The sequence below is a fragment of the Neovison vison genome, chromosome 5 (genome assembly GCF_020171115.1).
Source record: "Neovison vison isolate M4711 chromosome 5, ASM_NN_V1, whole genome shotgun sequence".
In the NCBI taxonomy this organism is placed as follows: Eukaryota; Metazoa; Chordata; class Mammalia; order Carnivora; family Mustelidae; genus Neogale; species Neogale vison.
Genome location: NC_058095.1, coordinates 94,412,647 through 94,484,544, shown reverse-complemented (window position 1 = coordinate 94,484,544; position 71,898 = coordinate 94,412,647). Strand labels below are relative to the sequence as shown.

General features: G+C 42.5%; 1 protein-coding gene and 1 non-coding gene across 4 annotated transcripts; one reads left to right on the top strand and one right to left on the bottom strand.

Moving 5' to 3' along the window:
• The first annotated feature begins 24,950 nt into the window (after positions 1-24,950).
• HMGB1 (high mobility group box 1) lies at positions 24,951-34,230 on the top strand. Of its 3 annotated transcripts, none has more exons than XM_044249538.1 (5): positions 24,951-24,968; positions 30,289-30,451; positions 30,670-30,815; positions 31,288-31,462; positions 32,523-34,230. In XM_044249538.1, exons 2-5 carry the CDS (start codon positions 30,302-30,304, stop codon positions 32,697-32,699), a joined length of 648 nt encoding a protein of 215 aa, XP_044105473.1. In that variant the 5' UTR covers positions 24,951-24,968; positions 30,289-30,301; the 3' UTR covers positions 32,700-34,230. The 3 variants fall into 3 exon arrangements, with proteins under 3 accessions (XP_044105473.1, XP_044105471.1, XP_044105472.1); XM_044249536.1 differs by lacking the exon at positions 24,951-24,968 and adding an exon at positions 27,937-28,089; XM_044249537.1 differs by lacking the exon at positions 24,951-24,968 and adding an exon at positions 29,546-29,780.
• A 16,180-nt stretch (positions 34,231-50,410) lies between these two features.
• On the bottom strand, positions 50,411-50,517 carry LOC122908043. The gene has a single exon (XR_006384847.1). It is a non-coding gene; the product is annotated as a U6 spliceosomal RNA (small nuclear RNA).
• Positions 50,518-71,898: the final 21,381 nt, after the last annotated feature.

The following is a 71,898-nucleotide window of genomic DNA, read 5'->3' as shown; positions in this document are numbered from 1 at the left end:
GTGCAGAGCCCCGGAGGAGGTGGGAAGACACCAGGAAAGCCAAAAGTAGACATGCTGGCCAGGAGCAAAGGGGAGCACATCCTCTGGAGAGGGTGGAGGACAAGAAGTGAGGGTGGATATGACTACAGATTGGTTTAAAGAAGGGCTTGGTTATAGGTAAAGTTTCGATAAACATTTGCTTCGTCAATCACGTAATTGATGTGATGGTTGTCCTACTTGTTCTTCGTGACTGCCCCCTTGGGCGTCTCGAAATTAAACCTTACTCGTCCAGCTTTTTCACAGGTCTCTGACGTTTTTTAAAAAAAACGTGTCTAGAAGTTCTCCAGAACTGGAAAGATGCTTAATGATAGTAAGTATGCAAAACAAATTTCAGGTATAAAAGATAATTTTCAGTTGAGACCACATTGTGATTGAGAAACTTGAAGGCAAGTAACTTTATGAGTCAAAAGATAAGGAACCGACTAGCAAGAACAGCAGATGTTTTGGGTGGAGCCTGTGTCATGGGCTGGGGCAGAGTCGCTCACATTCAACCTCTGAGTGTCCTTCTGTCCAAGACTACCCTACGCTATTCCACCGCCTAAATGGCTCTGCATTTTCTCTAGAGTAAAACCCAATTTCTTAAAGGGCATATCAAATTCCTGGAGAGCTGTCTCTCCCCTTGCACCTGTAGCTTTTCTTCCTGAAGCCTTCCTTGATGCCTTGAAATCCTACTGATTTCTCTGCTGGTGCTTCCAAAGCTTTGATTGATATCCTTCATTTGGCCTCAGGTTTAGTCTTGGTTACCTTCATAGCACGTGTTTGCAGTATGTGTTTGGCACGTACCAGGTTTCCCCCAAAAGCCTAGTAGCATCAGTTACCCTACAGAAAGGTAGCAGCTCCAAATGAAGACAGCTCATTAAACAAATCCTTAGAGTAGAAACAAATATTATTTTTCTAATAGTAGAGAACATTCACCCTAAAATATATGACATAATGGAATTATTTTGTTTGTTTTATTCACGTTTATGGTGGCTTACTAGGAGCCAGCCATTGTGCAAAAACACTTAGCCTACTTCACCTCAAGTACTTTATCCTGAACTACTCCCTCTCCTCCATCCACCTACACCCCAACATTCCATCCAATCAGTTAAGAATGTGGGTCTGAAGCCAGTCCTCCTGGGTTTGAAGCCCAGTCTGCCTCTTTCTAGCTTATTACTTTAGTAGACAAATTACCTGACCTGTTGTGCCTTACTTTCCACATCTATAAAAATGGGTACAATAACAGTAAATACTTAATGGATTGTAAGAACTTTAACAGTTGTCAGAACCTATGCGTTAAGGTTTTAGAACAGCGTCTTGCCCACAGTCAAGGTTATATAACTGTTGACTACTCATATTAGTATTTCAAGATACATACCCCAAATTGCTATTTTGTGTGTGTGCTTTAAAATATATTCTCTGCCCCTTTTTTCCCCCATTTTCCAGTTCATTTTGGGACTCTTAAGACCATGTAAATCAACTGGCTTCTCTGTCTATTGAAATCACAGGATTACCAAAAGCAATCCTATCTAATTGCAGCCTGGGCATTCTTTTTCTAATGAAACTGACAAGGAAGATAGCCTCTCTTTTTAGAAGGTAATCATAAATCTATCTATGCCAACATTGAGAGAACATCTTCACAGTTCAGTACTAACTGGAAAATGAAAGTTCTGTATCCATGTATATCCACGTATGACCATAATCTAGATAACTGTATTTTTAATAAAGTATATATACAATATTAAATATATTTAAAATTTTCAAATCCACTTACCGGATCTTGATCTTGATGATGGTTGCACAGACCTACAGATTTACTGAAAATCATTGAATTGTACGCTTGACACAAGTGAATTTCATAGTATGTATGTGTGTGTGTGTGTGTGTGTGTATATATATATATATATATATATAGTATGTACAGTGCATCACAATAGAGCCAGTCTTTAAATCCTATATAAGAAATTCTGTGTAAAGAAACAAAACATGGGGCACCTGGGTGGCTCAGTGGTTTAAGCCTCTGCCTTCGGCTCAGGTCATGGTCTCAGGGTCCTGGGATAGAGGCCCTTATCCGGCTCTCTGCTCAGCCGTGAGCCTGCTTCCCCCCACCAACCTGCCTCTCTGCCTACTTGGGATCTCTCTCTCTGTGTCAAGTAAATAAATAAAATCTTAAAAAAAAAAACTAGCAGAAAATACATTGAACTGTTAACAATATTATTTATATATATATTATTATAACAGTTATAAAGGGAAGAATTGAGATAGGGTGGGCCTTCTGGAGGACAACTTTGATTTTTTATTCCATATATTTCTGTATCTGAATTTTTATAATGAGCCTATATTTATGTATTCTTATATATATTTCATCTGTTTTGTTCACTGCTGTTACTCTAGCACCTAGATCAGTGCCTGCATATAACAGGGATCAATAAATATTTGTCAAGTGAACGGATAAGTAAATTATATTAGGAATGTGGAAACTGAATAGTGTGCGCAATAACTTGATAGGTTTGTGTATGGCTGACTCAAACTTGCTAATTTTTAAAATCCACTTCCAAGATAGATTTATGGAAGTGGTGCTTTCCAGCAATTTGAGAACTATTCTTGGAATACTCTGAATGGATCCTGGTTTTAAAAATTCAGGCTCTGAATTTGATTTTTGGCTGTGAAATTTGGCTATGAAAGGAGTTTCCACAGTATGTCTTTTAATCAATCTGTTATAAAGCATGAAAAATAATTTTTCTTATCTAATACAGGAAGATGAAATGCTGTAACTGAGGAAAAAGATGCGATTGTATTTGTATGAAATGTTACTTTTGAATTATTTGATTAAAGTATTTCTTGGACATTAGGCAATAGTGAAAATGCACCTATCAGTAGTTTTCAGTCTAGGCTAAATTATGTATTTGAACTTTCCCTTCCCAGAAAAATTTGTTTTATGCTGGAATAATATGTCTTTTTTACTGTCTAAACATGGTCACTGATCGTGTTATGATAATTTACAGTAACTGAAATGTTTTATCTTGTTGTTTGCTAAAATGGAAGTTTTTTGCTATCTTATTGCCTTTGTAAGTATATAAAATAATGTCTTGAATTTACCCTTGCCTTTTCTCTAAAACAAAATTTCTTAAAGCTTTTGGAGGCCATAAACCCCTTAAGGATCTGAGAGAAGTGATGAACTTTTGCAGTCGAAAAATGTACACGTTTGAAGATGGTCCACACCCCAGGTTAATAACTCCTGTTCTAAATTATTCAAATGTATGGAAGTATCCATAGATTTCTTCACACCCATAGTTTCCATTTATATATTTATATGTACATTTAACTTAAAAGCATGTAATTTAACTGAGGCTCCTAGCTTTTGCACTGATGGTGACTTTCATCTTTAACCTGTCACTCTTCAAGCTAAAAAATTCTTTGATTAGAATATCATACTCACTTCTCCAGAGATGAGCTATCCAGGTGACTCTAGGATGATTAGCAGGTGGACTTCACATTCACATTAACCAAACCCAGTGGCTTGGGACAGAATTTAATTATGTTTAAGTGAATTCAGTTGTTTTCTGAACTCTCCGGATAGCCATTACATAATTATTTAAAGGTAATATAACTAAAGACTTGGCTTCTCAAGATTCTTTTTTTGGTCTCATGATCTTAAAAAGTTCAAGACTAGCAACTCTAGTTTTGAAAAAGAGGGAACCTACAATTAATGAAAGGTTATTTCTCATACTTTGTGCTCCTGTGAGAACAAGCGAGGGGTATCGTGGCTTTTTTAGAAGTGGTTTGGGGAAATGCTCATGATAATGGAAAAATCCATGTTGGGACTGACCATGAGGTTTCATGAAAGACAATGATACAGAGAAAAACTCTGTTCAGAACAAGGAAAAAGAAAACCAGGGAAGGCACTGGATTAAGGATCAAGGACGGGTGAGAGCAGCAATTCTTGAACTGATGATCCAGAGACATTCTGGTAAAGACCACCTAGTCTAGAGATGAGAGATTCAATGGGCCCATCACAGTCCCAAGCATGGGTCTCATTTCTTCTGTTAGCAGGGAATGGAAGGGGTTGGAGGATTACTGACACCATCTTTAGGGCAAATAATTTGTTGAGTTCCTACACTAAAAAACTTCTCTAGATTTGTGATATTGGAGCAAAATTATTGGAATTGTATCTGCTCCATAACAAGACCTGAAGGGCAGAGGGATCCTAAGGGGATAGAGTGAATAATGATAATCTTCAGAGGATAACAAACTCATACCCCCAGCAGCTATTACTCCTCTCAAGTCTTTCCCACTCCTGATGGATCCTAACAGAATAAGCAAAAGTATAATGAGCAGATAAATTCCAAAAGACCATTGATTTGGTCCAACCGAAGGTCCTTATTGACCTTAGGAAATCTGTTTTTGTAGATTTGTGAAAACAGAGTTTAAGTGGTGAATTCGAGGCAGGAATGAATGTTAAATAATCATTTGAAGTGTTCAGTAAGTGAAAAGAGAGAGATGGGGTGGTACAGTGCATTTGAACTAAAATATCTCTTCCACATTGGAGAGTCCTGGTTATATTTAAAGGGAAAGAGGAAAGAGCCAATGGATAGAGCTAGGGGATAATTTTGGAAAAAGAAGAGGTGACTGAGGACCTTATGGACTCTCTTTAGGATTGAAAGGAAGGAAGGCCGAGGAGGGGGAGGAATGGTTTTCCTGTGTAGGGGAATACTAGCACTGAATTTATAAGAGTGAAGAGACGTTATGTACAAGACTCGGTGAATGATGAATCTGTGGGTGGTGTGTGTCTGAGGAGGGTGGAAGGCATGTCTTTGTGGAAGAACAAATGACCATCAGCCTGAAGTTGACCATGAAGGGAAAAAGTGCCAAAATTTTGTTCCACTGTCTTTCCTTTTAACTCAGAGTTTCAAGGAAATTGCCTGGAAAAGCAAGCCTTCTTTTCACCTGTTGAATATATTTTACTTTACTTTTGAAAATCCAACAAAAATAAGCAATGCTCCCCAAGAATCTTCTCCCCCTGGTAGCCTAGCTTTTTAACTACACAGAGAGAGCAAGCCAGGAGACTGGTTGATTGGTCCATCCCTCTGCGTATTTTTTGGTAAGGCCTTTATTAGACGCAGTGTCTGAACTTCCAGTATTTTGCATAATGCATTTCCAGAATATGTATGTTTAATGGTCATTACCAACCAATTTCTGCTTCTAATCACTTGCCACAAATGCCCAGTAGCTATCAGGGACAGCACTGACGGTGTGAGGAGGAGGCCCATGTGTCAGATTGTATGTCTTGGTAGATTGTCGAAAAGGCAGTTACTAGGGGCTGGAGTTTGGTAAGGCTCCGATAGAAGGCTTGAAGGAGGCCTGAAGGGTGTGGTGGAGACCTGCATTTGCTATCAGGAACAGTAAACATTAAATAAATATGCAAAACTGGTGAGGACGAAATTCTCTCCTATCTCAGCTCTGCCTTCCTTCCTTTGCCTACCCCTTTCTTCAGGTGCCCAACAGCACCATCAAAATTTGTTTGGGAAAAAAAAGCCTAAATGTTGGAATTTACTGCAGGTTAGTATAGCATCAGTTTTGGAGCTAAAAAATGCTCATGGCATGTTAGGCTGCATTTCAGTAGTAAACCAGCTGAAGAAAGGAGACGGTGGTCCCACCTTCCATCTATGGGATTATATTGTCTTAGGCATCCCGTTTTGAGAGAGACCCTGACCAACTTGGGTCACAATCAGAGAAGAATCGCTAGGGCCACTGTGTTCTCTGAGGAATGAGCAAAGGCGTGGATAAGGAGGGCCCGGTGGCCATCTTCAAGTATCTCATGCGATGTCTGCCATGGGGAAGAGAGAAGTGGTGTTATTCAGTGTCACTCTGGAGGGCAGAACTAGGAGCAATGGAAGGAATTGATGAGGAAATATGTATTGGGTTAAAATAAGAAAAAATTGTACTGATCAGAGTCATTCAAAAGTGGAATGGAAAAAAAAAATTCAGAACGGCATAAGACATTGGATTCCATTTTAGTTTGAAATTGTGCCCCAAGGTCTTCTGAGTAACGGAGGGACCAGACTGTTATTGCTTTAGCAAAATGATGGTGGCAGTAGGGTTATAAGATGCATGAGAGAAGAAGGCAGTGACAGCCAATTAACACACCATTGAAATAATCCAGGTGAGAGCTGATGAGACCTGAAACTGGGGTAGTAGCATTGGGCACTCAAAGTTAGATGACCTACATGTCCAACAACAGATGACTGGGTCATCAACTTGTGCTGTGTACATGCAATGGAATATTCCACAGCCTTAAAAAGGAAAGAAATTTTGACACATGCTACAACATGGATGAACATTGAAGTCAAATAAAACCAGTTACAAAGGACAAATGTTGTATGATTCTACTTATAAAGGGATCTTGAGGAGTCAAATTCATAGAGATGGAAAGGAGAGTGGTGGTTGCCAGGGTTTGAGGGAGGGAAGAGAATGGGGTATCCTTGTTTAATGGGGACAGAGTTTCAGTCTGGGGAGATGAAAAGGCTCTGGAGGTGGATGGTAGTGATGGTTGCCTAACAATGGGATCAGACTTCATGTCACTGAATTGTACACTTCAAAATGGTTAAAATGGTCAATTTTATGTTATGCACAATTTTAAAAATACACTGTTCTGAATTATTTTAAAAGAGAGATACATTTGAGAATGACGGTCAAGGTGTGAGGGAGGAATGAATGTGTGGTTGCCAAGCTGTCTAGCTGAGCTGACTGGGTAGAGGTGGAGCCATTAATTAAGAAGGAGATCATTAGCCAAAAAGAGAGAGAGAGAGAGAGAGAAACAGACTTGAGAGGGGCTATGAGCTTGTTTTTAGAAACATGAAATTGGAGTGACCTGAAGACCATTCAGGTGGAGATTTTTTTAAATAGTCTGTGGAGTTTATACAATGTAAATTGCCTCTAGAGTGTACAGCTCAAAAGACTTTTGATGAATGCATGCACCCATGTATCTATCACAACAAGATACCTAACATTTCTATCATCCCAAAGTTTTCTGGCCTCCCTGGTCCCCCTTCCATTCCTGCCCAGACAATGACTGATTTGCTGCTTTCTGCCATTTATTGATTAGTTTGCATTGTTTTAGAATTTTATATGAATGGAATCAATCACACACCACCTAATTTTTGTGTGTCTGACTTATTTCTCTCAACGTAATGATTTCGACAACCATCACGTTGTTACACCTATCAGTGCTTCACTCCTTTTTATTACTGACTGACAGTCTACTATCAGCACGACTGGGTTGTCCATGCATATGACTCTCATTGGGCATTTGGTTTATTTCTAGTTTTTGGCTATTATAAATAAAGCTACTATCAACATTCTGTAATGTGTTTGGGGACATGTCCCGTGTTCATTTCTCTTGGGTAGATAGCCAGGAGTAGAAAGAACAGGTTGAATGGTAGGTGTACCTTTCACCTTTGAAGGAACTGCTTGTTTTCCCGAGTGTGTGTGCTATCTTACGTTCTTACCAGCAGTCGTTCCATACTTTGGGCGGCGCTCGGTGCGGGACTCGATCCTGGGACTCCGAGATCATGACCCGAGCTGAAGGCAGTCGTCCAACCAACTGAGCCACCCAGGCGTCCCATGTCAGCTTTTTAACTTTAGCCATTCTAATTGGTATGTGTTGGTATCTCGTCGTGGTCTTCATTTGCAATTTTCCCTATGACTAATTTTATTGACTATCTTTTCATGTGCTATCAGCCAGTTGTCTTAACTTTATTTTGTGAAATGTCTGTTCGAATCTTTGCCCACTTAAAACATTGCATGGGTTGTGTCCCTCCTATTGAGCTCTGATCGTTATATATTCTGGATACCAGTCCTTTATCACCTTTATGTACTGCAAATCTTTTCCCATTCTATGCCTATCTTTTCATTTTCTTAAGAGTTTCTTTCTAAAAGCAAACTTTAAAATTTTGATAAAATTCAGTTTATCAATGTTCTCTGTTATGAAAGTTTGGATTTTTTGTCTTCTTCAATATTGAATAGATTTTCTCCTCTGTTTAGCCCTAGGGGCCATCTAGTTTCAGGTTTTGCGTTTAGGTCTATCATTAATTTTTCGTTAGGGCTGCCTAGGTGGCTCAGTCGGTTAAGCTTCTGAATTCGGCTCAGGTCATGACCCCAGGGTCCTGGAAGAGAGCCCTGCATTGGGCTCCCCGCTCGGCAAGGAGTCTGCTTCTCCCTCTCCCTCTCCTCCTCCCCTGGCTCATGCTCTATTTCTCTCTTAAATAAATAAAGTCTTTTTTAAAAAATTATTCACTAATTCTTCTAAATAAAGTAAGGGTCAGTGTTCATCCCCTCACCCCAATATGGCTATGTAGTTGTCCAGAAGAATTTATTAAAAAGATTTTCCTTTTCTCCATTGAGTTGTCTAACCACCTTTGTTGGAAATCAGTTGACCATTTATGTGTAGATCTATTTCTGGAGTCTCTATTCTATTCCATGTGGAGGTATCTAATGAGATGATTGAAATAAGAAATTAGAGATACTTTTTTTGCTGAACACTAGCTGTGTCTCTCTGCCCCGCCCCTGGAGAAAAGCATCTTTATTTACCACTGTCAAGTTTGCTTGTCAATTCTTAAATTCTTGGGTGAAATACATATTTCTTATGGGCTGACATTAGAGGTAAGACCTACAACTATAAGGTAAAGGAAAACATGAAGACTTGGACGTAGACTTGATCAAATGCACCATGTCACAAGGTATTTGGGAGACCTCGTGGTTTACAACATTAAATTTACTCATGTATTATTTCCATGGACAAATTTACAGGTTAAAGAACTGAAAATGCCTGAGGACAGCTAAAGGATCTGGGAACTTTCTCTGCAAAGACAATCAGGAATCTGGACGTTGGCAAACTACCCAGCCTTTTCTTATTCCAATTCATGCCTCAAAAAGTCGTCTTTCAGGGCACCCAGGATCCCTGGCCGTGTTTCCCTGGCGTTGGTGTAGATGTGTGGGCCTTTCTGTCTCTAGAGTCCCAGAGAAGCAAGTGCTTGGCAGAAGTGAATTCAACCACCATCCAAGAATAGTGCTCATCCCATGTCATGGTGGTTCGAGAAATACTTTTTGTTCCTATCAAGGTCCCCCTTATTTCCCTCCATTTATCTGGCTGAAATGGCCTGAGGAAAGAAGGACACTAGTCCAAGTTAAGATAAGTAAGAGTTTGAAATAAATATGAGAGCAGTTTTGAGGACATAAGGGTGGGAGCGACTAAATTTGAAGTTCAATTTTAGCGGATCATTTAAAGGGATAGAAGAATATGTTGAAGAACGTGTGTTCAGAAGCATGGGCCTGGAGACCCAGAGAGTCCAAGTTTGTATTCTGACTTGGGCACCCATCTTAGAAAGGTTAACCTCTCTCCCTTCTCTTAATGAGAGCTACAAGTGCTATTATTAGGAGCAGGACACGATGATTCTTCACTATGCTTATTTGATGGCAAGTAAATTTAGAAATATATTCTAGACAAATCTTTTCCACTTACACATGCAGTGTTTTTTTGCCTTCACACTTTAAATTTTGACCCTCTTTCCACGACTACAATCACATCTTCTTGGCAGAAAAAGTCAGTCAACTTGGGAATTAATTTTATAGCCTTCAGCAAGAGGTTTTCAAGGTGCCTGGAAATTAAAGTTACAGGGTTGGAACTGTTAATGATTTTCTGAAGAGGGTCAAATACACCATTTGCTAAGCCTGATCCCTTAAAGGTCCTCAAAAATGTAGTAAAACTCCTAGGCCATAAAAAGAAAGGAAAAAAAAATTTTTTTTTCCCAACGTTTGTGTTTTTTAATACGGGCTGTGGTGAATATTTGCACTGAATGCTCATATTTAACCTTTTGTCTAATTATTGGAATTCAGATCCTCTGCTTAGGCTATGTATGTGTGTGTGTGTGTGTGTGTGTGTGTATATATATATATATATATGTTAGGTGTGCAGAAATTTTATCTTTAAGTTTCTGTAATTGCAAAAGTCATTAGCTGCCTTGAATCTCGGTGAGCCAATGGATGCTTTGTAAGCACTGTTTATTCACAACTAGTTCATGATTTCCTACTTTGCATACTCTAAATCTGAAACTTTTTGTAGTTTATTTCCGTAGCAATTTTAATCCATTTCTTTATGATGTTGCAATAACTATCGTAGCATCTAAATTAGAAAATAAAACTAATGCTGGTAGTAGTTTGCTTTGTTTTGTTTAGAATGATAGTTTCCAGTTGCATTTTTATTATTTCAAGTTTGCCAGTAGTAGGATATAATTGCTTCCATTTTGGACACCATTTAATGTATTAAACATCAAGTTTGTAGACCACCTGGTGGGTTTGCTGGGGTCCAAAGGTTACACAACAATTCTGTAACTCTTGAAAGACTTTGGCAACATGTTTTTTTCCCTCAATTGTAAATCATTATTTTGTGAGGAAATCTAATTAGAAAAAAAATGGTTCCTTCTAAGTGCAGGCCCCTCCATTGAGCCAATAAAGAATTTGTTTGAAAATAATTCCCAGCTTTTAGAACTACTAAGAGTATAAATTTTTTCCCCTTTAATTAGTATCTTAGATTTTTTTTTAACCAATGCCAAATGCAATGTGAGCTCAAGTTTTTTAGTTCAGTTCTAAACTTAGAACCCGTGATTTTCAAGTGGGTTCTAAATTTGGCAAAATGTCTTCTCCCTGCCATAGTAGCTGGTGTTTTCCCATTCTTAAGGGTTCATACATCTTATTTTCTAAGCAAGCAAGTACTGTTTTTCTTCACTTTTTAATAATTTTTTCCCATTTCCCTTTTAGGGAATACCAAATGTGATGCAACCTTTTTTAGACTGTAAAATAAACTAGATATGGCAGCTTTTTGAAAGAGAAGGGAGAGTGGCAAGGGGGGTGGGTAGTCATTTAGCTTCTTCCTTTCAACGAAAAGATAAATAGCATATGTCTTAGATACCGAGTTCTATGAGGTTTATGTATAGGTTGGTCGCAATCACGAAGTCAGAATTCAATTCAGATACTCCTCTTTCCTGCACATTTCTGCATACAGACAAATGAGTCCCAGCCCCTTTCTGAGAAAAACGTGGGAAAGAGCATCGCATTAGGTCACCCCTTCAAGAAGTGTGTCCTACGAAGCCATCTCCTGCAGTCTGCTCTGTGCCAAACACTTACTCTCTCCCCTTGCAGATAGGGACACCAGGCAAAGTGCTCAAGGCAGAAACCTCCAGGTGCAGCAGGCGGGCAGGCCCTGGCCACCTCCGAGTCAAGGCTGAAGGTGTGGAGACGCTGTTGACAGTTGAAAACAGCCCCTTCCTCATTCTGCAAAGTGTCCGAGGAAAGGACACCCAGGCCTGTCCCCAAAACAGGCACACACACATCCGCCACTCACCTGCACTTACCTCTGCCCGTCAAGCTCCAGGCCGGGCTCTCTCCCTCTCCTAGCCCTCATATCTCTTTTTCCTCCCAGTTACAACCATCTTTTCACGAAAAGAAAACGAGCCATGAGAGGAAAGACCAGCATGAAGAAGGGGAAACTGGGCTCTTTTCCCCTCCAGGGCCAAACTTGGGAATTGGAGGCCTCAGCAGCACACATCTGTGGCAGCCCGTGTCAGTCTGTCTGTCTGAGCAGCCTCCTTTTCTCCTCAGGATCCCATTGTTAAGGCATCTGTGTCCAGCCCCCGCCACCGCCCCCCAGCACAGAATGCGAAGCTCGAAGTTTCAGCATGCTCGGGAGTGTTTCCCAGCACTTCCTTGGAGATCTTGGCAAATGGCATCCCGCTCACTCAGGTCTCTCCAGCCCAGGCTCAGTTCTCTGCTACACTTCTCTTCAGGCCTCATCTACCAGGTGGAGGCCTCCAACAACAAGAGAAGCGACCTTGACCGTCTCGTCCAACAGGTTCCTCTGCTTTATTCTCTCTTGCTTCTGCAGTGCCAAGAGAGGAGGACTGGAATACTTAAGATATTTCCCACTCCCAGTCTCCCTGGGTACTCAGCATTCTGACAGCCAGACTCCAGGCAGAGGCAGCAGCAGAATATTCTGGGGTGGACGGCCCTCCCATCCTCCATCCACTGCCACTGGCAGCTGTCTCCCCTCCCCACCCTGCAAGTGTTGGTAGAATTCCATTGACCTCAACATTCCTAGAGTGGCTGAAGTTGGCTTGGACATCCAACCTTGAAGGGAATGCGGCCCAGTGAACCAGCCTGTTAACGCTCGGCCCCCGTGGACAGTGTGGATCCTGCAGTCTAGGGAATAGGCGCTCTGAGGGGGAATCTCAGATGGGTTTATAGATCCGCAGGTCACCCAGGCCAGTCTCCTGCCTCTGAGCCTGGCCTGAAGGGCTATTTTGAGAGAAAACACTTGCTCTCTCCCATGCCAGCCCCCAAACTGTTAAGGTCACTGCACACAACATTCTGGCTTTCCTTCCCGATATATTATTTGTCTGGCCTCTCCTCCAACTTTTCTATTTTGGGTCTCCATCATCTGTTGCCATGTTTTTCTATTAAATAACCAAAAGGAAAGAGGACTAATTAGGCGAGGGGCGAGAAGCCTTGGGTTTGCTCTCTCGTTCTGCCAGAGGGTGACCCCTGGCAAGGCCTGGTTCCGAGTTCCCTGGGCCTACTTCATTCAGCTAGAACATGATTGCGGGGTGGGGCGGGGGGAGCAGCTGAATTTGATTACAACCGTGTTCTAAAAGTCCACGAACCTTCTTTAAACTTCTACTTAATAGTATAGTAGATAGACAAGAGTGTTTAAAGCACTCCCGTAAGATGGTCATTTCCCTCACAATTGTCCCTGTTATGGTGGTCACGTGCTGAGGAGCAATGCCATTTCTAGTCTTGCAGGTTCGCCTGCCTGTTCAGTCTCTTCTTGACTGAATTAACTTCCTCTGGTTCCCTCTTTTTTCTCAGCTTTCCGGATTACAGATCTGTTGTCTTTTATTTTTCTTCTTTGTAAATCGACTTTTATTTAGAAAGCCTCAGAATGCTCAAGCATCTTTGCTACCCATCTCTAGACACCCCAGCCCTGAAGAAAGCAGTGTGGACCGAAGGCCAGGTTAATGGTGTTTTCCATTTGTTTCTTCATGGTACTCTGGTCTGGAGGTGTTGTGATGGCAGCCGCGCCCCAAGGTGGGGACTGTTGGGACTACTGACCGTGTCTCCCAAGATGCCTTTCCTGTACTATATATAGGAGCTCACAGTCCGTCATCTTCTAAGTACATCTGAAATTTTGCTGCCCAGACACTTTACTCTTTGCCCCATGAATAGCCATCTTCCACTTTTTGTTTGTTCCCAGAGCTTTGAGAGATCTTTTGGTTGTTTATCACTTGGCCCTTTGTCACCTTGAAGAATCATCTACAGAATCAAAGACTCCCTCCTCTGTGTATTGCCACTTGCGTGTCATTTTCTTAAATGCTGGGGGGGAAATTAAAACGATAAACTCTCAGGACGCCTGGGTGACTCAGTCGGTTAGGCCTCCGACTTTTGATTTAAGCTGAGGTCATGATCCTTACTATGATCATGACCATGGTCGTGAGATGGAGCTCCAAGTCAGGCTTGTGTTCAGTGCAGAGTCTGCTTGTCCCTCTCCCTTCCTCTCTGCTCCTTCCCTCACGCTCTCCCTTTCTCAAATAAATAAATAAAATCTTTAAAAAATAAATAAATAAATAAATAAAAAGATTCGGGACACCTGGGTGGCTCAGTTGGTCAAGGGTCTGCCTACCTTCGACTCAGACCATAATCTAAGCCAGGGTGTTGGGACCCAGTCTGTCACTGAGCCCTGCATCTGGCTCCCAGCTCGGCGGGAAGTCTGCTTCCCTGTCTCCCCTCTGCCCCTCCCTGCCTTGTGCTCTCTCTGTCTCTCTCTCAAATAAATAAAATCTTTAAAAAAAATAAAATAAAAAAGATCCTGTTCCTCTGCCTCTGCCCCTTCCCCTCTAAAAAATAAAATTAAAAATTAAAAATAAACTCTCATACTCATCCTGATCTCTGGGAGAGGGTAGCAGTTGGTAGAGGATGTGGATGAGGAAGAGGTGAAGATCCTTTTTGAAGGATGGGAAAACAGCATTTCATTTTACCATGGATTTTACTAGCAGGTTATACAGTAGTTGGTGGCAAAGTCATGATTAGACTCACATCTCTTCATTACTTTCTCCACTTTCTTTTCTGTAAGCGTTTATTCATGACTCAAGTGGCTTCTAGAGGATAGTTTCTAGGCTAAATGCTAAGAAAAATGGTGAATAAAGCATGTCCAGCCCTAGAAGGACTTACACACCGGAAGCAGTTGCAGGCCTGAGTGAGAGCTGAAATAGGAAGGGGCTCAGAGTACAGTAAAGAGCTTTGCAGGGAGTTGCACCTGGGTTCAGATTCCGGGGTCAAGGGAGGTTTCTGGGAGCAGTGTCCTTCAAAGCTGAAGGACAAGCAGGAGTTGCACAGGTGGACGATTATCCTAACTGAAGAACTTGAAAGTGGCTGAGGAAGCATATGGGTCCCAGGACCTCCCAGTGGTTCAAAATGGCGGAGGCACAGAGCATAGCGCTGGAGGGAGAAGCAGATGCTGACCATGAAAGGCCTAGAATGCTCTGCTAAGGAGCTTGAACATTCCGCAGACAACGGGAAGTCCTGGAGGGATTTTTTTTAAGTAGGGAAATCTTAAAAGAAAAGCCACCTTTAATTTTCTAAAGCCAAGGCCCAAGGACATTAGATAGTTAGAAAATGGGGCACCTAGATGGGTCAGTCCATTAAGCTTCTGCCTTTGGCTCAGGTCTTGATCCTGGGGTCCCAGGATGGAGTTTCTCTTATAAGTGGGGAGTCTGCTTCTCCTTCTGCCTCTGCCCCTCCCCCCAATCATGTCCTTTCTCTCACTTTCTCTCTCAAATGAATAAATAAAATCTTTAAAAAAAAAAAAGGAGAGAGAGTTTGAAATTGTTAGAGTAGATCAAGCAAGAGACAGTGGGGTCAACTAGGAGGGTGGCCTTTGAAATGGAAGAAAGTGGGTATATCATAAATGAAAGAGTCAGGATCCACAGGACTTGATGGTTTGTTGATTGTTGGGAGTTAAGGAAAGGAATCAGTGATGAAATGAGTGGGCTGGGGGCCAGGGCAACTGAGCTGGAAAGCACCACAAGCAGGTGTTCGTGGGGAGAGCAGAGGTGAGTGAAATCCTGACTCTCAGGGTTACCCTAAAGCATTATGGAGTTCCTAAGTCATGGTGCACCTGGAAGGATGAGGGAAGAGTCTAAGAATGAAGTGGGTTTTCTGTGCCTACTTGGCCCACTTACCTTTGGAGAGGACTCAAGGCGCTACCCCCTGGCTCTGACCCACCCTCCTCTGGTCCATTATGATTCCTCCTCAATAACTGATGAAGAATAGTCGGTTTCCTCATGTCCCACAGAGACCCTGGAAGGAGGCAGTGCTGTTCCATTTTGGCTACAGCTGTCATCTTTCTACCTTTGGAACATCTCTCTTGGTGATTGTTGGATTTTAGTGCCAAAGCAGAGAATATAAGGAGACATCCTTACAGGGTGTCATGACTTGGGAGCCCGACACACCCAACTGGGTAAGCCTTCCACAACCCTAATAGTTCCGTCCTCTGTAAAACAAGGAAAGTCACCCCGACTCCAAGGACTTGCTGCAAGAGTTATCAGGAAATCAAGCATGCATGGTGCCCAGCGGATAGTAGATGCCCGATAAATCTTAGTTTCTGCCTCCCCCGCCCCCATCCATGGGTGCTTACTCTCCCAACAGCACGGCCTTCTCACTCTGATCAGGGAAGCTCCACGCTGCTCTGAACTTTACCATCCTGCTGATAACTGGTTTGCTGTCCTTGCTTTTATCCTTGCTTTTAATTTCGTAGACAATGGAGAGAAAGAGGGAGAGGAGAAAATAGGGGAAGGGATCCAAATCCAATTTAGCAACTTTTCTAAGTGAACGGAAGTTTTGCCTGAAAGAGTTTCTTCCAGCGACTGACATCAGTTAACCTGGGGCTTTGTGACAATCATGGGTGTCTATGGTAGCACACTCAAGACTAAGAATACTTGAATGAAGCTGGAATGTTTGGCTCCTGGGTAAGACGGTAGCTTTTTTCCTTTCACAGGCTGACTCTGCCCCAACACTCTTTGCGGCTCTGTTGCAATTGGCATCTTGGTTTAGAAAAATGCAGGTCTTCTGCCTTGAGTCCGCTCCAAATGGTTCAGCTTTCGGAGATACGGATGTAAATTCTTTCTGATTGCTCTTCCTGGATATAGATAGCATCTACCCCTGGCATTTATGGCTCACAGACTGCCTCAGGCCACCTTTCTTAGATGTTGGATGGATTTAGGGAACATTTCTGAGCGGAACACTCTGGCACTGGCTTCCCCATCCACAGCGTTCCCCTACCCCTTCGTGGCATTCTTTTCCTCTGTTGTTCTAGCAGTTCCTCTTCCAATCTCATTTGCATTATTTTGCTCCAAAACAAACAAACAAACAAACAAAAACCTTTGAGAAAGATTAGGAAGTGCACTTTGAGCCACTGAGGATTTTAAGAGCTACATAAAATGTTCAGTCTTTGAGTCTTCTGCCATTAATGAACATATAGCTTATGAAAACCATTTGCCACCATATACTGCTTACATCAGGACACATTTTCTTTTTTTTTTAAAGGGTTTATTTATTTATTTGACAGAGAGATATCACAAGTAGGCAGAGACAGGCAGAGGGGGAAGGGGAAGCAGGTCCTCCGCTGAGCAGAGAGCCCCGATGCAGGATCCCAGAACCCTGAGATCATGACCCAAGCTAAAGGCAGAGGCTTAACCCACTGAGCCACTCAGGCGCCCCAGGACACGGTTTCTAACTGCCAGAAGTCTACATTTCTATAGGTAAGGTAAGAAAACACAAAAGGAAAAGGATTGAAGAGACTAATATTCTACCTCTTTTAAAAGAGAGGCTGGAAACCAGAGACATAGCCTCTTCAAAATCTATTCTTCTGCGTGGGATGAGATTATTAATTTCCTTAGTTACTATTTTTCCCTGAAGTGTTGAAATAAGTGCCTTTTGATGCCTAGGCTTGAGAAAAGCTTGTTCCCCAAAGCCACTTGGCAAGTGTAAATCCCAGGAACTAGGTGCTTCAAGCACTGTGTTTGTGAAGCAGCAACTATTGTTGGGAGGGAAGCAGGGGGTGGGTGGGGGCAGAGGAGAGGCGGCGGGAGAGGGGGAGTGAGGATGGAGGGGAGAGAAAGGGACTGAGGCAGGGAGGGAGGGGGAGAGTGACATACAGGGAATGGGGCACAGAGTGGAGGAGGCCAAAATCTAGAGAGAGAAGCTCCTTCCAGAGACTTCGAAGCCCTCTTCCTACCACCACCAGTGTTGGCGGGGGAATCCGCTGCTCCTGTTACATCTGGGTACTCTAAGGCAAATCCAAACTGGTTTGTTGTTGCTCTTGTTCCAAATATGAAATCTAGATTGAATTCCTTGAATTCAGCGAGCACACGCTTTAGTGTCAAAGTAGATGTTCTGCACAAGAGCAATGATAACACTTTAAGGGAGTTTATGAACTTTTGTGATATCTTGGCCCTGTGTGAGGGGAAAAAATGTGTGTTAACCTCAGAAAGCATCTTTGTTGCCACATAAGCGCAACCATTTCGAAACCTGGCGTTACTGTTTGGACTTTAAAGATTTTTAATAAACTACGTGAATCAAAATATGAATAGATTTACAAGCTTACGACCTATAACAATATCTCACACAGTAAAAAGCAGAATGGAAAAATCCGTTAAAACAGCGGTTTATAAAAACATTGCCCCACATGATCAAGCGAGGGACCATCCTGAACAGAATTGAACACGAAGCTGCCAATATCAACCGGTTTTGACCAACAAAAATGACAACATGATAATATTTTGCTGCATGTCCCTAAGGTCAACATACTAGAATGTAATTTAATCTAGGAAGGGAAGAGAATTCTAGACATCATTTCTTAAAATTGAGTATGAACAATGTGGTGGATATGGACAGAAAGTCAAATCTCACCTTTACATTCAGCGGACACTGAGTACCTGTGATGAACAAAGTGCTGGAGAAACAAACTAAGAGATCATAATATGTAATATATTTATATAGGTTAAAAAATATATGACCTATATTGTTCTATGCACAACACTATAAAACCACTGGAAAAGCAGAACTCAAAAATAAAAGAAAGCTCCACCAAGTTAAGAAGTACAAAAGGTTGGGAAAGTTTTGAAGGACTGGTTGGATCATAGCAGTAGAGGTGGGGGAAGGACACTACCAGAAACAACGTGATCTGAAGCTCCAAAGTAGGAGAGTACAAGGTCCAGGTGGATTGGAAAATAGGCGAGCAGTGGAAGAGGAAGCGGAGAGAAATGTGCCTTAATAGGGAGGTCAGGTGAGGACTATGTAGTTAATTTGGATGAAAATTTTGTAATTAAGTGGAAACTTTTTAAGCAGTAGCGTTCTATGCATTAGGAAAATACAATAAAATGATCTAAAATAAACAGCCAACATCTGTTGATCATTTATAGTGTTCTAAGCAATTTACATACTAGGCTCAGGTCTTTCAGTATATGAGTTAATTCAAACTCACAATTCCCCTTTGGAAAGGGGAGTATTATCCATTTTACAGGAGTATTGAGGCTCAGAGAGGTTAATTCACTTGGTCCAAGGTGACGCAGCTAGTTAGTGCCGGGGTCAGGATTTTAAACAGTGGGGACTGGTTCCAAACTCTTCTTTCTGAACCACAAAATAGCAAATGCCAGAACTAGATTTGGGACTGATAAAAATGAAAAAAAAAAAAAAAAAGAAGGAAATGATTTAAAGCATTGTGACATAGATGTTATAGAAGTTAATGTAAGGAAAGAGCTAGCAAGGGGGATCACAGATTCCCAGAGTTGGAGCTAACGTGGGAAGTCAGAGTGAGTGGGGAAATCTGAAAGAGGTGTACTCCAGAGAACAGGTAGGTGAACTTGAGAAATTGGTAAGTGGTGCGGTCCAGGAGAGAGCCTTAGGCTGAAAGGGAAGTTTAGGGTCATTTACAAAGAGATAGAGCTTAGGACTAAACTGTGGGGCTTGCCTAGGTCTCTAAGCAGAGAAGCAGAAAGCCGACTAGGGATTGACTTAAGGGGAAAGAAGGAATACCCACTAAAGGAGACACATCAGTAGAGATGAGAGGTAAAAGCTGTTTCAAGTAGATGCTGATAACTTTTCTTTCCACCTGTTACCTAATTCTGATTTGCATTATCAGGATGGTCTCCTTTTGATAACAGTGGAGATGCCTTTACTTCAAGGCTATGATAAATGCGCTTGACTTATGTGTATACAGTACAACGTACTATATACATATAATATACTATATATGGCATATTTTATATCTAGTACTATATTATATATAGTATATATGGTATATTATATATAATAATATATATATTATATATATGGTTTATAATATTATATATATATGGTTTATTTTCTCATAGGGAAGTGTTTCTAGAGTAATGAGGTCTGAATTTCTCAAAATGATCTGAATCTTTGAGTCCTTTATTAGCAAACTTCTTCTTTTAAAAAACTGGGGCTTTGGGCGCCTGGGTGGCTCAGTTGGTTGGACGACTGCCTTCGGCTCAGGTCATGATCGTGGAGTCCCAGGATCGAGTCCCACATCAGGCTCCCAGCTCCATGGGAAGTCTGCTTCTCCCTCTGACCTTCTCCTCACTCATGTTCTCTCTCACTGTCTCTCTCAAATAAGTAAATAAAATCTTTAAAAAAAAAAAAAACTGGGGCTTTTATTTCTAATTACAGAAGATATAGAAATTGATTACAGAAAACTGGGGAAATACTGGAGGGAATAAGAAGGAAACAAAGATAACCCTTCACCAGAAATAAACACTATTAACATTTTTTAGTATATCCTTCTGTTCTCTTTTGGATTTACATACATGTTTTTTTCCAAACCAGGGATCCTTCCTAAGATATTATGAATATTTCTCCATGGCATTGAATTTAGTATTCATAACAGTTGGATAGTGAGAGGCATCATGGTAATCTGTCATAAGGGTGGACCAGAATTTATTTCACCAAGCCCCTGTCATGGGTATGTAGGTTGTAACCACATTGTAGATAATGCTGCATTTCCTATTTTTTCTTTTTTTTAAAGATTTTATTTTATTTATTTGACAGACAGAGATCACAAGTAGGCAGAGAGGCAGGCAGAGAGAGGAAGAAGCAGGCTCCCCGCTGAGCAGAGAGCTCAATGGGGGGGAGGGGCTCTATCCCAGGACCCTGAGATCACGACCTGAGCTGAAGGCAGAGGCCCCAACCCGCTGAGCCACCCAGGCGCGCCCCTGCAGCTCCTATTCTTAATCAAACTTTGCACTTTTTACTTCTTTCTGATTATTTCCTAAATATTTCCTAGAAGCAAAATCACTTGTCGTAAACCATGAATGTTTCCAAATCAGTTCCACTTCTCAGTGTGGTATCAATTTGCTGGTAGTACTTACCTTAGAATATGCTAAATCGGGTTATCTCCTTCCTACTTCCTTATTCCCATTCTTGCAAATCAAAGCAAAACCTTAGAACAAAGATCAACCTCAGCCTTTCAGAAAAAGCACACCTGTATTTTTGTCAGTCTTTTTTTTTTTTAATTAACATCTTCATGAGCTGCAGATATGGGTTAGCAATCACCTTCTATCCAGCCCCACAAGCCATTCTGGGCGCTTGGTGTTTTTTAAACAAAAAGGCTTGGTTCCCGGGGAGGTGAGACCATCTTTCCGCCTAGTCAAGCTCCTACTTGGCAGAGGGACTCCTGTGCTTCTGGCCTCTGTCTGTCATTAGAGGCAAATCCAAGGAGGGGGACCTCACCCAGGTGAGGATGACATTTATCCTGGCTGCTAGGATGGCTCTTCTAGGGTTTGATGATGTGCAAGCATCTCCTTGGCATTTCCCAGAGGCCTCTGGCCTGGAGCACTAGTTTTTGTCTTGGTCCTCCCTGGCAGAGCAAAGCACTCCCCTTTCTTGTCCCCAGAGTCTTTCTCTGGGCTTGGGACAGCCCCATAGTCTTGGTGCCAAACTCCTTTGCTGTGCTGGGGGCGGAGGGGACTCTGGCTGCAGGTTGTGGGTGCTGGGCACATCTCCTGGTCTGCCCACCCCCCTTTAGCCCCTGTTCAGTCAGCCTGCAGCACCTGCACTTGTCACCTAGAGCTGCTGGTACCCTTGATGGGAAACGGGGCTCATTTACTATAGTTCTAATGCGGGGTTTTACCAACTATGGGGCTCCTTGATGGGCCGGGAAGTAAATTTAGGATTTTAGGGGAAAAAAATCAGACTCTATCACAGCAGTGGTAGGTATTGTCTCATGAAACCTTTCCTCAAATGTTATATATACAAACTGTATTGGTCCTATTCAAAAACTTGAAAGCCAAGGCTGTAAACACAGGTCAGGATTCCAGTGAGGTTATAAGGTATACTTAAGTGGGAAAGTGTGATCTTCTTAAACATTTTATTAGCTAAGCTAATAACTGGAAGGTCATGTGACTTAATAGAGAAAACTTGAGCTTGGGGGTCAGAAGTGAGTCAATATTGTTCCTTTCTCTCTAGCTGTGTGACCTCAGGCAACTTAAGGAATCTCTCTGAGCCTCCTTGTCATGACTTGTAAAAAAAGCAATAAGCATCCTGGCCTGTAGGATCACTGTGGAGGGTTAAATGAAATGACTGGTGTATAGCGCTCCCCACACAGGAAACATGTGATAAATAAAGCTTATTTTTCTAGTCTTTCTTCTATACAGCACAGTCAGACTCCTTATTCCTTGCAAGAACACATGCTACCTATGACATCACCAAAAATGGTTCTGTTTCTCACCCAAGGGACCCCTCTACTTCAGTCTCCTGCTCTCTGTGTGGTTTGTCATGATAAGAAGTGTTTCCTACGAAAGGAATTGTTCATCAAAAAAATTTCAGAATCACAGCTCCTAGCCATAAAATAATAAGGACCCAACTCAGGACTTGCAAGCTCAAGTGTCTAGTCCTGGTCACCCGCCAGGTAGGAAGCATGAGTTGAGGAGGAGTCAAGTAGAAAGCTTAGATAGTGGTGGGGATTGTGGCCCGACCACAGGAGGGACACCCCCTTGGAGGGAGGCAGCCATGATTCATGTTGCAAGATTGTCACCCTGTCAAAGTGTGGATGCAAGCTTATCAGATCTCTGATTTTACAAAAGAAGCCAAATAATAAGAAGATTATTAAAAAGAAGCCAAATTAATAAGATTAAGACTTCTTCAATGTGGAAAAAATCCAACTCTTAATAAACACTGTGTTGGCTGAATGAAACATCCGTGTATCTGATGAGGCCAGAGGCCAGAGGCCGGCCAGTCTGCCCTCTGATCTAACCTTTATGGCTCACCTGACTTATTGCAGTCACCCCAGGCTCTCAAGAAAAAAAACCTCCCAAGGTACCCCTGGAAAATGCTCTTAACATTATTTTGTAGCAAAAGTACATGGTAAGCATATAATCTGTAACTCCAATAATAGATGAAATTTCCATCTACTGAAGAGGAAAGCCACCATTTTCAAAAGGTGTTCGATAGCGGGGGCAGCAGCAGGGAAGGACCGGGTAAAATTAGCTAGTAGGTAGTATTCTGTCATCCCCTCTACGTTTGTTTGGTTAACCAAATCCACTCCTCAAACGTTTATTGCTTTTTTTAAAAAAAAAAAATAGCTTTATGGAGCTATAACTCACAATTCAGTGATGGTTGGCATATTCACAGGGTTATGCAACCATTACTATAATCTGATTTTAGAACATTTTTGTTCCCATAACCATTAACAGTCACTCCCCTTCCCTCCAACTCCCAACTCCTGGCTACCACTAATCTACTTTCCATCTTTATAAAATTTCTGCATTCTGGGTGTTTCACGTGGATGGAGTTGTACAATATGTGGCCTTTTGTCTCTGGCTTTTTTCACTTAGCCTCATGTTTCCAAGGTTCCTCCATACTGTAGCACAAGTCAGTCCTTCGTTCCCCTCTGTCCCTGATAATATCGAGCTGTATAGATGACCACATTTCATTTATCCATTCACCAGTTGAGGGGTATTTGATTGTTTCCACTTTTTGATTATTACAAATAAGGCTGCTGTGAACGTTCATGTGCAAGTTTTTGTGTGGACGTGTTTTTGTCTCGCTTGGATACATAACTAGGAGTGGGGATTGCTGGATCATATGGTCATTCTGTGTTTAACCTTTGGAAGTCCTGTCAGACTGCTTTCTGAGCAAGCCGCACCATTTTACACACTCACCCCAGCCGTACATGATGTTTCCAATTTCCCCACATCCTTACCCACACTTGCTGTCATCCCTCTTTTTGCTTATAGCCAATCTCATAGGGTACTAAAACATTTATTCTTAAGGTTTATGATGCTTTTGATACAGCCGCAGAAGTTGGTCTGTGGATGTGTTTCTTGAGATCAAGATCTCCAATAGTGATCTTTTTTGAACTAGATCATCATTTCATATAAAGTTTTACTAATAAGTTTTCCCCTCTTCAGGTATACCGTTCTTTCACTAGGCAGAGAATTTATTAAGAAAAGGTATGATATCTCCTCCTTATTCACCAGTGAAATATTTCAATTCTAGAGATATTTCTGGTATATATCAGTTTCACGACTGTTCTTTCTTCCTCGGCCCTCAGTGCAGCCCAGAGCTGAAGCCATTGTTTGCCCACGTGCAAACCACATTCAGACAAAACTCTGGCTGGGGGCAGAAGCACTTAAGCAACTCCAGACCAGGTCCCCCTTCTCTGCACCCTGACAGATACAGCACCGCCTCTCTGCCCTCCACCTCTGGTCTTGCTTTGTGCCTATCCTGTAACAGCCTTTCAGCTTAGATAAAGTATCAATAGTCCCAAGAGTTGTGGAAATGGAGCACAGACCTTAGGGGCTACCTAAAAGTCCCTGCGTGGGGGCTTGGGAGGCTTGGAACTCAGTGTCCTAACTTGTGGTCCAGACTTCACAAACCTGTCTCTTCTTTTCCTGAATTCCTCTCTCCTTTATTTGTAGCACCCTTGGGCGGGGAGAAAAAAGGCTTTAAGTATGTATGATCCGTAGTATGGTTGACCTCATCAGACATTTTGGTTTACTGTTTCTACTCTTTTTCACAACCTGAACCTTTTCAAGAAGGAGAGACAGGAGAATTCACATAGCTTGAATTTAGGACTTATTCCATTGGGAAGGAATCAGTATCCTTCAGCCAAAAACTTAGCAGCCCCATCTTACTTATATATGTGTGTGCGTGTGTGTGTGTATAAAACTATATATGTATATAAAATTATATATGTATATATGCATATATTTATATAAATTTTATGTATTATTATACACATATATTTATATAAATATACTTATATATTTATAAATATATATTTATGTGATTATATAAATATATAATAAAATATATATTTCTATATAAATATATATTTATATATAAGAATAATAATTATATAAATCTATTATAATATACAATATATTATAAAATGTAATGTGTATATTATATATATTTTAATATATACTTTTATATAAAAAAATATATATTTACATTAGAGTTAAGCTTCAAAGGCCTGTTAGAAGCAACCTTTGGGTAGACATTCTTGCAGTTGTCTGTGATAAATTCTTATTTGGCTTGCCATTGTTCACAGTATCCAACAAGGAATGTCCTTGGCCTAGTTGGAAACTGCTATAAATGCTAAAAATGTATGCATCTGCCTAAATTCAAGATGCCCTCCAGTCCCCCAACCCCACCTTCCCCCTTTTAAGGTATAAGAATAAGATGCAATTGGCACCTATCCTCATCTTAGTAACCTAATATTTACTTATTACTTACTATTCTATTTTCCTGCCTTCTGATTTAGAGACACCCAAATGCTTATCTCCAAAGATGGAAGAAGAAGATTAAAACAATAATTTGCAGTAAGTACTCTTTCAGCTGTTAATTCATTTATTCCACAGACTTTATTCAGTGCTTGCTAGGTGCTTGGGATACAAAGATAAGCTAGGGTCCCTGCTTTAAAGGGATGCAGTACAGTAGGACAAGCAGACACAGAATGGGATAGTACACTTGTGAGCATGGTAATTAATGTACAGAATAGTATGGGGTCACAGAAAAGAAGCATTTCATCTATCCTATAGGAGATTGAGGCAGGCTTCAGGAAGGATGTAAACTATATTAATGAAAATCTGTAAATCAATTAGCTAAATCAGGTAAGGAGAGAGTGTTCAGGATTTTAGAATTAGTTATCTTTGTAATTTAGAATAAAATACCCAATAACTCTAAAGTAAAATATATGCTAAAAATTTCTGGCCAATGACTCATGTTGAAGAAGGAAGGGGTCTAACATCATGAATAAGTGAACATCAAGGTTACAGAACTAGAGCTAGAAGTTTGTAGGTTTATTTAAAAGTTTCCTTTCTTTTTATGTTTTACCCTTCCTAAGTTGTGGAAAAACAAATATGAGAAATGTTATGCCTAAGTGGAGCTTTTTATATTCTTCTCTCTGACATGGCTTCTGTTACACTTGGGAGTATATAAAGGCATCATCACTAGAATGGATGAAAATTAGTGTTGAGTCTTTAGAAAAAAAAGCTTAATTATATTTGCAACCACTGCCCTCATATAAAATTAAAATAATCAAGAAAAACTCAAGTTTAATTGCACTTGATGTTTTTCTAAGTCATGGGTTTGAAGGGATCAACATGACATTGAAACCTTTGAAAAAAAAAGTTTAATCTTTACAACAACCCAGTAATCACCTCCATTTTATAGTTGAGCGACTTGAAGCACAAAGTGGTTAAAAAAACACAGAATTATACAGCTGAGTAGCATAGCTGGGATTTGAACCCAGGTCTATTTAAATCCAGTGCCTATTACTTACTATACCACTCTGCTTAAGTGGAAACCTGTGTGGGCCCGTTGCTTTCCTGTGGCTCTGTCACCATGAACTTAGCCTGGCAGGAGTAAGCTGTTTAAGAAAACTGGTAAAAGTGTGTGGTTGGGACAGTGCAAATCCACCATTGCTCCTGAAAAATATTGATGATGGTATCTTCAAATAATAGTCAAATTTTGATATCGTGGATGCCATTTAAAATGTCAACAATTTTTATGACTATTTTGCAATATAGGCACTGAGAATGTAAAGCAGAATTGAAGCAAATGTCTAAATTTGAATAGAGAGCAAAATTTGATTCATAGAGGAAATAGACAAGAGTCAATATGTACGAAAATAACAGTAGAAAAGTTAACTTTAGATGTTTACTTTTTAATTACTGCACGTACATTATACTAGTTTACATATTCTTTAATATTATACTCATTTTCACATGCAGATGTCACGCATTGTCCATTCAACGAGACTATAATCCCTGAGACCAGTCGTGTATTTTTTTTAAGAAAAGGAGTAAGCATTAAAACCATAGGTGAGGAAAGGTTATCTGAGCCTATTCTCAAACAGTTTAATAAATAGGAGTAAATACATTAGGTTATGGATGCTTGAAGTGGCTGTAAGAAATGAAATTAACATAAAAATGATTAATTTTAACTTTGATCTATTACATTGGGAGGAATTGGCTGGTGGATTTAGAAGTGTATAAATACACCAGTAGAGAGTGAAAAAGGGGAAGTCTGTTATAACTGAATAGGGGTGTGGTCTGCTTAGGCTCAGGAGGAATAGATAATAGGTTCATAAAAGACTGATAGAGCTGAACTGGCCATTAGAGCTAGTACATTTTCTTTACAGACATAATAAGTATGCCTATTAATACCAGCCAGCTTGGTGAGTTAGAGAAACCACAGCCTGTGGATTTGGGCATATGCACTCTCTGCCTGCATCTAATCCTTGGGGTAACAATATACCTACAACTGCTGTAATCCTAGAGCAGTTACATGGATGCACTAAGTGGTGTGATGGGAGGGAAAGATAGCATCACAAGGATTCGTTTGATTATAACAGTAATCCACACCAAGTCAAATAAAATAGCCAAACAGTTAAAAATGTGGTCTCTAATGAATTTGCTAATTCTAGCAGGCCCTCACAAACATTTCCTGCTAGAGTGCCCCATATCAAGACGAAGTAGCTGTGCTTTAATTACATGGATTAATTATTTGATTTCCAGGAAGTTAAGACAGTGCTTTGTATTTAAATAAAAAGTTCTAGACATGCTGTGAAACTCGATCAAACCAAGAAAAAGAGTGAAACTGAATGCCTGTTCAGGGAGTCAAGATTTCAGCTGCTCGGCAAGCTTGACGTTACGGGTTATGAGCCCAGAAAAGGGGTATTTTAAAACCGGCTGACTGGATCGTGTCACTTTGTTATAGAAAAAGCCCTGCCTTTCCAGAGATCTAAAGTGTAATGCAACCGTATGCTGTTGAGGGGCTCGAATCTTGGCTGTCTTCGCCCCTCTGCACTAGCCGATACCCCAATTTTCAGGGGACGTGATCTCATACTGTCGCCCTCACTTTTGAAGGTCTGTTAAAATTCTGGGGTCTCTTATCTCAATGGCTTTGGAAGTGAGTTTGGGGTAAGAAGGGGGGGGGAGGCCTGTGAGTGTCTCTTTTGCCTGAGGAGTTGGAGACACTTGTGGAAAAGTCAGGCCCTTTTCGCTCCGGCGGCCGCTCCGGTGTGGGGCTGGCTTGGGTTAGACACATGCACACATACACCATAGAGCTCTGCTTTCCCGTAGCAGCTGCTGCCTCTGCCTCTGCCTCTCCCGCCTCAGCCTCTTTGCCCGGCATACACACACATTCAGATTTGCGCGCTGTTTCAATCCTTGATGACGTGTCCCCGGAGACAGCCAATAGCAAACGGGCTCTGGTCAGGACAATGGGAGGTATCGGGCCAATGAGCGAGCCCCGTGAGTTGGCGGTAGCCAATAGGAGCCGCGCTGGCTGGAGAGTAATGTTACAGAGCGGAGAGAGTGAGGAGGCTGCGTCTGGCTCCCGCTCTCACAGCCATTGCAGTACATTGAGCTCCATAGAGACAGCGCCGGGGCAAGTGAGAGCCAGACGGGCACTGGGCGACTCTGTGCCTCGCTGAGGGTGAGTCTGGGGCAGCGCCGCGGCGGGGAGAGCGCCTCCGGCAGCTCCCCACCCCGCGCGGTGGCCGGATCCCCGCGGCCGGGAGCCGGCGGGTCAGGATCCACACAAAGGCAAATGAGGGGGGACCGTGGGGGGAACTGCGCACGGAGCGAGCCTCTTCTCGGGCGCCGGGAGCCCTGCCCCGCGCCGGAACCCCGGCCCACAGGCTGCCTGAGGCGCTGCGAACCCCGAGCCCCGCGAGTTTCCACCCCCGGCGGCGTCCGCGCTGACTGGCGCAAAAAAATATTTTTTAATTAAAAAAAATTTTTTTAACGTGTTTTCAGCCCCCGGGCCGAATGTTGGGGCGGCCGGCGTGCGCGGGGAGCGGCGGGCGGCGGGGCCGGCGGCGGGAGGGCAGGCAGGCGGGCGGGCGGGCAGGCGGGCAGGCGGCGGCGCTTCACGGGCTGCATTGGCCGCCGCAGAGAGACGGGCGCCGGCGGCGAGCGCGGGCGGGCGGGCGGACGGGCGCTGCGGGCGAGGCGGCGCGGTGGGCCGGGGGCGGCGGCGCGGGGCCGGGCCCGCCGGCCTGTGCCCGGGCGCGGCGGCGGCGGTGGCGGCGGCGGCTCGGCGGCGGGGGGGGCGGCGCCGCTGCGCTCGCTGGAACATGGCTGACTCGGCCCGGCGCTGCTGGCTGGAGAGAAAACAAGGCGGGCGGGAGCGGGCGGGGGAGCTGGGCGCAGCAGTTCCGAGGCAACTTTTTTTTTCCTCTCTTCCCAGCCCCGCGTTCTCCGTGCGGGGGCGGCCGGGGCGCGCGAGCCCGCGCGGAGGGGGACGGGGAGCGGCGGACCGGTGGGCGCCTCCCGGGGCGACCCCCTCCCCCGCGGGCCGGGAGGGGGGAGGGTCCGGGCCCGCGCGCCCCCCGCCCCTCCCCCCGGCTGTAATGGCCGAGTGTGTGCGCCAGAGCGCGGCGCGCACCCCGCCCGCCTGCGCTCACACTCACACACACACTCACACACATACACACACAAAGGGAAGGAGCCATATTCTCGCTCGCGCTCGCCCTCGCGGCGGCGGCGGCGGCGGCGGCGCAGGCGGGGAAGACGCGCAGCGGCCATTCCGTGCGCGCCGGCCCCGGCGGCCGCGGGCGGAGCCAGCCCCCATTTCGAGCGGGGCTTCTCCCTCCGCCAAGCTGACAAAATGGGGGAGGCCTGCGGGGCCTGCGCCGGCGGCGGGGCGGCCGGGCGGGCGGACGCACGTGGCGGCCCGGCGCGGGCGGGCCGGGGCCTGGAGGCCGGGCCGCGGTCCCGCGTTTCTTCTGCCGCCCCGCCGCTACCGAAGTTCTGGGGGTGGGGGCCGAGTGGCGGGAAGGTGTGCGGAGCCCGCCTCGCGCGGCGCCCCGACTTTTCATAGATTAAAAAAAAAAAGAAAATACTCTCCTGGTTTGGGGGGGGGCAGGCAGAGCAACGAGCAGGAGTGGCTTTTGTCCCTCATCCTTGTTTACTCGAAGAAACTTCAGACCGGACGTGTTTAGTCAGAACTGAAATACATCTCGGGGCCAAACCGATAGGAAACGAGGCTGCCTCGCGGTGGCAGCCGTACAAATACCACCGCCACCCCCCCAGTCTGGGTCCGAGCGTTGGAGCTTTCTACTCCTCCCTGCAAAGTTTTGTGCAGAGAGCGTATTTTTAAAGCCCTCATTGAGAAAACTTCAGGTAGACGGTGATTTAGGCCCGTAATTTGGAAAGAATCTGTTCACTTGGGGCTGTTACCTGTTTATTTTTTATGTGGTGCAGATCCACGAATCGGCAGCATTGGTTTTGTGGGCTTTGGTTTGGTTGATCAAAAATGGTTTTTTGGTTTTGTACATTTAAAAAGTTTTTAAATGACCGGTTAGTATTCATTCAGAACAGATATAAAGCAGATAAGTAAAGAATACTGTATGAGGATACCATTGTGTCTACACTTTTTTTGAGTTCCCTGAAGGACCGTTTTGGGTGTTTGTTGGGGTTTTTTGTTTTGTTCTGTTTTGTTTGCTTGGCATAGCCTCTTGTAGGAATTGGCTATCACTGCCATTTTCTTCTTTAGTGTTATAGGAGGTTAAAGTCACTACCGTTAAATAACCAATGCTTGGGTTTTCATTCACACCCCAGGAAGTTAAAATGCTCTGAAAATGCTATAATTTCATTGCTAATATCAAACATTCACTTTATCTCTTTTTAGAAAATAATTAACCATGGGCAAAGGAGATCCTAAGAAGCCGAGAGGCAAAATGTCATCATATGCATTCTTTGTGCAAACTTGCCGGGAGGAACACAAGAAGAAGCACCCAGATGCTTCAGTCAACTTCTCAGAGTTTTCTAAGAAGTGCTCAGAAAGGTGGAAGGTAAGGGGGCTTGGAAATTACTGAGGAGATAATTTTTTTAAAGGTTAAATCCAAATTAAGATTTCTTAAACTAGGTGCTATTTGCATAATATGAGTAGTGATATTAGAACAGACTGCTGAATAAATGATAAAAGATACTGATTTTAGTCATTTTAATATTTGAGGACAATTTACTAAAATTTTCTGTTGACTTAAGTTTACAAACAATTCTTTTGTAGACCATGTCTGCTAAAGAGAAAGGAAAATTTGAAGACATGGCAAAGGCTGACAAGGCCCGTTATGAAAGAGAAATGAAAACTTATATTCCCCCTAAAGGGGAAACAAAAAAGAAGTTCAAGGATCCCAATGCACCCAAGAGGCCTCCGTAAGTACCTCGCCTGTTTTTATTTTCAGGGAGGGTTTTGCAGTAGATTAAGATAGAAGTTTTAAGCAAGCCACCTTGTGGGTTTGGAGTGTATGATCAAAGTTTCTTAGCTGGTAAGTAGTTCACATTGGTATATTGTAAGTAAAATTCCTATCAAATGGGAGGTTTAGCCATAGCATTTGAATTAAGACCCTTGCCTCCTTCACTTGATACATCTCCTAAATGTAACTTTATTTTATTTTATTTTTACATTTTTTGAGAAACCCCAATTACTCGAAATAGTTTAGGATAATTAGTGCATCTTCAACTAGTTTAAATAGCTCTAAGTTAAGCTTTGGTTATGAAGACTGTTTAGATACAACATTTGCACCCTGTCCGGTATCAGGTAGAAATTAGAAGCAGCTTTTATGTAATAGTACGATACACATTTGATAGTCAACTTAAAATCCTAAAATTAAATTTATCTTTTTAGTTCGGCCTTTTTCTTGTTTTGTTCTGAGTATCGCCCAAAAATCAAAGGAGAACATCCAGGCCTATCCATTGGTGATGTTGCAAAGAAACTGGGAGAAATGTGGAATAACACTGCTGCAGATGACAAGCAGCCTTATGAAAAGAAGGCTGCTAAGCTGAAGGAAAAATATGAAAAGGTAAGTATGGATTTGCTCAGTGTAACAATGAAAGGGTATGCCAGGTGTTAGATTATAGTTGGTACCTCATCTCAGTTTTCTGTTTTCTTGTGGTTTTCTAAAAGTTTGGGATGTAATGCAGTTTTTAGATAAACAGCTACATTCAGTGTGCCATTGACTGGCTATAGTCTTCATTCTTTTCCATCATTCAAAGAGTACAGAAGATCAAATAAATTGTTATACTTTTTTTTTTTTTAAAACACTTGGGTGCAAAGGCCATACACTTAAGCAGCTTATATTACTCTCTGATACCTTCAAATTTGTGGAGATTCTGGTAGTCCCTTTGAGTCAAATGATTACTTTAAATGATCAGACACATTTATTAAAACAGTCTGGGGAAAGTAATAAAGACTATATCCTTCATAAAGCTACCCTGAAACATTTCTCTTGCCTCCTTTAGATAACAAGAAAAAAATCCCAACTTAGTTAAAAGTTGGAAGTCTCTTGATCTATATAAATTGATAAAAAAATTTGGCTTCTATACTTTTAATTGGAGTATTAAGTTGAATTTTAGCTTATTTAGGTGTCTGGGAAAATGTTGGTTGCTAGATGTTTCTTAACCTGATTGCATGCTTACTAGCAAATTACCTTTTCTGTTGTTTTTAAGACAAAATTTTCTACTATGGATTAGGGTCTGATAGAAACCTGTAGAATGCTGTTTTGCATTCAGAAGGTGGCAGTGTCTACCCTTTAATCAAAGACTGCATTCTAGTTTTAATAAAGCTAAAGTTAAGATGTGGTACATAATTGTACTTCAGTGAGGCATAACATTGCAAATTTAGATCATGTCATTCTGTAGGTTATGCATTATTAATTGCAGTTATTTCCTAGTGTTTTTATATGCATATTCTTCAGTCCTTATGTATGGAGTCAGGGTGAGTCTATAGATATGTAATATTTTCATGTAATTGGGGTCTTGACTTTTCATGAAGTTTTGGTCAAGTTCAGTGTTATTTTTAGTTCTCCCTTTACTTAACTGTTTTGTCTTTCCTTCCACTTTCTCCTGCTGTTGTTTTGGAAGGATATTGCTGCATACCGAGCTAAAGGAAAGCCTGATGCTGCAAAAAAGGGAGTCGTCAAGGCTGAAAAGAGCAAGAAAAAGAAGGAAGAGGAGGAGGATGAGGAAGATGAAGAGGATGAGGAGGAGGAGGAAGATGAAGAAGATGAAGATGAAGAAGAAGATGATGATGATGAATAAGTTGGTTCTAGCGCAGTTTTTTTTTTCTTGTCTATAAAGCATTTAACCCCCCTGTACACAACTCACTCCTTTTAAAGAAAAAAATTGAAATGTAAGGCTGTGTAAGATTTGTTTTTAAACTGTACAGTGTCTTTTTTTGTATAGTTAACACACTACCGAATGTGTCTTTAGATAGCCCTGTCCTGGTGGTATTTTCAATAGCCACTAACCTTGCCTGGTACAGTATGGGGGTTGTAAATTGGCATGGAAACTTAAAGCAGGTTCTTGTTGGTGCACAGCACAAATTAGTTATATATGGGGATGGTAGTTTTTCATCTTCAGTTGTCTCTGATGCAGCTTCTACGAAATAATTGTTGTTCTGTTAACTGAATACCACTCTGTAATTGCAAAAAAAAAAAAAAAAAGTTGCAGCTGTTTTGTTGACATTCTGAATGCTTCTAAGTAAATACAATTTTTTTTATTAGTATTGTTGTCCTTTTCATAGGTCTGAAATACTTCTTCTTGAGGGGAAGCTAGTCTTTTGCTTTTGCCCATTTTGGATCACATGGATTATTACAGTGTTTATCTTTTCATATAGTTAGCTGATAAAAAAAAGCTTTTGTCTGCACCCTGCATACTCATGATGAGGGTAATAAAAGTTGAATTGAGACAGTTTTCATCCATAACTGAAACTCAAATCTTGATCAATTGATACCAGATCTCACATAGCCCAGTCACGTTTAAAAGTGAAGAGTAACCAGTCTAGTCACAGCATGGGATTAGTAGAATCAAACATTTTGAAAAGTCTGTCCTTGAAGGACTAAGAGAAAAGTATGTTCTAATCTTTACTTGAGGACTCTACATTCTTTAACTCCCATTACCATGTAATGGCAGTTATATTTGCAGTTCCCACATTAAAGAAGACCTGAGAATGTATCCCCAAAAGCGTGAGCTTAAAATACAAGACTGCCATATTAAATTTTTTGTTGACATTAGTCCCAGCAAAGGCTCTGGAAAAAAAAGGGGGGGGGCTGGCTGTAAATGTCTTCTCCTATTTATCTGAATATAGATTTCTTAGGAAACTTGACTTTCATTAAAGGTATTTTTAATTAATTGGGCCAGCTTATAAAATGTATGCCACATTTAAAATCAGGTGTATTTTCTATATTCTAGTTTGCTCCTTTATATAAGTCAAATAGACCTGAAGGAAGAAGACACTTAAAACTGTATTTTAGTATGAGTTACCTGATTTGAATTTGATTTCTCTTTACAAAACTCTAACCCATTCATTAGACTCATGTTTATCGACATAGCAGTTTAGGGAACAATTTGGCAATTTTGTGGTTTTTTGAGATTATCGTTCTCTTAAAGTGCCAGTGTTTTAAAATAGCGTTCTTGTAATTTTACACGCTTTTGTGATGGAGTGCTGTTTTGTTATATAATTTTGACTTGGATTCTTTCCATTTGCATTTGTTTATGTAATTTCAGGAGGAATACTGAACATCTGAGTCCTGGATGATACTAATAAACTAATAATTGCAGAGGTTTTAAATATTAGTTAAATGGCTTTCACTTAAGAATTTGTTACATACATATTTTAACTTTTCCAGTAGTAACTTAGCAACACCATTTAAACAAATCTAAAGTCTGGCAGAGTTTTTCCCTTTAAAATTACTTTGTTTATAAATAGGTTAATGATTTGATGAAAGCAAGTTTTTATTGAATGGTGTTCTCAGGGGATGTTGTATATATAAATGCAGAAAAATTAAGTTTACTTCCAGAATGTTGGGTTAAACGAGATAGTTTTTCAAAGCAAGGCACATGCAGTTAAAGTGATCATAAATCTCAATTTCTCAGTTTTCTAAGTCAGGTGGAGGACCTCAATAGAAAGGCCATTATTGTAAAAATCGAAGTTTTTAGTCAAGAGGAACAAGGCAGTATCCTTACATGGATGTTTCCGCTTATGGCTACAGCATGACAACTGTCAACATCTGTTGCTAGTAAGTGATCCAATTAAAAGTGAATTCTGCCTCAAGGAAGCTCTTGTAACTTTAGTGGCTGTGTCATGACAACTACCAGTTTCATAAGATGTTGAGAATGGGAACAATTTTTTGTGTGTGTTAACTGGCTTCAGATCTTGACAGGAAAAAGACAAAAACTTCAGTTTGGTGAAGCTAATAAAGTTCTGTTTAGTGTTTCAGCAGTATCCCTGGGGCTTGAAATTTTTAGGTAGTTTAGTGTAAAGTCTTGGTATAATTGGGATGATTTGTTTTAAAGTTAATGGATAGGAACTATTTTAATATTTAGAGATAGTTACTACACTACGGGCATAAAGATTTTCTTAACAAGAAAACCAGTATAAAGTTGAGTATTAAGTTTGGAGCACTTAAAATATCAGTGTGGATTAAAACCTAACTAATCTCCACTCCCTAACTTTTCCCTTGTAAAGGTTGGGAACTGTGGCAGGTTGTAATTCTTCTGGTAATGTCAAGGTGTTGATACATTGCCATATTTATTAATTTTCTTAGAGTAAAATCTGAAAAAACCTATTTTGTGTGTCCTGTGCACCACAGGGATGATAAATTATAAAGATGAGAAGTTCTCGTGTGACACTGCCATTTGACAAATACTTCCCTCACTGCCAAGAAAATTCTAAGTATTGCTCAGATGTTAAGGTAGCAACTAGCTATATTGAAAACTACACTGGAGAGACAAGATAGCTATTTTTTTGAATGAAAAATGGAGCCAACTTGCTTGGCATCACATTATCTATGATGAAAGCTCATAAAGTTCAGCGCCTTCTGAAAGGGCCTGAAGTAGCTCTTTTTCAGTACCAGCCAGGCACTTTTTACATACGATGGTATCACTATGTGCATAAATAACTAATGGCCTGTATCTTGGCATTACCTGTTGCTCAAGTGTGAACCCCTGGCTAGTTATTAGGGTACTTTATATTAGAGATCTTAGTAAGCTAAAGCTTTTTTCACTTTATTTTTTTTTCAAAGGGCCTGAAATGCCTTTTTTAAAACTACGTAAAAGCCAGCAAATGGTTCGGTTACCTATGCAACAAAAGATGCAGGCTGGTTCATTCTCCTGTGTTCTAATAGCAAAGACTGAACAGCAGTGCTAACACTTGCCACAACTTGGGAAATTCCCTGGGTGTAAGCCAAGTTGCTGCCTGGAGTTAAGAAGCAAAGATGTTGCTCTGTGGTAGGAATGCTGCTGTTTAACCACGCACCATGGTGTAGAAATAAGTGCTACACCAAATAATATGATGCCCATATCCAGTGTGAAGGAGATCATATCAGTCAGGAGGAAGTGTAAGCACTTAGGTCTCTAGGCATGTCCATTGGTTTGGACCTTATATGTAAGCTGAATTTATTGGTCACCCACTGAAAAAGAGGAAGTACTGATAGAGATCTGGAATGACATGAGGACTCACCATAGACTGTTAAGTGGCAGCAGGAAGAATGGTCGGCAGGGGCCCAGTGTGGAGGCTGCAAGCCAGTAGTGGCTAGAAAATCAGTGAAAAGGGATTACAGAGATACTTTTAAGTGAAGATGTACTTATTTTTACTCTTCAGTCACACAATTCAGACATAAGTGACATGGCATAGTATGACACCCCATAATCTATTTGATCATTATTGATAGTCATTCATTGTTCTTTTTGCTGTTTATAACAGTACTGCAGCGAGCATCTGGGTACATTACCCTTAGGCATGGGTAAGTCTAGACACTTCTAAGTAGAACTGCTAACTCAAAAGATAGATGTGTTTAAAATTTTTGGTAGGGGACACCCTGGGGGCTCAGTAGAAGAAGCATCTGCCTTCAGCTCAGCTCAAGTCCCACATCAGCTCCTTGCTCAGCAGGGAGCCTGCTCCCTCTGCGGGCCAGCCCCCCTGGTTGTGTGTGCACTCTCTCTGTCTTTGACTAATAAATAAAAACGTCAAAAATAAAATTTTGGAATTGGAAAAAAAAATCAAAAAATAAAAATAAAATTTTGGGCAGATACTGACAAATTGCCTCCCCCCAAAGTTCTACTTAACCATGAAACAGCTTAACAATTGCTATGATAAATTATGATTTTGACTGGTTGTTCTTTGGGTCCATGAAGTACTACCCATCTTCTAAAGATGAGAAATTCAAATATTGAAATACTGTCATTTATTCAGAGCCACCCAAATAAAAGAAGGCAGAATCAGAACTGAAAGACTTGGGTTAGCTATTGATTATTAGACTACTGAATAAAGTAATTTCTCTTGAAAGTTACTGCAAAAGTAAGTTCTCCATTGCGTGAAAATGAGAAACTTCCTTCCATTTTGGCGCCCTTCATCCTAAATGGAAGTGTCTGATCTTTTGATAAGGGGGCTTTTTTTCTTTTTTTTCTAATGGTGTGTCACTCTGCAAATGCCGCAGCCAGCAGCTTTGGGAAGCGAGGAGTCTGCAACAAACTAGTCAAGAATCAGTGGACCAGATCCTGAGCATTAGAAGGATGACCTATTTCGAAAAGTGAAATGGATATTGAGAATCTGCCTTAAGTGGAATAAACTTGACAGCTGCTTCACCTCCTTGCTGGAGAGGGTACTTTAGGAAGCAGGTCATACTCCAAATGCATTTATAAATGCAAGTGTATTAAGAGGCTTTAAAGTGGAATTAAACTTACGGGTTTCATAGACTCTCTCATTACAGGCTTCACCATATTTTTGTTCGTTGGCTTTCAATTAGAGATCATCTTACAAAGGGTTCTGAACCAAACCAGTTAAGAGAACAAAAGTCCTAAAATGAAGTAACTATTCGGTATGCGAGAATACTCCTACTAAAATTAGAAACAGGAAGCTTAATTACTACACACCCTCAGGTGCCAGTGTAATGCCCAGAAAGTTGTTGTAGAGTTAAGATTAAAGGCTACTCTGAGCCAGGACATCCAGGGCCCTCCTCACTCCCCAACCTGAACTTCAGGGAGACTTAGTCCCTGCTCCATCATCTGGAGTCGGCTTTCCTGGGATTTGGGCACGGAGAAGGGCTAGGCATGCTCAGGCTAAGAAGAAGGGAGGCAGACCAGAGAAGAGCCCCTTATTACAAGAGGACCCAGAGTTGCCATTGCTTTGGGAGCCTTCAATCAAATAAAGCAGAGCACCAGGGCAGGCTCAGAGAACATGAGTGGTAAAAGGCTCCAAGAGCTCCCATGGTCCCTGGGCACTTTTGCAAAGGAGTGCCAAAGAGGCCCGTAGAGATTCCGCGGCTTGCTCAAGGACCAAGGACCAAAAGCAGCATCCAAACGATCTAGCAGTGCCAAGTTCACCATAGATGCAAAAAAATTGTGAGCTCCTTCCCCATTCCTTTAAGGGCCGCAGGAAGCAGCTGAAAGACTTCGTCCCTACTTCTTCCTTTCATGCCTGGGTTCTCCTGCCATGGCTAGAACTGATATGCAAGCACAGTGAGAGCACTTTTGGCCATCAATGTGGTTCTTCTCAGGACCTCCTGTTTACTGGTACCCAGAACACTTGCAGAGGAAGCGAAACAAAAATCTTGCCAATCATAGGAAGTTATAGGCTACCTGATTCGAAAGAGCCAGAAAGCATCAGAAGAATGTGTTCTGCTGGTGTGTCCTTGGAATTGCAGCATGAACTTAAACACAAGTAGGAGAAAGGATTGCAATACACTATGTACTACGATAACTTCCAAAAAACTGTTTACCCTTATAAATGAAATTCTCCTTCACTGAAAGATAATAAATAAGCAAGAAAATAAAAATGTACAGTCATACTGTCAGACTATTATACTATGTGCCCTTCTACATTTATATATATATAACATGGTATGAATAGATTTAATTTAATATATATAATTATATGTAATTTTACAAACTAAGATGAGATTTATGGGACATAAAATTAACCCTTTAAGGTGAATGAATCAATGGCATTCAGTACATTCAAAATATTGTGTGACCACCACCTGAGTCTAGGTCCAAAGATTTTCATCATCCCAAAAAGAGATGATCTACCTACTCATTCCTCCCTCCCCTTGAGCCCTTGGCAGAAACCGATCTTCATCATCCTTATGGATTTACCTATTCTGGATATATCATATAAATTCAATCACACATAGCCTTTGTGTCTTGCTTCTGTCACTTAGCATAACGTTTTCAAGGTTTGTCTACATTGCAGTATGTGTCAGTATTCCATTCCTTTTTACAACTGGATAATGTTCCCTGATGTGTGTGTAGCACAATTCATTTGTCCATTCATCCAGTGATGAACACTTGGCCTGTTGTCCCCTTTTAGCTAATGTGACTAGTGCTGCTATGAGCATACGTGGACATGTATTTGTTTGAATCCCTATTTTCAACTCTCTGGTGTATATAGCTAGGAGTGGAGCTGTTGGATCATCCAGTAACTATAGGTTTAACTTAAGAAGGCCCACCAAACCTTCCACAGTAACTGAGCCGTTTTACATACCCTATAGCAATGTGCAAGTGTTGCAATTTCTAAACAACCTCATCAACACTTCCTACGTTTTGGTTGGTCTGATTCTTCCTTCCTCCCTCCCTCCCTCTCACCCATCTTCCTCTTCCTCCCTCCCTCCCTTCCTTCCCCCCTTCCATCCCTCCTTCCCTCCCTCCATTTCTTCCTTCCTTCTTTCCTTCCTCCCTTAATAACAATAACCATCCTAGTGGGTGTGAAGTGATATCATAGAGACTTTGATTCCTATTTCCCTAATTATTAATGATGTTGAGCAACTCTTCATTGCTTGTTAGCCATTTGTATACCTTCTTTGGAAAACTGTCTAATTCAAATCCCTTGCCCATTTTTATATTTGGTCATCTTTTGGTTGTTACAGTTATTTTTCTGTTTTACAGAAATGGTGCTATGTTTGCAAGCATTCTATTTATAAACTACTTTTGTGCGTAACAGTCTTATTAAACAAAAGTTTATGTCATCATATATTCTTATTCTGTACTGCATTATTTTAATGACTGCATGGTATCCCACCAAATGAATGCAAAATACCCATAAATGATACAGTTCATCCCATATTCTTAGACTCTTGTGTCATTTCCGATTGTTTACTGTCCTGAATAAGGCTAAGATATCTATCCTTCCTTTATACCTGTACCTTAGTGCCTGTGATTATTTTCTGGGTCCTAAACCTATTCCTCAAAGTGAAATTACGGAATCAAAGCATGAGTCCAATTTGGGGAACTTTACCAAGCTCCCTTAGGAAAGTTTTCACCCAAATGTAATAACTTTTTAAAAAGGCTATTCAGCCAATTTTTACATATAAGGGATACAGAGTTTGGTTTCTAAGGTTTTATAAAAGCTCAAGCCTACAGCCATGGGGAAAATTGTGAAAGGGGTAAACCTTCAAAAGCCAGCAGATGAAAAGCCTCAAAAGCCTGGCGAGGCATTGGGTTGAAATGTCCATTCCCCCTTACACTTCTGTTATTTTACTACTTTTCAGGTTGAAGATTAACAGAAAGAGCTTTTATATTCAAGTAATTGCGGGACTGCAAAAAGAGAATGTGTGGATCAGTTGGAATATGTGAAAAAACTGAAAATTTCACAAAAGCACTAGAGTTTTCTTGCTTTTATATTTCATTGTATCACTGTTCTTAAACATAATTGACATAATTTCCAAAACATATTAATTGATCATTTGTATCAGAATTATTTTCATTAAGTAAGGCAAACTATATTTTTCCATATGATTTAAGACCAACGCATTGGTCAACAGTTTTTCTGGGAAGTCCATGTCTTACTGAATGGTGGCCAACAGGTCAACACAAAATTGGATTAATTTTAAAAAGTGCATCTTCTAGTCAATCCCATCGGAATTCATTTCATACACTGAGGAGTATTGGACTTTACACTATATAGCTCAAACCTGAAAAATAATACAATTCTCATGTTTCTTTTAAGAGTATTAAGGAGAGCATGTTTTGCATGAAGCACTGGGTGTTGTTACAGGCAAACAATGAATCTTGGAACACTACATCAAAATCTAATGATGTACTATATGGTGACTAACATAACATAATAAAAGAATTATTTAAAAAAAAAGAAACTAGGGGCACCTGGGTGGCTCAGTGGGTTAAAGCCTCTGCCTTCCGCTCAGGTCATGATCCCAGAGTCCTGGGATTGAGCCCCATGTCGGCCTCTCTGCTCAGCAGGGAGCCTGCTTCCCTTCCTCTCTCTCTGCCTGCCTCTCTGCCTACCTGTGATCTCTGTTTGTCAAATAAATAAATAAAATCTTTAAAAAAAAAAAACTAAACTAAATTTTAGAGACCAACATTCTAAAACTTTATGTCATGAATATTTATGCACTGAGCTTCTTCTACAGGTAATTTTAATGGACCATTAGAAATAAATTAATTTTATTTTTAAAAATTAGATATATATATGTTATTGTACAGTACCTCCATTGTAAATATAATACTTGACTTTTTTTTTTTAATTAAACAGTAAGGTCCTGAGGGTTTTTAAAGAATTGCAGTTAAGATCAACTAACCAGGAAGAGAGAGAGAGAGAGATACAGTTTCTTTACTATTATTTTTTGCTATGTCTTCATTGTTAGGCCAAATCCAATTTTTTTCTCACCTTTAGGACAACTGTTAGCATTTCCTTGACGGATGAGACTTACTGAGCGTCCTGCCAAAGCTCTTCTTCAAGATGGAACAGCCCCTTTGGAGCTCCAGGAAAAGAAAATCTGGAATCAGGTTTGCTAGAGGTAGGCAACCTGCTGCTAGGTTCAGTACGTTGTGATTTCACCACAGTAGACTTCCCAGAGTGGCTTCTACTAGTTTTCAGAAATACAAAGAAATTCCTAAAACTGTTATTCTTCCTCCTGAGGGCTCAGGAATGTGGGTCTCCATAGTTTCTGGTCTCTTTAATTCCAGGGAGAAAGGCAGGCAGGTAAGTAATAGAAATTGTCAGACAACTGTCATTACCTAGATTCTTTTCCAGGATCCAATTTTAGCTTAAAATGTCCAATAAAACCCATCTAGCATCACTCCAGAGAGTTAAGAGGAGAAAGCCTGAAGAGAGCATCACTCCAGAGAGTTAAGAGGAGAAAGCCTGAAGAGAACTTTTTTTTTAAAAGATTTTATTTATTTATTTATTTATTTGTCAGAGAGCACGAGCGAGCGAGAGCAAGCACAGGCAGACAGAGTGGAAGGCAGAGTCAGAGGGAGAAGCAGGCTCCCTGCGGAGCATGGAGCCCGATATGGGACTCGATCCCAGGACGCTGGGATCATGACCTGAGCCGAAGGCAGCTGCTTAACCAACTGAGCCACCCAGGTGTCTGAAGAGAACTTTTAAGAGAGAAACTAGCAAAATAGCTTCATAATAAAGCCGACCAAAATTATGGTTGCAATCTTAGTTCACACCGAATACGAAAGAAGTCTTTCCATTTTTCATAAAGAGATTTAAAAATTCTATTCACCAGAATATGGCCGCTTTAAGTGCATGATGTGGCACCATCGGTGTGTGTGTGATTTTACTCTATGGAGGTGTCCTCTTGCTAACTCGAACAGGCCTAGCATGATTTCTAACAAAGCACGATAGAAACAGGGCAAACAATCAAACGCCTTTTCCTTGAGAGGAAGTCTGAGGTATGAAAGAATGTCGCCTGATCTGTAAATTCTGTGAGGAGGCTGACTCTGGTCTTTCCTTTCCACTCAGTATGGTTCCGCTGATCCCTCCAGATCCTTCCTCCCTGACACAAATCTCCAGAGCAACAGGTGTCCGTGGGCACTGAGGGAGCTGGTGAGAACCTCAGGCACCTCTAGGGCCCATGCACATCCCATGGAATTCTCCAATGGCGTCAACAGCCATGGTAGCCACCCTCCCCTCACCCCGCCCTGACTTCTGGACTCCAAAAATCTGTAGGCAGTGGTGTTGGATTCCCTATCTCTAGGCACATTACCTTCAGGCCAAAGTCCTTGGGCAGAAGATTTCTATTTCCTAGTTTTTATGAAAAAACCAAGGAGGGAGTAAAAAATGCAATTCCAATACTTAGTTGATTGTGACCTTGTTCAGAGGTGTGGTAATGTTTTCAAAAAGGCTGTCATTTTCAGGAGGGCTGGGATGGTTCCTGTCTTGCAGAAGGCTGGCTTACCTGTGTAGGTCATAAATAAAGAGTATCTACATGAAGAAACTCTGTTTTCTACTCCGTGGTAAACTACAAACTCTAATATTTTGGTGCTAATACTGAACAAGACACAAGTCACTTCTAGAAACAGGTTGACATAACCTACCATTCAGTTGCCTGGAAGGATTTGGGAGGAGGATAGCAAAAAATGGGGACAAGTCATTGTAATTATAGAGGAATAGGTGGTGAACTCTGAGATCTTGGGAAGAACAGACACTAATACGTCCACTACATATAATTTTTCACAGTGTCTCCGGACTGTGGATATCATCATTCCATATAACTGTCACTTTTGACAAGCCTTCTCTTCTCAGCTGATTTTCTTCTTAAGTGTAAAATATTTAAGTTAGAGAACATTTGCGTTCAGTGTTAAGACTCCTTCGGTTCCATTAATGAATAAAGGTAATTTCGTTAATGTCATTAAATCTTCCTTCATGGGCTGAATTCTTATTAAATACAACAGACAATGTTGGATCTGTCACGAAGTCAAATTTGTTGAATTGAATTGAACTGAGTCGTTTTCAATTTTATTTTAATCAAGTTTTAGGTGAAAGTCTTCCTCTCAATGATTGCCCCCCCAAAAAAAGTATATATGCAATTTTCTACTGCCTGTGGGTTGCCAGGGGTCATGAGGGACACAGTCCTCTCCCTCCTGGTTCCACTTGTCTAACTACCTCAGTCAAGTATCTGTTTAAGGACTCTTAAAAAAAAAAAGTTTCAAGATTATATTAGTGTCACTTTCTAGTCACCCTAGAATGTAACCTTTTTAAAATGACACGAGATTACATGAAAGAGTGACAAGTGGCCCCCTCACATAAAGACACGGGGAAGACCACTATTTAGTCAGATCCCACTCAAGGGTTTGGAAAATATGTAAGTCCACGAAGAACCAACTTTTTTTTTTTTAACCCCCCAATAAATCCAGTTTCTCTCGGAGGTTTCCGACAACACCTCCCCTTGGCGGGGGGGGGGGGGGAAAGTGGAGAAATCCAACTCCTTTGTGGATTAGTAGGCAGCAGCTCCTCCTGGCCCCATTCATTCATTTACAAACGAGCCAGGCACTGGGTTTGGCAGGAGACAAACAGACCCAGGGCCTCCCTCACCACGTGTCTGTGAGCTTAGAGTTTCCCAGAGAAGACAGACGACCAAACAGCAAACTCTAATAGATAAGAAAGATAATTTCAGATGCTGCAGAGGGTCATGAAGACAGTAAAACAGGGGACCGTGGCAGAGGGTGAATGAGAGAGCTGGCTACCTAGGAGTCTAGAAGGGTCTCTCTGGATATGGTAGCAGGAGGTCAATTCATTTATTTTCCAAACTTGTGTTAGTAGTTCTTCAGTTGTCTGGAGGTGCTCAGTGGCCCCCAGGGGCAGGCCGTCAGGACCCCGCAAGTCCCTGATTCCCAACTTCGCCAGGCCTTTCCCTGGCCCAGGAGGGCCCTACCAGACCTCCCAGTTTTCCCAGCTCCCCTGCCCAATGTCTGCTTGTTTGTCTTACTCCCTCAGAGGAGAGGGCTCTGTATCCAGCTCTCAGGATGTGGAGAGCTACAAATAGCACGCACAGTGGCCGTTGGAGGTAGCTGCCAGGAAGTCGGCCGGGCCAGCCAAGGGCCTTCTCTCGCCCTTGCGGGCAGCCTAACAGAACCCGCCAGGATGGAGGCCAACCCACTAGTGCAGATTATGGCTTTTATTTTCCAATTTGTACACGCGTGATGATGGAAGGCAGGTGAAGGAGAAAAGGAACGTGTGACCTGAAACGATCTCTGTTTATCTTCAACACAGACTCAAAGGTGGCTGAGCACCAATGATGAGTACAAGGTGGAGGGGGACAGGTCTGAGGGGGAAAGGTCACAGGGACCAGGGGATCAAATCCAACCTTCTGTGTTCTTGGTGCATGGTCTTCTCCTCAGGATTCGTCCAGTCCGTTTACATTATCACCTTAAAATATTTTCCACCTGAGTTCTCCGCAAGTTTCAAGACTCACGTTCTCTCCTCGCCATATTCCTAAACTCAAAAATCTAAGTATGATTTATAGTTAAATTAATTAGGGAAATTCGTCTTTAAAGAAGGAAGTGCAAAAGGAAATGAAAATAGACCCCCTTGGTCTGCCACACGCAGTCAGAGCAGAGATGGGCCCAGTCATGCACAGCCCCAGTCTGCCTGCCCCACAGGAAAGTGGGAGAGGTGACACTGGGAAGCGGAGCATCATGGCTACCTACTCAGGGGCTTGAATTCTCCAAGGCTGGGGCACATCTGCACAGGTGTGTAGCTCTGCCCCAAAACAGGAGCACTGAGCTGGACCCTGCCTGACCAGTGTGGGACCTACCCTTTGGTGAGGACATGGACCACTTCCTCTGAGACCATGCCTGGTGCTGGAGGGAGTGCCAGTCCCTTTTGAGGCTCAGGTGACTTGCAGGGTGGCAGGAGCCCAGGGTGTGTGCTGTCCGCCCAGGCTGGTTTGGGCAGTGGCATAGTGGGGTGTGGGCTGCCTCCGAAGGAGAAATCCTGCTCTCCTGAGGTCAGTGGGCTGAAGAAAAAGCACCAGGACTGAGAGATTGGCCCAGATTCTGCTCGGACAGTCGGCCTTGGTCCTGGGGGAGCTTCTCAGGGCAGTTTTAGCTCCTCTCTCCGCTTTAATGTGAAAAGGAGAAATAAGACATAATTCAGAAATGAGTGTACAGCCCCGTAATTGTCACAGGAAACTGATGCGAATGACCGTGACGCTGTGTTGTATTTTCACCTTTCTTTCTTCCTTTTGTTTTGTTTTTCATTATGCAACAAAAAACACTGATGTTTATCATCTAAATGTTAAGCATTTAGTTGCTGGTACTTAATACACGTTCCTTAGGGCACCTACCTCAAAACCAAAACCACACCAAACCCCAAACAACTTTTTTAAAAAACCCATGCTGAAAAAATAAATAAATAAATAAATAAATAAAATAAAAATAAAAAACCCATGCTGATTGAGCGGTCGCCATGGAAGTTTCTATGAAATAGCTAGATTGGCCATGAGTGGGAAGTCTCACTACACTCGGACTCTTTCTCAATTAAATTATTTTTTAAAAGATTATTTATTTATTTATTTGACAGACAGAGATCACAAGTAGCCAGAGAGGCAGGCAGAGAGAGAGGAGGAAGCAGGTTCCCTGTGGAGCAAAGAGCCCGATGTGGGGCTCGATCCCAGGACCCTGGGATCATGACCTGAGCTGAAGGCAGAGACTTTAACCCACTGAACCACCCAGGCGCCCCTTAATTAAATTTTAAACACACTTTAGCAAATACATCTGTTTCCTCCAGGTAGGAGTTTTGTTTCAGGTTTCTGCAGGCTGCCTTAAGAGTGCATGAAATCTGCCTGAGATGCCCCTGAGAGAGCGGGAAATCGCAATGTGGAATATAAACATGAACTCTTCGGCCTGGTATGTCCATAAAGCCAGGCCTACCTCTCTTCCAGGGCTATCAGAAACTGCTTTGGTGCGCTGTTTGGAGAGGCCTCAGCATCCAGAAGCAAAGAAAAGTGAAATAACCCCGTGCCCCAAAGAGTTAAGACAGTGACGTCCAAAGATCTAAAGAAAGAGAGTTTTAAGGGACTGGTTTAAAAAAAACAATTCAAGCGGAGTCACATGCTGCACAGTGCTGGCCCGCACATGACCATGTGCCAGCTGGGTATTCCTGGCAAATATTTGACCTCCTGTGCCTCAATTTCCCCATTTGTAAAATGGGCATAACAATCGTATCAATTTCATGAGGCTTCACCAGCACGTATGAAAATTTGGTAAAAGGATACATGTAGGGGCATCTGGGTGGCTCAGTTGGTTGAGCATCCGCCTTCGGCTCAGGTCATGATCCCAGGGTTCTGGGATTGAGACCCCCATCAGGCTCCTTACCCAGCGGGGAGCCTGCTTCTCCCTCTGCCTGCTGCTCCCCCCTGCTTGGGCTCACTCTCACACAATCTCTCTGACAAAAGAAAAAAAGAATCCATGTAATACCCGGACATGGTGCTTGGCACTTAGTTAGAACTTCAGGGAATAGTTAGCTATTTAATAATAATAATAACAAAAACAAATATATAATAACAATGATATAATAAATAAATGATATAATAAGAATAACAAATGATATAATAATAGTAATAATATTTTTAAAATAATAATAAATGATATAACAAATTATTAGCTTATAAAAAACCACTATTATATTACTACCTGGTCCCATTCTTTTCTCCTTCTCCATTTTGGGCTTCAGCCTGAGGTCAAACATAGTGTGGTGGCTTCATTCCTAATTATTTGAACTTGATATCGGGCCTTCCCAATCACTTGGGTTGCTTACAAAGGTATGGATACCCGCTGCATACCCCCCAAGATTCTGACTTAAATGGTCTTGGGTGTGGCCTGGGCTTTGGAAGTTTTGGAAACTCCCCCAAGTGACTCTAACATACAGTCAAGTTTGGAAATCAGTGCTTTTTGGTTGGTTCTACTCAAAAAGACAAAGAGATGTGCATAGTCTAAATCAAATTAAAGCAGCATGTCTTCTGAGCTAATAATGTGACTCATTTTGCTGCATTAGCCATTCAAATCAGCCCATCAATCCGACTTATTTTTCACCGAATTCATAAGTTTTAACAGATTTGATGAATTAATTCAGTAAAAAGTTTGATTCATTATAATTATATGGCCATAGCCTCAAGTAAATTGAATTTTCTGGGAACCAGCTATGATTGAAAGGATATTTGGAAACTTTTAGATGATACATCACCATAGAAGTTCACATTATTTAATTCCATTCTATACATTTGCTAAAATACTGGATATTAAATAAAAATGCTGAAAGATTTGCATTGATCTGACCAATTCATTTAATAAAAATTTGATTTTTCAAACTCCTGTAGCTATAGCCTAAAGAAAATTGGATTTGTTGGGAACGAGCTAGGATTTTAAGTGTAATTTAGAATATAAATCCCTACAGAAGTACACATTATTTAATTCCATCCTGCACATTTGCTAACCAACTGGATGTTAAATCAAAACGCTGATAATTGGAATGAGATTAATGTTGTCTCATCCCTTTGATCTCGTCCTGGGGGCCTTTGAAGACATGTAGGTTGCTATTGGATTTGTACACTGCTGTCTGTGTATTATTAACCTCTTTAAAAAATTAATGAGTGTGTTGGTCCACTTAGTGCTTTGGTTATAATGATCCATCAGATGAATCAGGAGTGGGGCAGCACTCGTCCTGTCAACATTTTCCGTTACAGGCACCAAATGCTAGATTCAAAAAAGCCCCTGAACCTCACACCCCAGAAGTTTTGCGTCTGGCCGTGAACCTGGGGATCATGCTCTCTCAAAATAGCTGGGCAGACCAAACCTCCTTGGGATGTACCCACAGCTGGACAAAACCAAATTCAAAAATCACTTGTCTCCAAGTATTTATATTTAAAAGAGAAAACAATCAAGTTAAAAATCAGGCAATTTTTTGTGTATGGACTCCTTCCCGCACTGCAGAGCAAGGTATTTGTTTGTTAGAGCATTTATTGATAAGATTCTCGAGAATGACATCACTAGAAAATGAAGGACGTAAGAAAAGTCTTTTAAAATTTCCTTTCTTGGGGGGCCCAGGGTGGCTCAGTTGGTTAAGTGTCTGCCTTTGGTTCAGGTCATGATCCCGGGGTGCTGGGATGGAGCCCTGGGCCCTGCATCGGGCTCCCAGCTGGGGGTGGGGCTGCTTCTCCCAAAGCCTCTGTAGCTCTGCCTGCTTGTGCTCTCTCTCTCTCTCCCCGTGTCAAATAAATAAATAAAATCTTTAATAATATAAATAAATAAATTTCCTTTCTGATAGTTTTATGAAAAAAGGAATTTTGGCTAAAGAGTAAATAAAAGAAAATTCATAGTGGTCAAAAGGGTAGGATGGAATGAGTATTTAGTATATAGTAAGTGCCTATTGTGCGCTGGGCTCTTTCTGCACATAATCTCCTTTAATCCTTGTAACCACTCCTCAGACTAGACCAGTCAGCCCCTGCCCCTTGCCCCTAGGAACACCAGGGCTCTCTTCCTTATTTCCAAAAATAATATATCTGACCATAATATATTACCAAGTTAATGGCACTTCTAGACAAATTACTATATCCTTAGATCATGTAGGTGAAAGGTTAGCAAATGTTCCTCCTGAAGGGCCTTTTTTTAATTTTGTGGGTCACAGGACCTTTGTCACAACCACTCAATTCCTTCATTGTAACAGGGAGCAGCCACGGACAGTAGGCACACAGACTGGCAGGGCCTTCCAAGAACACTTTAGTTACTGAAACCAGAGGTGGGCAGGATTTGGCCAGTAGATATTTTGTCCAATCTTGATGTAGATTTTTTGTAAAGAATCCTTTGCAGAGATCATGCATTTCTGAAGAAGAATTATTTCTGGAAGTTACTTTTTAATTGGGGTAGGGCCCGCAGGCTGTTGGAAGCTGTCTTTGGACCCATATATCGGGCAGTTAGCCATGCCTATTTGTCAGTGATCAAATCTGACTTTTCTGATCCTCTCCCAGAAGCGTGTGGCTATGGGAAGGAGCAGTATGGTATCTCCCATCACGAATTTATTTTTTACTTTTAAAAAGATATTATTTATTTATTTATCAGAGAGAGATCGTAAGGGGCAGGGAGAGGCAGAGGGAGAAGCAGGCTGCCCACTGAACAAGATAAGGGATTCGATCCCAGGACCCTGGATTCCTGACCCAAGCAGAAGGCATACATCCCAGGCATCCCTTCCATCACAAATTTATATCCCTTCCTTGTCATGTTCACTTCTCTGTTGCCTTTTCAGCTTCTATTTCCAAACACCATTTAAAAAGGCATTTCTATTGCACTCATACCATGTAAACTTCAGATACACTCATTCGGGTCAATATAGCCTTTTGTTTTTAATGTGGGCTGGGAAAATATAGGAGATTGTTCGGTACCCCATGCCCTAAACAAAGATATGCCCCAAAGAGGAGAAGTGTACAACCAACATATCCTCAAATGCAAAAGGAATAGCAGGCATGACTTTAGGAAGTGGGTGGGATAGGGAGGAGATGTAAATTTGTGGGGCAGAGAGCAACTGGGAAGGCTTGGGCTCAGGGTTAAACCATGCTGAGAGGCTGCTACATGGGCTAGCTCAGCGGGCGAAGAGGCAGGCGCTCAGTCTTTGGAGGCAGTTCAGGGTCCTGAGGAGGATATAATTGTTAAAGCAGACAGAGAAGCCACTGTGTGTTCTCAAGCAGGAGACCACAAACAGTGATCAAAATACCGCTGCAGGCAGGGTGTCCCACTGGTGTCCACACAGCTGGAGCCAGGAGATGGGGGCACAGTGTGGCAGTGGAAATGGGCAGTAAGGGACAGGGTCCCAAAACATTCCGCAGGAATCAGGAGGATAATGGTAGTATGACCAATTCCAGAAAAATGGGGATGCTCATTTATGAAGTTGACTTCAAGTTTTAGCTTGAGAACCTGTGGTATTTTCATGCCTTTTGAATACAACTGTTCTCTGGGCAAGCAGGTGATAGATCAGGGCTTCCTGTGCAGATTTTTTTTTTTTTTTAAAGTAAGCTCTAATAAATACAGAATGCATTGGGAATTTTCATATCGTCCTTGTGCAGGGGCCGTGCTAATCTTCCCTGTATCACTCCAATTGTAACATAAATGCTGCTAAAGTGAGCACCCTTACAGAGATGAGAGCTGAGTCTGGCAAAGGAGTTCCCTATGGATGCTTTTTTTTCCCCCCATTTATTTCCTTAATGGCCCCTGCCTACACTCTTTTGTGTTTGACCCAAGAGAAACACATTAGAACCGTTGTCTCCTCTGATTTCCCCTGGCTGCCCCATACACAAACTTACAGACAACATGCACATGGGACGCTTCTCCACGAACACTGGGTTCTCCAAATCATGGCTTTGGAGTTAACCCATAAACTGCCTGAATCACCAGCTCTGACAAGGGTGGGTTCTGACAACGGATTTCCATTACTCGGGCATTGCTCCATCCTGGCCACACTAGTCGCTGCATTGGTGACTGGTAAGCTCACCCTTGACTCAGGATAGTCGAGCTGCTTCTGACCCTAAAGGAGAGTCATTTAAAGATGGTATTACAACAATTAAGAATACATAAACACACACAAAGAATACATAAACGTGTATTAGACAAATATTTAGATAATGCATGCATTAAGTGAAGCACTATTTGGATTTAATGATAAAAGCAGAATCAACTATGCACCTGAAAACACTTCATAATTGTTTAGTTTATCAATTTACCCCCTGACTTCAATTTTCCAACCTTACACTTGTAAGGAAGGCATTAATATTGAAGATTACAGTGATATCCAGTAGAGGAGAATACAGTAATAAATAATTTAGCTTCTTTATGCTTCAGTCGCTTTCCTAAATTACTTATGAAACAGCAACAAATACTACGGGTGCTATGGGGAAGGCTGACATTATCCATTTCTTATTTAACAATGGAGTCATTTAAAAAAAGGGAGCGAGAAGGGAAGCTGGGAACGATAAACTCATTATTACATTAAATACAGATCCTGGTATCCTGAGAAGCTGCGTGTTTGGTTTGGCTGAGGAATATCCAAAGCCACCAGGCAAGAAAAGGACATTTGTTGTAGCCAAAGTAAACAGTTTTTATTTGTTTTCCATATGCAAGCATATGAGTAGAACCCAGCATATTTTATATTTGTACATTTTGGGGAAACATGTAGAATTTTAATCATCATAACATGAACCACGTCCCTTCTGCTACTTAATGTTTCATAGCTGGGAGCGCTGCATGAGCAAAACATGTGGAAATTAGGAATCCTATGACATTTCAGTACTCGTGTGCATTTTGGCAGGGCCCAGACTGGAAGAAGAACACCTAAATTGTCTCGGGTATGCGAAAAGTTATTCTATAACTGTTTCCAGAACATGTGATTCAAATATCATAGTGGTTTATCAAATATAACCTACAGTGCCAGGAAAATTTTAATGGAGCCTTATGGACACTTTTTTTTCTGATCCCAGTAGAGATGGCCATGTCTCCCACCCTCCATAAACTCCAAGATCCTCCCCCCCACTCCAAAAGAGGAGTGTTTTAGAGACAAAACCCCTACCCCTAGATATGAACATGGTCAAATGCCTGCATGTCTAAAGAGGCCTTTAGCCAAAGATCAGAAACACTGAGGGTGCTTTTTTTGAAATATTATTTTCCACACTCTAACAGTTATGCCTACCAGACAAGATGTTCGCAATAAACTTTATAAACTTCCATATTTTGAGAACCCAGTTGTGGGTGTTAAGATGGAAATAGAAGGAATTAATTGAAAGAAGTTGCGTATAATGTAAATAAAACCTTTAACAGTGCTTAGGACAGAATATGTGCTCAATAAATATAATGTTAGCTATTTTAACTATATTATTTGGGATATTCACAATTAATAAAAAATGGTAGCACATCTCTACATATTTATAAATGTACATTTGGATTTATGTATATAATGGGTATGTATAAACAGAGAAGTGCCTAACTTTTCTAATTGCCAAAAATAATCTTTGCTTGTGAATTAATTCATTGCCGTTTGCTGTTTGTTTTCGTGTTGAGAGTTGGAAAGGAGAACACAGAGGAGGTGTGAAATGGCTTATTTATTTCAGTGAATTATTAACCCAGAAGCCTAGTCACGATTATTCTAGTCAGAACGTTGAAGCAACTCTGGTCATTGAGGAAATACCTAATTAATGAATTAAAAATCACAGAACATGCTGCCCAGTGCCACCTTTATCACAGAATAATAAAACATTAGGATCAGAAGCGCCTTTAGAAACAAATCATGAACGACTCACAACTGTAGGACACAGACTGAGGGGCGATGGAGGGATGTGGATGGGCGATGGGCTCGATGGGAGATGGGCATTCAGGAGGGCACTTGGGTGTTCTATGTAAATGATGAATCACTGAACTCCACTCATGAAACCAACATTGAACTGTGTGTCAACTAACTAGAATTTAAATTAAAAAAAGAAAAAAGAAAAAAAAAAATGAAGGGCCATCAGATATCATCCAGCACAATGCCTTCCTCTTACACGTGAAGAATCTGGAGCCCAAAGAGGTAGGGTGACTGGCCAGAGCACGTGGTCAGTTTCCCACAGGGGTCATTCCAGTAGTGGACTCTTGCCTTCCTATCCAGGCTCTGCTGGCTTTCATATCTATAAGGCATTTCTTCCCTTGAAAAACAACAACAAAAACAAGTCTGTCTGATTACACTGAGTCTGTGTGAAGCCATTACGGCTGGATTTGCCTCCTTGGCCTCTTGTGGGTGATGACCTTATAAGCCTCTCAGATAAGGAGAACACGGATTATGATGTAAGATCGTTGAACCGAAGGGGCCCCAACAAGTATCCCTTTAACCTCACCTTTTCTGATCTGCTGTTGTCGATATCCAGGATATACGGGTGCACAATAACATCACCTCACTTTAGAATTAAAATGTCCACTGTTTTACTTTTGTTTTCCAAGTATATTTTTATGTGAGGTCTTTGAAATAGGTCACAGGAATCTCTTTCTTAGATCTAGACACAGCATTTTAAAATATTTAATTTAATTTAATTTTATTTTATTAAGTAGGCTCCATACCCAGCACAGAGCCCATTGGGGGGCCTGAACTCATGACCGTGAAATCAACACCTGAGCTGAGATCAAGAGTCAGATGCTTAACTGACTGAGCCACCAAGGCACCCCTAGACACAATGATCTTAGAATTATTGATGACCTGAAGAGATCACTTACCCCTGATTCCAATGTTCAGAATGCATGGTCCTATTGGGAAAATTAGCTTAAAATCACACTTGCAGAATCCACAATGGAGTAAGGGCTGGAGGCTCCTAAGGCAGGATTTGGGTCTCCTTCATGGTCATATCTCCAACACTATGCACAGTGCTTGGCACATTGTAGGTGCTCAGTAAAGTTTGTTGGACAAATTAATGAAAGAAGAAGCAAATTAAATTTCTTGTTCTCCAAATTTTCTATGGCAATAGAAGAGTAGTTTCATGTGGGGGCAGGCATTGGTGCTTTCTGAAGTTGTGTTTCCCAAGCCTGATGGGCTGGAGGCTACTTTGGTGAGACCAAAACACCAACCAACCAGACAAACAGAAAACCACTCTTTTAAGACTTTTCCATCTGCTTCTGGAAGACACTCCAAAGCATATTTCCATGCCTAAAGGGGCATCCTTGAACTTCAGTGGATTACCTGGGAATGGACCCCAGCACCCCTCTACTCCCTTCAGAATGCCGTACTATTCAAAAAGGCTGGCATTTGTCTTCTGTTCACAACAGAGACCAGTTGGCCAGCTGCTGGTAGCACCTCACCTTTTTTAGGCCGAACTATGGCAAAGGCCACATCCAAGTTTCTCACCTTAGTGGGTGTGTTTGTAGTATGGTATTCCCATGGAGAAGAAATGAACACTTGTTTCCTTACTGACATTTTAAACATCTGGGTGGCTCAGTGGCTTAAGTCATCAACTCTTAGTTTTGGCCTGGGTGTTGATTTCTGTGCTGTGGGATTGAGCCCCACGTTGGGCTCCGTGCTTGGCACAGAGTCTGCTTGGGACTCTCTCTCCCTCTGCCCCACCCCCTGTGTGCACGCTCTCAAGCTCTCTCAAAATTAACAGATCTTTTTTAAAAAATAATTAAACGGGCACCTGGGTGGCTCAGTGGGTTAAAGCCTCTGCCTTCGGCTCAGGTCATGATCCCAGGGTCCTGGGATCGAGCCCCGCATTGGGCTCTCTGCTCAGCAGGGAGCCTGCTTCCTCCTTCTCTCTCTCTGCCTGCCTCTCAGCCTACTTGTAATCTCTGCCTGTCAAATAAATAAATAAAATCTTTAAAAATAATAATAATAATTAAACAATTCCTCTTTAATGAAGTCTTTGCCTCTCTGTCATTAGAGTCCCAGCCAGCCCGATTTCTGAGTAAATTTCTCCATGAAGGGGAGGAAGACACTTCACAGTGTATGCTGCTTGAAAGACGGCCATTCAGACAACCATGTGTTGTGAAACTATTTTGTGCATGCGGCCCGCTCGTCGGGAAAGGCATTCCAGCACAGACTATGTGTGTGTCAGCGCTGGCAAGAGACCACGCCAGGGCATGAATATGTATGTTTTAAGGAAGGAGCAACAGTTGAGAACGGACGAAAGACATAGCCTGGGCACCCTCCCAATCCCTATAATTACACCACGAACCCTCCTTTAGGGAAAGCTCAGTTCTGCTCATTTTCAGAGAGGTGAAATTGGCATCTGAAGAACATGTTTTTGAGATTTTGAACACTGAGGTCTCTTTACATAAGCATCGGCAATAAAACAGCTTTATGTTGACCACATTTTCTTTCCCAGAGACGTGAGAAAAGAACAGGACTTGCCTCATAGGCCTAAAAAGAACACTCCGCTTCCTCTCTTAAAACCTTCCACCGTGTTTTTCTACCTCTGGTTTGGAGTTATAGAAAGATGGATATTTTTGTCCCCAAGCCAAGAAGCCTGTATGCCCTGTGTCTTCCACAAGGCAGCTGCATTTCACAAAAAAGAAGTGGTTTTTTTTTTTTTTTTTTACCTGATTTTTCCTGTGGCACTTAAAAAATCTGCTCTGGACTTTGCCACATTCATTTTTTCCGTCCCGAAAGGCACCAGCGTGAGTTGGTGGGAGGAAAAACATTAACTTCACCAAAGCCTGGAGAGAGGTCAGCGGACATGTACGGAATCACACAGTGACTCGGAATACCTGACTGCCTGGGCGCTCTCGGAATCAGCCTGACTGGCCATTTAAACAGCAGGAGATATTTACTCATTCTGGAAGCCTCTCAGGCTGTGTTTCTAAATGGTCACCATCTAGTTTGGAAAGGGGTGTGGAAATCACTTCATTTTTACTCACTACCCCAAGTCAACAAAGTGAAACTAAAAATACATTCAAAAAAGTTTGTAGAAAGTTTCTCTCATTATAAATCTATGATTTATCTACAATTTATGATAAATCTTATGTTAAGCTAGAAAAGTATTTGAAAGATGTCACCAGCTTTACAAGTTGATTTCAGGGAGTAGGTCTGCACGCTCATGTCCCACCCCATCCCCATCCCAACAGCGCCCCTGTGAGCCACACCCAGAGAGGTAAGACCCACATCTGAGCCCACTTGACATTTTACCATTTTTCTTACAACTGGGCAAAAGCTGACTTTCCAAGTATCTGGTAGTCACTTTTTTGGGCATTTTCCTAGATGCTTGTACTATGGACAAAATGTTAGAGAATTAACAGAACAAAAAGGCTATTTATTTATTTATTTTTAAAGATTTTTTTTGTTTGTTTTTTTTCCAGGACAGCGAGAGAGTTCACAGAGGGAGAGGCAGAAGCAGACTCCCCACCAAACAGATAGCCTGATGCCAGACTTGATCCCAGGACCCTGAGGCCACCACTGGAGCAGAAGGCAGATGTCTAACCGACTGAGCCACCCAGGGGCCCCAGGGAAGGCAATTTAATACCCTCCTTCCACATTCCTGTAGTTTGGGATACCACCTTTAGGCCAGTTTTTGTCAATAAGTCAAGTCATGGCAATTATTGGTTCTAAATTTAAAGTTTTCCCTTTTATGATCAGCTGTGGTTGAAAATTCCTGTTTTCTCTGAATTTGCACTTCAGGTGGGGCACAATTCTCCTGTCTCCACTTTGCTCTTTGCATGCCAAATAGTCCCAATTATCTGATGGCTTCCTAGCTCCCTCTCCAGCCCACTGTAGAACTCCTCTCTGGGACTGCTGTGAGCTTCCCGACTGGGTTCTCTTGGGTATTTGGGAAATCTCCCCATACCAGTGGCCCTCACCCTCCAAAACAAAAACAAAGCAACTCACACGTTCTCCCAGACTAACAGGAGGTGTGTCTCACCTTTCCCGGTTGGCGTATGTTATTTATTTCATATGTATTAGTACATGTAGTCATCTGTGGCTTTCTTTGACCATTTACTGAGCAAACTAAAGTCTAAGATAGTCAAAAGTTTAGTAATGTAACCAGTAAACTCCTAGCCACCGAATCTGGCAATGAGATGAAAACATGACTTTCGAGAAGAAATTGGCTGTGACAATGACCAGAGAAGAAATCTCTGGAGCCCTTGGCAACGTTGGCAATTTAATGTTGCTCACTGAGACGTGTGGGTTTCCTTTAGCTGATGATAATCACAGGAGCTGGTTCTACTGGATGTTAAAAAAAAAAAGGAACTTGAAGGAAAAGTTTCTTTACAAGTTGAAAGTAAAAGAAGCTAGGCTGATAACAATTTCCATAGATTTTAGATAAGAAAAATTATAGATACGGGTTTCAGTTATTAAAAAGTATGAGCGTAAGCCTTTTGATGCCTTAATTAAAGTTCTTGTTCAGAAAATGTGTTTAAACACAACCTTTAACAGCTCAGTTTTTAAAATAGTACCATAAAAGCAGGAGAGGGAACAAATCTGTATGTATCCGGACTACAGGAGAAATCTTATCACCAATTACTAACGGGAAGGGCAGAAGTCCCAGTGCGCCTGTTAAAGATCTTATTGGAGAGGTACAGGGGAGGAGGGGAGCATGACAATGTCATTAAGGAGCATAAAAGCCTAGGCATGATTTAAAAAAAGAAAAGAAAAGAAAAGAAAAGAAAAATACAGCATTTCAGAGCAGCCTAGCCTTGCCTCCAGGTCCTCTGGAGCTGGAGATGCTACTTTTTTTCTTTTTTTTGTCTGTGGAGTTTGCATTTGTTCCATTCCCTTTTCTAGTGCCCTCGGAGCCCCTTGGCCTCATATTCAGTTGCCTCCATCCTTGGCCTAAAATAGACAGCAAGTGACGGTGTACATGCCAGGTATCTCGATCACTAAATGTCAGTTCAGTGAGGGGAAACATCCAGCTAAAACAAAAGTGGATTTCTCTAAATTATTGTGGCTGGTATGGATCCAAGTTCAGATTTTTCACCCTTATCCCACGTCCCCTCTCAACCTTCACCCCGGAGTGGAGGGGTAGGAATAGAAAGGAATGGAGGACGTAATTTCTTTTCTTTCAGGTTCTCTAAGTAAACTCTGGGTTTTGGTGGACGGCATGTCAGTATCATGATGTGTGAATTCTCATTGTATCAGAGTAGCCTAGATCTTAAGGGTTTTACTTCTTTTTATTACTTTTTTTAAGATTTTATTCATTTATTTGAGAGAGAGAGCATAAGCAGGGAGAAGAGGGAGAAGGAGGCTCCCTGTGAGTAGAGCTCCTGATGTGGGGCTTGATCCCAGGACCCTGGAATTATGACCTGAGCTGAAGGCTGCCGCTTAACCGTCGGAACCACCCAGGCGCCGTGAGCTTGAGGTTTTTTTAAAACTCCAACTGCTCTGATGGGTAGTTCCATCTAGTAATGGCTACTTTCAGTGGTGCATATACACAGACTCTCAAATTAAGTTCTAACATAGCAATTTGAGTGCTTAGCACAGCCACTTGCCTGCCTTTTGGAGTGACCATCCTCGGTTCATAGTGTTTTAACACCACCTGCATATTCACCAGTTGCCTGACTGAAGACTAATGCTATGTCCAAATTAAATTGCTTATCTTGTACTTCACAGCCAAAAGTGAAATCCTCCATGTTTTCATTTGTTCCTCAAAGAATTTCCATTAACCCAGTTCATAGTTCTCAACAGGAAGTCATATAGACTTGAAAAACGACAAAAGATAGGCAATGGAGAGTCGAAGATGAGAATAGACAGAGGTCAAATATACACATCTACCCACACAAACAGACAGGAATAAGATATTTGAGGGCATTTTCACAAAAAGTTGCCTCTTTAGAGAAGAAATTAAAATTAAACTTCTTTACCGGAATTTTCAGACGTAATGGGCTTCATAGAGTATTTGAAAAACTGAAAGCCCCTCTCATTTAGACCCAGAGAAGAGCTCAGGAAGAATGCAGCAAAACACATGTCCCCCACAAAGCACATATTTAAAGGTAAGGTTATCTTTCACTGATAAATTAATGAAATTACTACTCTAAATAAGTTATGGAATATGCATGCTAAGTAGAGTTATTTTTATATTTGGTGTAAGAAGCTTAAAAGGAAAGCAATATTGCAACAGAGCAAAACAAATGAGAGACTGGGGAGTCACTTAGCTTCTGTCAAGTATGTTCTTAATATTCCCTGAGAAGAGAATATACAGGCTGCATTTTTTTTTTTTTTAAATTAGCCTGTCTTGGAATTGAATGGTCAATCTTGGTTAATCTTGGTTAAAACCTAGAGGAGATGCAGACACTTTGATTCAAAATACAATAGGGTATCTGAGAGCTCTCCAGCCATAGAGAGCAACGCCACAGAGCAAGGCTTGTGTAGACAGGGTTGGGCAAGAAGTCCATCTGGCAGGGAGCTAAGGTGAGAGTCAGAACAAACAAGATTGCAGCAAATTTCAGGCTACAGACAGCCATCAAATACACAAGAGGTCCAAACAGGTTGTTTATATGGCCTCTCTTCCCCACCACCACCCCCAGAAGAGAAGCTCCATGTACATAGGGATTTTTAAATTTTGTTCACAATTGTACCCTGAGCTTCTGGAACAGTTCCTGACTCAAATATTTGATGACTGAATGAACATCAACTCAGTTGCCGAAGATAGCTTTGTCAAAGGAAATTAAATTCCACAAATATCTAGTGAGTACCTAAGCAGTGCAATGTGAAGTGTCCGCGTGTGGTAACTGACACACAGAACCTTGATAGGACATGAAAATGCACAGTGCCGCGTGAGAGGACAGGCCAGTGATGGCATCAAGGAGTGTCTTTGGAAAGAATGGCATTGGTCGGAAAGGCTGAAACCTGTGTCAGGCCCTGGGCTCGGTGCTCAGTTCCCTGAGCTCTGTCCCCTGCACAGAAACCACGTCATCAACTGTATCCACTGTTAAATACCTCGTGCTAGCTCAGTGTTCTAGAAGGTGCTCAGACAATGTCTGTGCATTGACTGAGCAGGAAATACGGACTCAAGGAGGGTATGTGATCTACCTGTAGGGTCAGCATGTTGGCCAGGCCCAGCCAGGGGAACGACCCAGGGTTCCCTCCTTGTTTCCTCCACCTCCTTCACTGGAATGACCGTAGTCAGTCCGGATCTCAGATGGTCTGAGTGAAGTCTGAGAACTCCAGTCCTAGAATTAAATTATCAAAATGTGAAACCCCAGGGCTCCATTTAAGACTTCCTGAATCAGGAGCACCTGGGTGGCTCAGTCATTAAGCCTCTGCCTCAGGTCATGATCCCAGAGTCCTGGGATCAAGCCCCACATTGGGCTCCCTGCTTGGCGGGAAGCGTCCTTCTCCCTCTCCCACTCCCCCTGCTTGTGTTCCCTGGGTCCCTGTGTCTCTCTCGGTCAAATAAATAAATAAAATCTTTAGGGTACTTGGATGGCTGAGTGGGTTAAGCCTGTGCCTTCGGTTCAGGTCATGATCTCAGGGTTATGGGATCCAGGCCAGCCTTGGGCTCTTGGCTTCTCTGCTCAGCAGGGAGCCTGCCTCTCCCTCTCTCTCTCTGCCTGCTTCTCTGCCTACTTGTGATCTCTCTATCAGATTAATAAATACAATCTGTAAAATAAATGAATAAATAAATAACATCTTGGGGGGGGGGAAAACTTCCTGAATCACAATCCTGGGTGGGGGACCCAGAAACTAGCATTTTAAATCAAAGATCCATGTCAGTCTCCCGCATGTCAAAATCTGGATTCCACTAAAGTAGGATTTTGTAGACAAGTAAAAAGATCTAATAAGATCTTTCCTCTCAAGTACCCACATTAGTAACTGAAATCCCAAGGGCAAGGAAAACTAGTATTTTAGGTGGTTACTGTCATCCAGGTACTATTCAAGATGCTATCACATAGTATAATTCAATATTCAAAAGCCCAAAGCAGTAGTGTTATTACATCTATTTTTAAAGAAAGCAGCTCAAGGATAATAAATAACTTGCCTAACATTGCAAAAGTACCTGCGGGAATCCAGACCAGATTTAATTCCTGAGATCACATACTGCCTGATGTCTTGCTGCATCTTTTGGAAATTCTGGATCGAGGAAACGTGGACACTGTAAAGGATTTGTGTTCAAGAAATGTACATAGAATCAGTTACTGATCGGATGAATCTGTCAAGATGAATTTCTGGACATCAAGATTTGAGGTTTTAACTTATACAAGCTTTAGGCATGACTGAATTATCTATGACTTTAATAATCCCAAGAAAAAGGTGAGCAATAGGTAAAGTGGTTTGCCTGGGAAAGAACCAGAACGAAATCAGGTGCACGGGGCAGATAAGTACCTGAAGAGGCAAGGCAGGGGTGAGGAAGGGTAGATAGCAGGAGTAAGGAGGGGTAGACAGCAGGGGCGATGGACACTGTCCCTTCTTACATGTTTGGCTTCAACCAGCAGACCTCTCCCCAGGCAGCAGGTCTCATATTTCAAAGAAAAGCCAAATGTCCAATTTTGCATGTGAACTCTCCTGATTTTTAAATACAGATTACTAATTGAAACGTTTAAAAAACTTCCAAAACTCAGAGGTCAAACAAACAGGTCTGAAAACAAAATCTCTGGTCTAGAGTATACAAATCTCAGGGAGTTACGCTACATAGAGTAACTGGGATATTGTTATAGTGTGCAATGGTTTAGATCAGAGATGTTTCGAGAAGCTATATTCTGGCTATCACTACTGCTGGTTTAATGTGATAAAACATGCATTGCATCATCTTCTGATTTTATATGGCTATATCAGATGTGGCCCGAAGGTCCAAGTTTTGTAATTGGACCTATTAACCTACCATCCTAGGGATGATAACCTTATCATTCTGGTTTGGGAGTGATCGTCAGTTGGCATTGGCCAATTTTAAATTCGTGATCCCCTGGTTTTTCAGCTCATTTTAAAGGACAATGAAGTAAACTCTGGGAGGAGTGCCTTCGGTTTTAGTAAGCACCCCATACTGCATTTGCTTTATGGCAAATGCATTTGATTTCCTAAGCCCAACTTCTCCAGTACCGAAGCATTGATACTGCTCTGTTTCAGAGCAGAAATTCTCTCCCCCATACAGACCTAATAATGAGTGATTTACTACATAGGATATACTTTCTAAAACAGCAACTTTACAGCAACTGAGTTCTTGTCCCTATTATATAATGATTTTATAATGTTAGTTTATGAACGACTATGAACAAGCCAATGAGTTTTTGTCATTTCTAGCATATCCACGGTCTTAATATTCCACCCTTTTATACGGGTATTGCCTTAGGGGACATTTTCTTACCCAATTTATAGCAAAAAGATACCCCTCTCTCGGTGCCCTTCTGCTTGCAACGTGTATGCATTCAGTTCAGGTTATCAAGTGAGGCGATGTTCACCGACCCGGGCAGAAAATCGGCATTAAATCAAGTTCGTACAATGTCACAACGTCACCAGTCTAAGGATGTTAAACGCAGCCTAGACACACGAGCATCAGTGTGAACGGATGAAAAAAAGGACTTACAAGGATGACCCGCAAAGGTTCCTAGTTTCAAGACCCAACAAAAAGCCTCCAGGAAGTGAAGTCGGCAGGTTCTAATTTCACTTATTTTCGTGGCTATTTTTTTTTAATTGTTAATTGTAGTTTTCCACTATAAAAGCAAAGCGCATCAGAGGAGTCTGGTGGATTTCTGAGCAGAAAAGCCTCCCCTCTCCCGGAAGTGTGACGGAGCCGAGTTCCCGGAGCCGCGCGGCCGCGGGCCACAGGGAAGCGCCCCCGCCCGCTCCGCGCCCCCGCCCGCCCCGCGCCTGCCGTCACCGCCCCGGCAGCGGCCGCTACCGCCGGGGCTGCACCGGGCTGGGCGGGGCCGGCGGGCTGCTGCGGGCGGAGGCTTTTTCTGCTGTTGCACCGGAGCCCCGCGGTACTCCCCCAACCCGCCGGCCGGCTGCGGGGCTTTAGAAAAACTAGAGAACTTGCTGGACACGCCCAGATTTTCCAGCAGCGGTGCTCGCAGTCGGCTCCCGGTCCTCCAGCCACCGAGCTGGCTCTGCGCCCTCGCCCTGTTCCAGTTCCCCCCCTACCTCCATCTCCGCCCCGCCCCCTCTTCTTACTCACCCCTTCTTCCGACCGCCCTGGCCCCTCTCCCCCCACCCCCACCGCCTCCTTCCTCCACTTCTGCCCCTCCCTTCCCCTAGCTCCCCTCCACGTCTCCCCCCTCCTCCTTGCTGTCGACTCCTCCTACCTCCTCATCCTCCACCTCCGCCCCTCCCCCACTTCTGACCCCCTTCCTCCTTCCCTTCTTCCCAGTCCCACTTCCTCCCCCACCCCTTTACTTCCTATGCCCTTCTCCTCCCCCAACGCCCGTCACCCTTTTCTTACCCCTTCTTCCTGTCCCCCCCTCTCTTCACCCCATACCTCCTTTCCCTCACTTCTTCCCTCCCCTACCTCCGCCCTCCTTCTCCCCACTTTTTCTCTCACTTCTTCCACCTCCTTCCCCCACTTTCCCTGCTTCCCATCTCCTTCCTCCATGTTTGCCAGTCCCCCATCTCCTCCGACCTCTCACCCTCCCACTTTATTCCACTTCTCCCACCAGTGCTTCCCAACTTCTTCCCTCTCCCACCTCCTCCAACCCTTCCTTCCTCCACTTGTCTCTACCCCTCTTCTTACTCATCCCCTCTTCCTACTTCCCTGACGTTTTCTTCCAAACCCCCAGGTCTCCCACCTCCTTCCTCACTTCTACCCCGCCCATCTTCTCCTACCCCGACTTCCTTCATCCTCTCTTCCGCCCCTCCCCACCTTTCACCACATTTCCCACCTCCAGCCACGGAGGCCTCCTCTCCTCTTCCCCTGCCCCCAGGCGAGCGGCCCCTCCCTCATTTAGGGGCTAACTCAGATTTGTGCTGAACGTGGTCTCGAGGCCAGCAGTCAAGAATTCAGCTGACAAAACTTGACTGGCATGTCCATCGCAGGGGTGCCCCGGAGATGGCATTTCGGCTCCCCTTCGCGTCTGCGCCTCGAAGTTGCCTCGCTTGTATCCCAGCGGATTGTCCCAGCCTGAAGGGCAGTGCCTTCCGCTTTTCTTCGAAGTTTAACATTGACTCTGCTCCTGAAGTTTAGCACAGATAAAAGCGCGCGGGTACTTTTTGTGTTAGGGAAATGAGGGCCCATGAGGAGGCTGAGAGGGAGGGAGGCCAGGGGAGGCAAGAAAACTGGGGAGTAAATGGGTACTGGTGTGCTGCTGGATGGGATCCTTTAGAGCAGAGCTTCCTATCCGTACTCCAGCATGGGGGGCGGGAGGAGGGGGTAGGTAGATGTAAAGGTAAGGTGGCAGGGACAGCAGAATCCCATGGACGGTCAGTGTGGTGCTTCCACTGATAGCAGTGATGGCCACACAGTCTTGTTTTGCTTGCCCGCCCATCCTCAAGTTCAGTAGATGAGGTGGGCCTCTTTTATTTCCATTTTGCACACTAGGCCACTGAGGCCCCGGATAAGCTAAGTGATTTGGCAATGACCACACAGCTCTTAGTGGCAGAGTCAAGATTCAAACCTATAGCTGTCTGACTCCAAAACCAAAACCTGGCATAGTATTTGCTGGTCTAAGACAGCTTCAGGTTCAGCTTGAACAGAGTGGTCTGGAGGACAGTTACAGAGCTTATAGTTACTAGAGCTTACAGTTCTTCCAGACTTGTGTTTCACAAGGGTCATAATCAGGGCATTTTTATTCCCCAGGATATTCCTGAGGCCTTTCATTAGGGGGAAATCTCTGAATTCCCAGACCCTCTTCAGAGTGGGTACTTACGGAACAGTTGTCTCTAGTTAACCCAAATCTCCTTTTGGCTCATTAGGGAAATTTCTTGGGCCCTAGGCTGGTATCCCAATGCAAAATTATTGGACTCCCCAATAGGATTTTTAACTATCCTCTAAATTCCCGATCTCCTACAAAGGAAATAAAAAGCAGGAGGGGGAGACAACAAGTCAAGTTAAACTCGAGGGTTTAAAGGGGCCTTTGCCACACGTCAGAAATCTCTGCTGGACTATGAAAAACACCTTGGGAAAAACTGGGATTCTCTGTTCCTGTGGTAACTGTGGCAATGGGGTGCCATACTCTGGAGACTGAGGAGAGGCTTGCTTGGTGGTGAGCGTGATGGGATCTTTGTGGTTCAGCATGTATGTGTGTTCCTTTCCTGTTTATCCCCAGCAAATATGAAACACACCTGTTTTTGTTAGGCTCCTTTGATGTTGTTTTTTTCTTTTTTCTTTTTTCTTTTTTTTTAGGTTTCAAGATACCACGAAGGACGTTTTTTTGCTTCAGTTGTATTTTCATTACTAGTTGATACCTATACGGCCATACGTCATTGGAACACATCCTAATCCTCACCCAAAAATGAGATAAAGTTTTGACAAGCCCAGCCTTCCAAGAAAGTCAGTGGGATGACTGGTTCTTCAATATAATGTTCTACACATGTTCCAATGGAATGCGGAGGGAATTGGTGTTTAAAAGGCTGTGTCGAGGAATAATACCTCAGGGTGCCATCTGACGGTTCATTTATTTCTAAACCTCGTACAGCAACCATATTGATAAATAGATCCCCCACAGGAGCGCTGGGAACTTATCCTCCTGCTTATCCTTCCTCCATTTTTAGAGATTAAGAACCGAAGCCACCAAAAGGAGGCCTACTGCATACAACCCGACTCCCAAGCCTTGTTTCTGGTGGTGCGCGCCTGAGGCGGGAGGCCTGTGGCTCCTTAGACTGACAACGGACTGAAGAGGGAAACCGGTGCCATGGGCCAGCTCTGTGCGGAGGAGTCACGAACCCCTGATCTGGAAGGCGCCTCTGGTCCTACCAGGCAGCTGTCTGCCACAGAACCGGGCCCTTTTCTCAGGGTGGCCATCTAGCCCTAATCTTTTTATCACCACAGGCTATGTGGTAGAAGATGAAGTGGAGGTTACGTCTAAGGGCCTCCTCCTTCTACAAGGGCCTAATGTCCTGCTTTCCTAGTACCGAAGACGGAACCCTGGAACATGGTCAAAGAACCTTTGCCTTCCCGCAGGGCACCCTGAGGAGCAGGGGACACTTGGGCAAGTTGAAATGAAACAAAGCCTAGGGCAGTGACCGAAGCTGACAGGCCTCCTCCCTCCGCATATGCAGTTGATTTGACACTGGCAGCTCAGCTGGCCCTCTGAGCCCTCTGCTCCTGTGAGCATCCCCTTAGACTCTACTGGCCTGGCCAGTCAGCCACCAGGAGGCCCTGTGCCCCAGACCCCTCCCAGCACTCGTACCTCAGCTGGATGCCATTCCAGGTATCATTCCTAGGGAATCCGGAGGCAAGTCTAGGCGAAATGTGCTCCATGAGAAACCATGGGCATGTGTTTGCCATTTGACTGCGACCATCTACAAACAATGCTTGGATGCCAGGTCTGGCTCTGGGTCCAGGGAGCTTCAGGCCTTCGCAGTGGCAGAACAGGGAGGGAGGTACTCTGGGCTTTCAGCGCCTCTTAAATCATCCCAGAGAGAGAGCCACTTACTTCCACACGCACGGGCTGCTGCTGGCTCTGTCACAAGAAGATGAACTACAAGTAATAAAATCAAGATGAAATTCTGTATAAATCTTTCCAGCTCACAAAGATTGTAGAAAGTTGAAGCTGAAAGGCATATTAAAGACCGTCTAGCTCTATCGCCTCAGCCTGCAGCTGCGAAACCTGAAGCCCAAGCAAGTGCGTGGACCAACCCGCCATCCCAGGGCTGCTGGCGCACTGCCCCCTTGCCATCCTGCTAGACGCTCGTAGCGTGGTAGGTTTTGACTTTTGAAAACGGTTAAGGAGAAATCAGGCCTCCAGGATCTTCACCTCCTTCTCCGTTGATTGTTTCCAGCTGCTAAAAATTGGCACGGTGAAAAGTGGGTCGCCCTGCCAGTCACTGAGGGTCAACGCTCTGGGGAGTGCTGATTTGGAGGCGCGGAGAACAGGCAGGTGATTGGAAGTGTAATTGCCAGTCTTCTCCCTGGCACCTGGGGATTTCTGTCATTCAAGTCCCTGGGCGTGTGCCCTCAGCAAATACTAACCCATAGAGTCAATTGCCAACTCCAGTCATCTGTACATTTACCCTCTGGGGATGGAAAGCTGGAGGAAATGCGATTTCCTAATCTACTTGGCCTCGGATGGAAAGATGTTTTTGCCTGATGAAAGCCCTCAGAGAGTAAATGCGTATTTAGGACCTAGCTCTCCAAGATCTTTTATGGGACCGGGTTGTAGAGAAAAAATACCTCACAGACAGTTCTGGCTCTCTCTTTGCCTTGGTTGAGACCTTGGTTGCGACAAGGTTCAGACCTTGGTTGAGACAAGGTTGAGACCTTGGTTGCAAGTTGTCAGCTCGAGCTGGGTTAGGCGGTAAGGGAAATGTGTGGATACAGCAGTATCTCCTGAAGTCCAAGGACAGATGGCTACTAGAAGGCAAGATGGCTACTAGAAGGCAGGACTCCTTCTCCAGCCTCTGTCTCTGCTTTAGGCTTCTCTCTGCAATCAGCTTTCCTTTCTTCTCCTCTGTGGGCTAACAGCCGGGCTAAAACTGATCGCTCCATGGAAGAGATTAGCCACAGGCTGGCCCAGGAGAGAATGTGTGAGTGGCCCAGCCTGGATGAGATGCACAATCAAGGTGGCCACAGCTAGGGAGCCCTATCTCCTGGGTGGCTGACAGGCAGGGCAGCCCTTCCAGACACAAGAATGAAGTGCGGTGGGCAGGCATTTATAAAGTGTGACTATCTGAGGCTTCAATCAAATTAGTTATAGATAGGGTGCCTGGGTGGCTCAGTGGGTTAAAGCCTCTGCCTTCGGCTCAGGTCATGATCTCAGGGTCCTGGAATCGAGTCCCGTATCGGGCTCTCTGCTCAGCAGGGAGCCTGCTTCCTCCTCTCTCTGCCTACCTCTCTGCCTACTTGTGATCTGTCTCTGTCAAAGAAATAAATAAAATTAAAAAAAAATTAGTTATAGATATAGGAAAAGTGGTACGTACGGTGCAGGTGGCTGTTTAGAGGGATAATTCAGATGCTGGAGCCTAATTTCTTGAGTGATAAATTGTCTGGCATAGAGCTCTATCTTTTTAAATCACAGTTTCCTGGCGACTCAACTCCTATCCTCTGGGCTCTATTAAGAAAGCCCATCAAACAAACATCTTAATCTTTTATGTGACTGTCATATATATTTTCATTCTGTTGACGTGTGCCAGCTAGCTAGATAAGAACATGAGATAAAAGTGCAGTTTTAAACGTGTGCGTGTTGAGATACATATATGTACACATACATATATGTTTAGAAACCCGACCTAGTTCCAAAAAGGATTGGAAGCAACTTCTAATAAAAACACAGAAGAGGGGCGCCTGGGTGGCTCAGTGGGTTAAGCCGCTGCCTTCGGCTCAGGTCATGATCTCAGAGTCCTGGGATCGAGTCCCGCATCGGGCTCTCTGCTCAGCAGGGAGCTTGCTTCCCTCTCTCTCTCTCTGCCTGCCTCTCTGCCTACTTGTGATTTCTCTCTGTCAAATAAATAAATAAAATCTTTAAAAAAAAAAAAAAAACACAGAAGAGGGGCGCCTGGATGGCTCAGTGGGTTAAACCTCTGCCTAGGTCATGATCCCAGAGTCCTGGGATCGAGCCCCACATCGGGCTCTCTGCTCAGTGGGGAGCCTGCCCCTCTCCCCGCTCTGCCTGCCTCTCTGCCTGCTTGTGATTTCTGTCAAATAAATAATGAAATATTTAAAATTTTAAAAAATTAAAAATTAAAAAAAACAACAACACAGAAGAAATATGACCAAAAGCCATTAACACTAAAAAAAAAAAAAAAAAAGAAAAGAAAAGCCATCTAGCAAACAGCTTGCAGCTGAACAGAGTGACAAAAGTTGGACTGGCTATAATTTTTGGCTTCAACTGATTACTAAACCTACTTCTGAACTTTCTAATATTCAAGAGAATGTTATGAATTAAATTGCTCTTAAACAGTGTAAATCTCTCAGATAATTCTCAAGATACAATCCAGAGACCATTGTGGTCCTCAAAACCCTTTCTGGGGGCCACAGATCAAAACTATCTTCCTAACACTGAGACATTGTTCTGTCATGAGTACCCTGTGGAGTTTTCTAGAAGCTACATGTCATGTAATACTACCACAAACAGCATGCAGAAGTAGATAAACAAATCCGACTCTCTTCTACTAAGCCAGGCATGTAAGAGATTAGCAAAAATTTAAAAGAATGTCACTCTTCTCACTAATTTATTTTTGTTTTGGAAATTTATTTTCACAAACCATTAATTATGTTGGTATATTATGGATTTATTGCTATTATTTTAAATGAATTAGAAAATATTTAATTTTTGTTTTAATTTCTAATATGTTACACATTGTGGATATATTCCAGATAAGTAAAAAACTCAGATTCTCAACAATTTTTTAAGAATGTAAAGAGATTCTGAGACCAAATGTTCAAGAACTGCTGATCAAGAGTTATAATTATTTATGCATCTGAGATGCTGAGTTTTTTTGCCCCCAAAGTTTCTTTCTAGAAGGCATTGGTCATGGCTACATTTGATCCCATGCAAAACTAAAATCACCTTATGAACAGAAGAAGAAGTATCATTTTTTACACATACATTTTTTTTATTCCTCATTTTATCTGCTCAAGAAATATTTATTGAGTTCCTTATTCTGGGAAGATAGGGAAAAGTAAGACAAACACGGATCCCTGTCCTCATGGAGATCTGCAATCTAGTTTGCCAAGGAGAAACGATGCCTTGCAAATTCAGGATCAATGTCAAACCAGATGGAATCTGCTTTTGTTTATATTCGCATAAACTACCAATTTAAAAAAATACTATTTATTTTACTGAGTCTGAAGACTTGAGGTTGAAGAGTTTCCTGGTAGGAGGACGTCATTTGACAGGTATTTGATTTACTGGTGATTCAAGTTACAACAGCCCTAGTCTGTTATTATGGTGTTTAAAAATATGATATGTTTTGAGAAAATTCAGTGTAGGTAAACAGAAATCTACATTAGAAAGCATTATACTTGCATTACATAAAGGTTTTTCATTTTGGAAATAGTATATTGGACTTATAGAGGGAGTGATCAATAACCTTATTGATGAAATGAACAGTTCATTGTATACTTAAAATTTGATTCACATCAGCACAATTGATTCACAACTTTTCAGTTACATGTATAATACATTTAGGAAGATGAAATTGTATTGTACAGTTACAGTAAGTAAGGAAAAAGCAAGCTTCTAGTGATTGCCAGCAACTGATGTTAGTTGAGGCTTAGGCCAGGAAGAAAAGTCCAGAACTGGCAAAAGAGAGGTGCCAAAGAAAATATGAACTGTGAGGTGTAAGTAGAGCTTCACTTTTTTGACAGCATGGTTGGGCTGGAGGGTCAAGGCAATGCATGTAAAATTTAGTATGGCGTTAGACAAAAATCTTTTATAGTGTCCTTGTCAATTCATGGAGAGATGTAGGATAGATGTAGGGAAAATTAGATTGATTTGTAGTTGGTTGAACAATCACTTCCCAAAAGTCTTGAAATGGATCCATTTCAATTTTGATGGAGGTCCCTAGTGACTTGCCCCACGAAACTACCTTCAGTCTCATTCAGTACAATATTATTACAAGTGATATCCTGAAGAAATCTGATGGTGACAAATATGGGAGAATAGCTTATACTTTAAGATGCTAGAGCCAGGGTCCAAAAATATTTTCAAAGATTGGAACGTGTCCAGTCTAATAAGATAGAATTTAATAGGGAAGTATACCACAGTTATGCACCTAAAAATCATCCAAACAAGTTCAGGATGTTTGGAACCTGGCATGTTTAAATGAAACCAGGATCAGGCAAATACAAAAATGTACCTGTAAAGATTTTGTTATGAGTAGGCCACCACTTGGCATCTAGGATATTTCCTGAAGCTCCATGATAACAGTAGATTTTAGTCCAGGGAACAGGAAGGTAAGGGTGGAGAAGAAACTCAGTGGGCAGTGTGGTTCAAGAGTGCAATATACAAAAGAAAAATAAATAAATAAATGACTTCTTAAAATGCTACATGAGAGGCCTTGGGTTGTATTAATAGAAATATTATGTCCAGAATAGAGGAGGGGATGGTCTGGCTCTACTCTGTCAATTTGGCCTTTCTTGGAATATTGGAGGCAATTCTGGATGACTATATTTTATGGAGATTTTGACCACCTAGAATATGTAAAGAAGATAGCAACTCATATGGAAGGGTCTTGAAATGATGTTATGTCCCTGCTCTCAACACTGCACAGTGTGGCCCTAGACCTTTGAGGCCACATGACTCCTGGCTACCTCTTAACACTCCCTTCTGACTTCTCTCCACTTCTTCATTTCAGCGTGGCTAGCCTCCTTGATATTTCTCAAACATCAAACATTTATTCCTGCAGGATCTTTGCTCTTCCCCCCACATATTCCCATTGCTCACCCCCTCAGTGCAGTCAGATCTCTGCTCAAATGTCACGTCCTCATTTGGACCTCCCTTACCCCCAAATCTAAAGAAACAATCCCCTTTCCCAGTCTTTTTTTTTTTTTTTTAAGATTTTATTTATTTATTTGTCAGAGATCACAAGTAGGCAGAGAGACAGGCAGAGAGGGAGGAGGAAGCAGGCTCCCTGGGCTTGATCTCAGGACCCTGGGATCATGACCTGAGCTGAAGGCAGAGGCTTTAACCCACTGAGCCACCCAGGCACCCCTTTTCCCAGTCTTTTACCTTGCTTTTCCTTCAATGTATTTATCAGTACCTAACATTATGTTATAAATTTACTTAACTGTTTCTTTTCTGTCTTCATCAATAGAATGTAGGCCCCAGTGGGCTGCCAGGTGGGCTGACGCTCTTTGTGTCCCTGATCCATCCTTTGGTCCTTGTTACACTTTAGGTTCCCAGTGAGCCCATTTTGATGAGCTCAGAGACCAACTGAAAACCCACAGTAGCCTCTGAGAGCTCCACCAAACACTAGAGGAGCTATTTCGCGGAAGAGGCCTCTTGCACCCACATGACCAGGCTAGAATGATGAGTGGGTGCTCAA

Bases quoted from the DNA above. Each gene is read 5' to 3' on its own strand.
- HMGB1 (XM_044249538.1), top strand. From the start codon at position 30,302: ATGGGCAAAGGAGATCCTAAGAAGCCGAGAGGCAAAATGTCATCATAT. The intron at 30,452-30,669 runs GTAAGGGGGCTT...ATTCTTTTGTAG, and splicing joins AGTGCTCAGAAAGGTGGAAG to ACCATGTCTGCTAAAGAGAA. The intron at 30,816-31,287 runs GTAAGTACCTCG...TTATCTTTTTAG, and splicing joins AATGCACCCAAGAGGCCTCC to TTCGGCCTTTTTCTTGTTTT.